General features: G+C 45.9%; 1 protein-coding gene across 1 annotated transcript; it reads left to right on the top strand.

Annotated features, from left to right (window-relative positions):
- Positions 1–32,798: 32,798 nt before the first annotated feature.
- MINAR1 (membrane integral NOTCH2 associated receptor 1) lies at positions 32,799–52,796 on the top strand. Its single transcript, XM_035132300.2, has 4 exons — positions 32,799–32,902; positions 42,493–44,829; positions 47,687–47,944; positions 52,024–52,796. The coding sequence occupies exons 2-4, from the start codon at positions 42,544–42,546 to the stop codon at positions 52,219–52,221; spliced, it is 2,742 nt and encodes a 913-aa protein (XP_034988191.2). The 5' UTR covers positions 32,799–32,902; positions 42,493–42,543; the 3' UTR covers positions 52,222–52,796.
- The last annotated feature ends 19,293 nt before the right edge of the window (positions 52,797–72,089 follow it).

The following is a 72,089-nucleotide window of genomic DNA, read 5'->3' as shown; positions in this document are numbered from 1 at the left end:
GAAACCATGAAGGTCAAGTGACCTTGGGCCAGCCATGGCCTCACAGACTAACCTACCCCACAGGGTTGTTGTGAGGATAAAATGGGGAGGAGGAAAAGTACGTAGGCCACCTTGAGCTCATTGGAGGAAATGCAGGATAACAATATGACAAACAAGCAAACAAATACTGTAAATAAATATTGGATATACATTTGACATCCAACGTTGTTTGATTTCCTTATTTGATGTTTGGCAGTTGACAATGAGGGACGCGGGTGGCACTGCGGTCTAAAACACTGAGCCTAGGGCTTGCTGATCAGAAGGTCGGCGGTTCGAATCCCAGCGACGGGGTGAGCTCCCGATGTTCGGTCCCAGCTCCTGCCAACCTAGCAGTTTGAAAGCACTTCAAAGTACAAGTAGATAAATAGGTACCATTCCGGTGGGAAGGTAAATGGCGTTTCTGTGCTCTGCTCTGGTTCGCCAGAAGCGGCTTAGTCATGCTGGCCACATAACCTGGAAGCTGTCTGCGGACAAACACCGGCTCCCTCAGCCTATAGAACGAGATGAGCGCCGCAACCCCAGAGTTGTCCACGACTGGACTTAATGGTCAGGGGTCCCTTTACCTTTACCTAGTTGACAATGAGCACCAACCACCATTGTTAGAATGGTGCAGGATTACACAGTTAAAAGTCCTCTAATGCCCTTTTTCTGGACAACTAGACAACTCTACTCTCCAAAGCTTTCCAAGATTATCCTTAGTCTTCAAAACCTGCCACCTCTTTGATGGAATAGCCATGATGATATAAGTACTATCTGGATGCTAAACGAATCCATTGCTTCAAGTGCCAAGGCAGTGTCGACACCCCCCCCCAAAGGGGCGGAACCCTACTCTATACAAACATAGCAGTCTGAGCCAAGATCAATGACTTTTATGGCTTTTGGCTCGGGGAAATCCCACAAAGGACTCATTTTGCAGGAGATAATGAGGTTAAGACTGGGAGAAGAGGAAATAAGTGGAATATGTGCAATTAAGTATAAGAGGCTGAAAAGAAGAAATGGGGGTGACCATAAGCCTTTGAAATGGACAGCATTATCCTAAGGATATTTTTTTCACCAATCCCATTGAATTAATTGCTTCTCAGGATGGTGGTTATGATTATAGTCTTATTCAGGTGCTCGCAGGATTGTCAGAAGGGGGGGGGGTGGTTGGAAGAGAACAGAGCCCTTCCAAAAATTATCAAGGGTTGGGCTGGATTCTACGCCCTCCTCAAAAATTAAAAAAAAGATTCGGGCCAAAACCTAAATGCACCTTTAGTGCTGTAGTCAAGATTAATTTTAAAAACAAGGAAGAAAGAGGTGAATCCCGTTTTCTTTTTTATCCAGAAACTGACCACATCATCTTACTTTTTCTGCCTTAAGTAAGGACTGATGAATCTGTCAATTTCAGTTTCTCTCAGTTTTTCCCCCCTCTCTCTCTTTCATTCTTAAGTTCACTTCTTCACACTTTCACATCAGTGTGTTTTTAAAAAGACCTGGAAATTCATCAACAATTCCGTGCAAATTTCACCCAATATATACATTTTTGCAAATAAATTTCTCCCTAATGCAATACATTTCTGCATACTATTTTCAGTAATACAAGCATCAGTAATACAAGCACCACCACCCCTACTAAATGCATTTTTATACACATTACTTGGTTAGAAAACTGCATTGCAAACCAAAGTGTGAATTTCAAAGGATGGCTAAGTTTCAATTTGTTGTTTTGAAAAGTGTGAATTGGCTAAGTTCACCTTTAAATATGTCCTGAAACCTTTAAATGTGTACTGGAAGAGAGCTTTGCTAGGGAAGGAGGAGGTGAGTGGAGAGCTGAGGTGTGTTGAGAGCTCATTCTCTCTCTTCATCTGTTCCACTCAAAAAAACAAGTGCAGTCTATTGTTCTCCTCTCTCTCTCTCTCTCTCTCTCTCTCTCTCTCTCTCTCTCTCACACACACACACACACACACACACACACACACACACCAACACACAGAGACACCTAGATTACATCATCCTTAGCTAGGAGTTGAGGGAGGGGCGTGAAGGAATGGTGCCTTTCTAGCTATTCAGTCAGGAATCTTCCTTACCTAATAGAAGGTACTTGTCAACATTTCCAAGGCTATTAAGGGAGTCTCCAGGGATACCTCTGACTCTGTTAACCATCTCCTGTCCTGCCCAAGCTCCCACTCTCATGATACTATGTTTTCCATTACTGCATCACCACAACCCATTTCTGCACCTTTGGGGACGGTACTTACAGGCATAGCAGTGCTCTAACACAGGGTCCCCAAACTAAGGCCTGGGGGCCAGATGCGGCCCAATCACCTTCTAACCCAAACTAAGGCCCGGGGGCCAGATGCGGCCCAATCACCTTCTAAATCTGGCCCGCGGATGGTCCGGGAATCAGCATGTTTTTACATGAGTAGAATGTGTCCTTTTATTTAAAATGCATCTCTGGGTTATTTGTGGGGCATAGGAATTCGTTCATATTTTTTCCAAAAGATAGTCTGGCCCCCGACGAGGTCTAAGGGACAGTCGACAGGCCCCCTGCTGAAAAAGTTTGCTGACCCCTGCGCAGTGGAGGCTAATCCCTTAGGGCAGGGGTCAGCAAACTTTTTCATCAGGGGGCCAGTTCACTGTCCCTCAGACCTTGTGGGGGGCCGGACTATATTTTGAAGGGGGGGAAATGAATGAATTCCTATACCCCACAAATAACCCAGAGATGCATTTTTAATAAAAGGACACATTCGACTCATGTAAAAACACACTGATTCCCAGACTGTGCGTGGGCCAGATTTAGAAGGCGATTGGGCCGCATTCGGCCCCCGGGCCTTAGTTTGCCTACCCATGCCTTAGGGAGAATGGGGAAAGGTTGCAACATTTGGGACTTTTTAGTTTAGAGAAAAGCCAAGCAAGAGGTGACATGATAGATGTTTATAAAATCATGCTCTGCTAAAGAGCTATGGCTATTCCTCAAAATCTCCTGCGCATTTCACAGCACGAAACACCATAGGCAAAGCTTTTCCTGATCTGAAAATATCAAGGAAGGGCCACTCTCACCAAGCAGCTGCTTGTTCCTGTGAGTTCAGAGTAGGCAGATCAGTGAGAAAATACAAAAAGAATTTGGGGCTCTTGCACCTTTAATAGTTGTGATTTCAGGAGGTGCGGCCCTTTTCTACCCATTTATTAAGGGTCCAGGAGCCCCACCCTCTTCTGCATTTGACCACCTTTGTCCAGGGAGTAATAACAACATATTTTGGGTCCATTTTCCTTTGCTTGTCATTTGAGAACACCTATCCAAATGGCACTGGATGCCTTCAATAGCATATCTGAAATGAAGTCCTCATCTAGACATTAAATGTTAATTTCTATATCAATTGCCTAGCATTTAGACTATAGCTTGGGCTGAAACCTCCATTTCTTCTGTTAAGGTTATTGCTTGTGTTTGCACCAGCTGGCGCTCTTCCAATTCCGGAAGATCATAAAAATGATTTTTGTTAATCTCATTCCAAGAATAAAAGGAACACATTTTTTTCCTTGCCATTCAATGAACCCTGCTTCTGACATTTCTAGCAATAGGAGACTTTATGCAGATTGTGATCTTTCCCCAATGCATTTCTATGCGAAAGCTAACCATGCTTCAGAAAATCCAATACATTTAAATTGAAACATTCCAGATTTTCTGTGGATGAAAGCTGATTTGATTTCTACAGCCATCAAACACCTGGAAAAGGGGATGCATCAATTAAAATAACAAGGCTGTGCGCTAGTGTGTGTGTGACTATGCACAGAGAAAATGTCCCAAATTTTAAAGTTAAGCCGTATGACTTTGATACCAGCAGGGCAAGTGTAAACTAGGAAGAGATTGGCCCACCAGACTAAGGGGGAGGTTCAAGCCTTTTGAGTCTCTTACCTTTTGAATCTTAGGAACTTGGCAAACCACCTTCTACTGATTCCAGACCAAAGGGAGCTAACTTAGCTGCTCTGTTTGGGGAAGGGACATAGCTCAGAGGTATAGGCTAAATCCCTAGGATTCCCCAGGCAAGGGTGAGAGACATTAAACCCTGGAAAGCCACTGCCAGCCAGTGTAGAAAATACTGTAGATTCCCAGAATAGTTTTACAATCCATTTTTCTTTGCGTTTTGGGAATAGGGGTCTCTTAACAACTCTCAGCACCCTTCGCAACCCACAGCTTCCAGGATTCTTGGCTGTTTAAAGTAGTGACAAAGTATTCTTTATATGCTGTGAATGTGGCCCCCGTTTGAATTTGTGAATCTGGACTGAGATTATAAAAGCAAACCAACCTGAAGCAAAATTTCAAAAGCCATCAGCATGGCAAGTGTTTTTTCAGAGAGCGATTTGCACTGCACTGTTCCTTCTGAAGTGTGTTCTGTGGGCAAAACTTCACTTTCCTACGGTTTGATGTGCTCTGCTGAGAACAAAAAAACAAAAATCGATATTTTTATCAGAAAGGATTATTATACAAGTCAGGCCATCACAACTTCCATTGCTTTCGATATATCTGTCACTCACCATCGTATTTTCTAACCTCATGAGGCGCTCCACCGACTTTTGTCAGCACCTTGAACATTGGTTGTCATGGCCCCAGCCCCAAGCAAAAGATCCAAACCAGAGTACAATAGTACCTCGGGTTAAGAACTTAATTCATTCCAGAGATCCGTTCTTAACCTGAAACCGTTCTTAACCTGATGTACCAGCTAGTGGGGCCTCCCGCTGCCTCCATGCCGCCACACAATTTCTGTTCTCATACTGGGCCAAAGTTCTTAACCTGAGGTACTATTTTTTGGTTAGCGGAGTCTGTAACCTGAAGCATCTGTAACCCGAGGTACCACTGTAGATCCAGTTTAGATCCAGAAGCATGTGCCACAGTTCCAAGCTTCATTTCTTAGATTTCAAGACATCTGAAGCGCTGTCATTTCAGTGTTCATTCCAGATGCAGGGCGAAGAGGGGAGAGAGAGACTATCTTCCCTTCCTCCATCAGAGCATCAGCCACAACCACCTTCTTCTTTGGCAATCACTTGTAGCCGAGTAAGACTGTCTTGCATAAACACGGTTTTAACAGTGGGTCCGTAAGTACTGTGACCGTGGAGGCCAATTCTGGATCCACACGTCCTTCCACAGTGGGGACATAGGTTTCCGGGTGGGAGTTGATCACGGTGAGGGTTTGTCAAGCACGCTTTCCTCTTAGCACGTTTCTCCCTTTCGTCCTGAGTTCGAGTGTCTTCAAAACCCATGACACCTTTGGTAAAAGCTGTTCCCCAGCTGAAGCACTCGCAGGCCAGTGTTTCCCAGTTGTCGGTGTTTATACCACTTTTTTTTTATTTACCTTGACAGAGTCTTTAAACTTCTTTTGTTGAACACTGGCATCACACTTTCCATTTTTAAGTTCGGAATAGAGTAGTTGCTTTGGAAGAGGATAATCAGGCATCCGCACAACATGACCATTCCAACGAAGTTGATGTTTGGAGAATCATCGCTTTGACACTGGCGATCTTTGCTTCTTCCAGTAAACTGGCATTAGTTCACCTGTCTTCCCATCAGTCAAAACCACCACCATGAAACCACTAGCTAGCCTTTATTTCTCACCCAAGCAGTAAAACAGCACAACAGTAAACACACCAAATAAGCAAAAGACCTGTTGCGGATTATAATAACAGCTTGCAAACAGGGCAGGAAACCATTGTTTGACTCAGCTAATGTTGTGGATTAACTTGAACAAATTCCACTACCACCACCCAGTCTCCCAGAGGAGAAAAGGGCAAGCAGAAGGAAGGAACAGGCAAACCTCCTTTGCATTTGGAAGGTCCCAGTTTCAGTCCTCAGCATCTCCAGGTAGTTATGGGAAAGACCCCAAACAACTGCAGACAAGAATGTGTAAGATGGACCACTGGTGTAACTTGGACAGTGGTGTAGCGTGGAGTTGTCAGCTCCCAAGGCCACACGGAGGGGTGGGTGGGAGGGAGGGAGAGAAATAGACAGAGTACACATGCACATTCAACGGCCTACCGGTGTCCGCATCACCCAGGAGATCACAGCTGCATATATAAGAAGAGTTGTCCCTGGATCAAATATACGTTGGAAATGTAAGGAAAAGAAGAAGAGAACAACAAGAAAGAACTGTTGGGAAAGATCGGGATTATAATGGACTATAATGATTGGAAAGAATTTGGAATTTGGATTAGGATGGCAGCAAGTATCATTATTCAGAATCCCCAGATTTTGAAGCATGGGAAGTCAAAAATTTTATGATTTGGTATAATATTTGGTTTAATAGATATGTATTTGTATAATTGGGAATAATTGATGTGATATGATTGGTTTGCAATTGAAAATTTAATAAAAATTGATTTTTTTAAAAAAGGAAATGTAAGGAAAAAGAAGGCACCTTTTCTCATATGTGGTGGACATATAAGGCAGTAAAAGGATTTTGGGAAATGATATATTATGAAATGGAAAAAAATGGAAAAAAAATGTTTAAAATAACTTTTTCTAAAAGACCAGAAGCCTTTCTTTTAGGAATTTTAGGTGGCAAAATTCCAATGAAGCAAAAAAGACTATTTATGTATGTGACCATGGCTGCCAGATGTTATTGGCCCAGAGATGGAAAGAAGATAAAAAATGGCAGATAAAATTGATGGATTATGCCAAAATGGCAATAATGACCGGAGGAATCAGAAAAGAACAAAATTTAAATAAGGAATTGGGGAAAAAATTATCATTTATCTTAAAAACCATTGTAAACGGCTAAAATCGTTAGTAGGATTGGAATAACGCTTGTAGTTTAGCGGTGAGCTTTGGAAATAATGGAGATGTAAATGATTTGGATTATTATAAAAGATGCAGGAGGAAATGATTAACAACAGGACCCACAAAGGGCAGGAGGGAAGTCCAGGAGTTTCTTTGGAATCTTGTTTTTATGATGTATGTAGGATATATGATTGTAAAACTTCAATCTGAAAAATCAAATAAATAAACTTTTAAATATACAGTATATAAGAAGAATTCTTCCATTGTCTGGAGAGGTCACTTCCTGGTTTGCATGGAGACACCGTTTTCAATGGAGCCCTGCAATGGAAGCATGTAGCTGTTATTGAGGCACAGAAAGTTTGCACCTCCAACAATTTTGCGCCTGGGGCAGCCGCCCCTGTGGGCCTCACCCATACCTGCCAAGTTCCGGCCTGAGATATAAGGGACTGGACCGAAAGTAGCAGACCGGAAGTAGCGCTGCCGCCATTTTGGAACTGGGCGGAGCATGCTCAGAAGCGATTTTTGATGCTGCTCTGCCCTGTTCCAAAATGGCCGCTGCACCAGAAGTTGCACTGCAGCCATTTTGGAACTGGGCAAAGCAGCATCAAAAGTTGCTTCTGAGCATGCTCCGCCCAGTTCCAAAATGGCCGCTGCGCCAGAATAAACCGGGGGGAAACAAAAAAAATCTGTTTTTTCGGCTGGGGACAGCTGGAAAAACAGGGGTTTCCCAGGGAATACGGGAGACTTGGCAGCTATGGCCTCACACCCCCCCCCCCCGCTATGCCACTGCTTGGAATGCAGTTTCCTGTGTCTGCTGTCACAGATTCAAGACCTAAACACAATTAACAAACTAGTCCTCAGTAAGAAGATCTCAGTGTTGGAGATCAGGAGGTTTAACATGCTCTGTGTTAGAAATGCAACCTATCTGTGCTTGCTATATAACACCATGTCAAGGATTATTATGGTTACAGAGATCAATGGGACTAAAGCATCTGTTGTGACTACAGTAGAGAACCTTTTGGGTGTAACCAAAATGAGTAAGATTTTTATTTTAAAAGAAATGATTTCTTCTTCTTTGCCATAGCCACCTTCTTCCTGGTCTTTGAACAAAACAGGATGGCACAATGCCGAGAAACAAACTGTTTAATATCGCTGTTTGCAGCCATGAACTTATTTTACTTTAAAGAAATCCCAATGGTCAAAATGGCACTTCTCCAAAATGACTATGTAAAAGCACTGCTGGCTCTGATACCGTATTTGAAGTCTGGTTTTTCTGAATTTCCAAACTCTGTGATGTTCTGGACACATTCAGATAAGCTTGTGTTTAGATACTGAGCCAAACAGCAAGAAAGCTACCGTATTGGGGCGGGGGGAGGTGTATATGTAGAAACTGTTACTGTTTGTAACAGAAATTAAATTTGATGGTGTATGTTGTTGTTGTTGTTGTTGTTGTTGTTGTTTATTGAATTTATATACCACCCTATACCCCGGGGTCTCAGAATAAAATCAAGACATAAAACCACAAAACACTCAACAAAAATAAAACAACAACCCAATAGCGCCCCCCCTACTTTAAAGGGGCATAGGATGTAAATCAGATCAACCAAAGGCCTGGTTGAAAAGGAACGTTATTGCCTGGCACCTAAAGGTGTATAATGAAGGCGCCAGGTGAACTTCCACAGATGGGGAGCCACAGCAGAGAAGACCTGTTCTCATGTTGCCACCCTCCGAACCTCTCGAGGAGGAGGCACACGAAGAAGGACCTCAGAAGATGATCTCAGGGTCCAGGTAGGTTCATGTGGGGAGAGGTGGTCCTTGAGGTATTGCGGTCCTGAGCCGTTTACTATGTTACTATGCCACAGATATTCAGTGCCTATTTTGTGCTTGGATCAATATTCTACTGGTTTGTGTTAGGATGTGAATTTGCACTGATCTATCTCTCCGATACTGTAGAGCAGAGAATTTCAGCCTGTGCTGCCTCACCTTTGGGTGCCGTAATGACAGGTCAGGGGTGCCATGGGCCCACCTTCTCTCTCTCTCTCCCCCTCTTCCGGTCAGCTGTCCTTCCAGGCTACCTCCAAATCTGCACCCTCCCTCTCCATCATTCGGCCAGGGTGCTACTGCACATCCTCCTGCTGTTTGCTCCTGAGTTAACTCTGCAGAGATGGTGAGAGGCGCCTTTCCGAACCCAGCTTGTTGTGGTGAGTTTGTTTGAAGCGGGAGCTTACTGCCCTCATCCCCTGCCCCCACCCCCTGCTGCCTACTCCACGTGGCCTCGGCCTCGTTCCTCCCTCCCTCCTGGTCAATTCTGGGCAGAAGCAGGGCGAATCACTGTAGGGGCATCCACAAAACACCCTCCCTATCCCAATGTTGTCCTGGAGAGAAAAAATCAGATAAGTATGAATTTTGAAGGATGACTGTGTTTCTGTTCTCATACTGTTTTGAAAAGTGCAGATTTGATAGATTTGGCTTCTAATGCGAACTGAATTCCCCCCCCCTCTCCCATGGCTAGCTGTCTCCAGTGGTCTGTGTCCACAAGGGTTCTGACCCTAGCAGACACTATTGTAGTAAGATGCCAGAGCTGCACTAGCAAAAACTAATCTAACATGCAGCTAAATTACCAGCCACCTGCTTGGTTATGCATTCCCTTGTACAACATTCTACTGGTGCAAAACGTTTTGATATCGGAACAAATATACAAGTAACCAGTGCTCTCCCCCCCCCCCCGCCCGGCAGCATGCAACGGTATGCAGTACCGCCACCTTTGGGGGTAGAAGGAGGCAGGAGGGTTCCTGGACCCCGTCAGAGCGTCACTCCTCACTCCCCAAACCCAGGAAGCATTTGCCCAGCTTAGGGAAGGAAGCACAATGATCTCACAGGATCCTGGAGCCCTGCTGCCTCCTTCCCGAAGCCAGACAGGGCAGACCTCTTCACCTGTGCAACAGAACCCCCGGGGGCAAGGGAATGAGTGGGCAAGGGAATGTCAAGTAGCTAACCCACCCTCACTGCCAGCCTTGGTGTCAGGCCACACCCCTCTCACACACAGTGGCCCCTCCGCCTGCTTGCTGGTGAGTACCAACACTTCTCTCCCCCCCCCCTTAAAAAAAAAAGTACTGCCACTAAGTGACTTTATCTGAGCACTACATTGGATACAACCCAAAGTGTATCTGAGGCTGAAATCCTTCACACACTTACCTGGGGAAAAGTCCCAATGAAGTCAACAAGGCTTGCTTCTGAGTAGGCACGTACAGAACTACACAAGGAGAATCCCTGGTGAGCTCTTTAAAATGACTATCATCTATCTATCTATCTATCTATCTATCTATCTATCCATCCGTCTATCTACTTATCTATCTATCATCTATCTATCTATATATCTCTATATCAGCTATCTATCTATCTACCTATCAGCTATCTATCTATCTATCATCTATCATCTTCTATCTATCATCTCTATATCATCTATCTATCTATCTATCTATCTATCTGTCATCTATCTATCTATCTATCTATCATCTATCTATCTATCTATCATCTCTATATCATCTATCTATCTATCTATCTATCTATCTATCTATCTATCTATCTATCTATCTATCTATCTATCTCTCTATATCATCTATCTATCATCTTTTATCTATCATCTCTATATCATCTATCTATCTATCTATCTTTCTATCTATCTATATCTATCTATCTATCTATCTATCTATCTATCTATCTATCATCTATCTATCATCTATCTATCTATCTATCTATCTATCTATCTATCTATCTATCTATCATCTCTATATCATCTATCTATCTATCTATCTATCTATCTATCTATCTATCTATCTATCTATCATCTCTATATCATCTATCTATCTATCTATCTATCTATCATCTATCTATCTATCATCTATCTATCTACAGTGGAACCTCGGTTTTTTAGTGTCTCAGTAGCCAAACGTTTTGGAACCCGAGCTCCGAAAACCTGGAAGTAATTGCTTCCGTTTTTTAACGCGCCTCGGAAGTCGAATGGCTTCCGCTGCGAGTTTTCCCATTTTCTCAGTGGAAATTGCCAACAGCCCTTTGCACCTCGGTTGTCGAACGTTTCGGAAGTCGAACGGTCTTCCGGAATGGATTACGTTTGACAACCGAGGTTCCACCTCTATCTATCTATTTTAAAAGAAGAAATGACTCACTCAGGAGATCCATTTCCAGACTGCTCTGGTTAACCTCAGAGAAGGGAGATAGTGAGATGCTAGAAGCAAGGATGGCTTTGAGACAGGGAAATATGTTTTCTATTATTGGCTATAGTGCTGGATGCTCTTCAAAAAGCCACTTAGGTCATAATCCCATAAATGTTTTTCTTTTTTCTTTTCTTTTCTTTTTTAAATAGCAATGCAGCCTAAATGCTATTCCACACAGATAATGCTCCCAAACTTCTGAAGCCTAAATCATATCAAATGCTGGAGGGATACAGTTTAAATCCACTTACGCTATCATTTATCAGAGTCGTGGGCACCACAGGAATGGTGGTTGCTTGGTCCCCAAGTGCTCATCATGCCGAGTCCATCGCTGCCAGAAAAGCAGAAGATAAACAGGCGCACCTTTTCCAACATGGAAATGCAGTGCAAGGAAAAGGCATAGATCTTGAATTTATTCCCAGAGGGGCAGCAGGTGCGTTAGTCTCTTTCAGCAAAAACAGCAGACGGTCCTTAGTCAAAGAATTTATACATGTTCGTGGTGTGTGTGTGTGTGTGTCTAGAATTGTAAACAGTGAGGTGAGAAGGAAATAAAATGCAGAAAAGTACAGATGGTGATAATTACATTAATAACAGTATGCATCCACACAGAGAGTTGTGTTCATAACACAGACATTGTGGCACTGGTAAGCCAATTAACGTATGATAAAACCCATTGTGTCGATCCATTCCACAAGTCACAACACTGAACCTCTTGAGGAATTGCAATTCAGTGGTTTCATGTTGTGGTCTCTCTTTGAAGGTAAAGGTAAGGAAAAACGGGACACGGGTGGCGCTGTGGTCTAAACCACCGAGCCTCTTGGGCTTGCCGAATGTAAGGTTGGCAGTTTGAATCTGCGTGATGGGGTGGGCTCTTGTTGCTTTGTCCCAGCTCGTGCCAACCTAGCAGTTTGAAAGCACGAGCTGCTGTAGTACTACTGTAGTACTGCTGTAGCAGGAAGGTAAACGGCATTTCCCATGCGCTCTGGTTTCCATCAAGGAGTTCCTTTGCACCAGAAGCGGTTTAGTCATGCTGGCCACATGATCTGGAAAGCTGTCTTCACCCCCTGCAAAGCAGCCTTGACAGCACTGAACATGCTCAGTGAGCATGAATGGTTGGGGATAACCCCCCCCCCCAAAAAAAGCAGGGAGTGGATGGGATATTGGGGTCTTTCTGGAATAGAAGACCAGATCAGACCAAACACTCAATCTAGTTCAGTATCCTGCTGTCACAATGGCCATCCAAATGCCCGTGAGAAGTCCTCAAGCAGGACACAAGCACAGCGCTCTCCCTGCTTGTGGATGCGGGTGGCGCTGTGGTCTAAACCACTGAGCCTCTTGGGCTTGTCAATCAGAAGGTCGGCGGTTCGAATCCCCATGATGGAGTGAGCTCCCATTGCTCAGTCCCAGCTCCTGCCAACCTAGCAGTTTGAAAGCACGCCACTGCAAGTAGATAAATAGGTACCGCTGTGGTGGAAAGGTAAATGGCGTTTCCATGTGCTCTGGCTTCCATCACGGTGTTCTTTTGCGCCCAAAGCAGTTTAGTCATTGTGAGTTATTATGCTGGCGCAAAACGCGCCAAAAGCCACTGGGAGGTTCTGATTCAAGCTAAACAGATGTGTCTTTGTAAATAGCACTGCCATTAGCACTGTAAATACTCAGCACCAATAAAACCATAAAATGCAGAGCTGTGTAGAGTTGTTACTCTGAAGTAGCCTTCTCCAGCCACCGTGACAGTCATGCTGGCCACATGACCCCGAAAGCTGTCTGTAGACTAATGCTGGCTCCCTCGGCTATAAAAAGTGGAGATGAGTGCCGCACTCTATAGTCGAATTCGTCTGGACTTGACTGTCCGTCCAGGGTTCCTTTACCAACCTTTACATTACCTCTCTTTGAAGTCCCAGTATGGACACCTCAAGGTCAGTTTAAATTTCCCTCCCCACACCAACACATGCACATCAGACCTAATTTCCATCTTGCATCTACAAAAAACATACATTGCCTGCAAAGCTGCCAAGTCCGGGTCGTAAAGATCCGGGATCGGCAGCGCGCGCATGACCGGAAGTTGCGTGACGCAACTTCCGGTGGCGCTTCGCCCTTCTATGGGCATCAGAAAATGGTGGCGCCAGCGCCAGAAGTCGCTTCCACGCATGACCGGAAACACGTAAAAGCGACTTCCGGCGCCGCCATTTTCTGATGCCCATAGAAGGGCAAAGCGCCACCGGAAGTCGCGTCACGCAACTTCCGGTCATGCGCGGAAGCGACTTCCGGCGCCGGCGTCGCCATTTTCTGGTGCCCATAGAAGGGCAAAGCGGCACCAGAAAAATGGCCGCCGGGAAGAAGCGAATTTAAGGGAGAATGCCGGGATTTATCACCAAACGGGAGACCGCCGGGAAACAGTAAGAAAAAAGGGGTTTTCCCAGCGGATACGGGATACTTGGCAGCTATGATTGCCTGCTACTTTTTCAACATCCCTCATCGTGTTCTGCTCTCGCACTTCACACATCCCCCAAAGCCCCCCCCCACACCATCAACCAAAATTCTCCAGCATTTCCCTCTCAGACACCAAACTGCTATCACCAATCACTCCTTTCAGTCTAGCTAAAAAATCCTGCAACAATAGGACTGGAACTTTTCGATCCAGACTTGGACCCAGACAGTCCTTCATTCGATGGACTGTTTCTGTGTAAAGTGGGACCAATGGCTGCCCTACCGCTCTATCACAAATAAGCTTGTCGGAAAGCTTTGGATTTGGTGAATGTTTGAAAAGGGCTGTGGATATACTGTTGACTATTCATATGCAAAGAATGAAATGCACAAATTAGGTCAATGAATCTGAAAAAACCTCGTTCATTACAGCTCAAAAAGAGGCCGTTAAATTAGCCTGGGCTCCCTCCTTAGCTATCTGTCTGCCTCTCCACTAAACAGTCTTCTCTCCATATCTGATCAGAAACTTAATTATACTTGCAAAGTTTTCTCCTCTGAGTGATTTAACCTAAGTTTGTGCAACTTCTCATTCAACATCTGGGGAATCACCTGAGCTCTACACATAAAGACACAGGATTGTGCATGGCCAGGTGACTTTATCAATAGTAGTCTTGAGTCATGTGATAGTTTAGAAGCAAACATTGGCACAGCAAAAGCATTCAATCCAGCAACGAAGAGAAATGTGGTGGTTTTTATATTAGCAAAGCCAGTAAAAAAACACACACAAAAAAAAAACAGTTGAAGTTAAATTAAGGAGCTTGATCCAGTGGTTAGAGGGGGGTAAAGTCCCATATTCATGGCAGCACAGGAATGGAGGTAAAAGGGTAAAAAAGAGGTTAAGGGAACCCTGACCATTAAGTCCAGCCGTGGATGACTCTGGGGTTGCGGCGCGCTTCTTGCTTTACTGGCTGAGGGAGCCGGCATTTGCCCACAGACAGCTTCTGGGTCATGTGGCCAGCATGACTAAGTCGCTTCTGGCGAACCAGAGCAGCGTACGGAAGTGCCGTTTACCTTCTTTGTGCCGTTTTACCACTTTGACATGCTTTCAAACTGCTAGGCTGGCAGGAGCAGGGACCGAGCAACGGGAGATCACCCTGTCGCAGGGATTCGAACTGCTGACCTTCTGATCGGCAAGCCCTAGGCTCTGTGGTTTAGACTCTGTGGTTTAGGAATGCAGGAAGCAGCCTTGAATCAGACCATTGGCCCATCTGGCTCAGAAGTGTTTGCACTGACTAGCAGAAGCTCTCCAGGATTTCAGATAGGGGCTTTCCCAGTCTACCTTGCACCCAGGACTTCATGCATGCAAAACAGGCACTCTGTCAGTGAGCTAAAGACTGTGCGGCTCAGCTCTGAATGTGTTTTCTTCTTTCTGCTTTGTTACGGTTTATAGCTAAAGAAATAAATAGCTCTGGACCTTCCTCCTAAAGATAGATTCTATTGCTCTTCAAGCGGTCCATACAATCCTCTTCTTCCAGTTCAGAATCTGTCTCTTGAGAAGCTGGAATTTGTGCTCTTCAAGTCACACAGCGTTTTTTAATTTAAAACGCACCGATTCAAGATGGCGTACGAATAATAAAGGCCGAGCTATAAATCAAATCGTATCACTAAAGCTTTGTCTGAACCTTTGACTGGCAGCGCTGGGAAAGGGGTGGGGGAGGGAAATCAGTGGGATACGTTTGAAGAAACCCACAGCAGCCCCCACTTTTCATATCACCCACAAGGCCAGTAATTAAAGCAGAGCAGCCCATATGCACGCACAGGCCCCTGCTATTCGTCAAAAGGAAGCTGTGAGCCAACCAAGGCTCCGCAGACCTGGTGTGATAGATGAGCACGTTGTAATTGAATTAGTCGAGAGGCATTGACCTTTCTGATGTATCATGCCCCGAAAAATGAACAACAAACCCCAAGTAATGCTTTTATGAATGTGTTGGCGAAGGCAGTCGTCAGTTGGCTGATGATAAATAAGGTGGCACACATTTTCCACAAGAAACAAAGTGTAATACCCAGGCAAGCAATACGCTGAACCGAAAGTTTCTGGGCTTTCTCTGAATCTGAAATTCATCCACAGGAACTTTTGACAGGTGAAGGTTATCTAGGGCTGTGGCAATCAATTACAGGATTTTTTTTTAGTTGATGAGGATGGCGATCCAACCCTCATCCCCCAGGAGCGTGTCCTAGGCACTGTGTTACACTGGTTCTCCCTCTCTGAGGTGGGAGAAAGAACTCTGATCTTAGAGAGAAAGATCTGATGTGGAATTCCCCCTTCTTCACTGCTGTGGCAAGGTCTGCATTTCTGGCATCTCTGATGTCAGAGCTCAGCTGGGCATGTTAAGAGTAGTTTGGGAGTGTGTCATAGCTGCCAAGTTTTCGCTTTTCTCGCGAGGAAGCCTATTCAGCATAAGGGAAAATCCCTGTAAAAAAGGGATAACTTGGCAGCTATGGAGTGTGTTTGTGGTGGAAGGTCCATGGTTGAGTGGTAGAGCACAGGTTTGGCGTGCAAAACGCCCAGGTTGTTTTCTGCTGCTCCAGAGAAGTGGACACGGAGCAAATGGATTCAAACTACAAGAAAGAAGATTCCACCTAAACATTAGGAAGAACTTCCTGACAGTAAGAGCTGTTCGGCAGTGGAATTTGCTACCAAGGAGTGTGGTGGAGTCTCCTTCTTTGGAGGTCTTAAAGCAGAGGCTTGACAGCCATATGTCAAGAATGCTTTGATGGTGTTTCCTGCTTGGCAGGGGGTTGGACTGGATGGCCCTTGTGGTCTCTTCCAACTCTATGATTCTATGATTCAATCTCCAGCATCTCCATGTAGAGCTGGGAGAGAACCCTGCAGAATCAGCTGTTGTCCATTAAAAACATGTTCCATACCCTCCAAAATCTCGGGTGTCATCTTCCTGGACGCCATCTTCCCTTTTTTTAATGATGAGAGTACGGCAGCCATTTTGGTTGCCATGATCTCGCGTGTTTTGTGCTGCTCCCCCCCCCACCCAAAAAGTGCTTTTTCTGGGCACGGCGCTCAAAAACATGTGTCTGGGGGCACTGTGCAAGATCGCAACACTTTTTCAGGGGGGAATCGTGCCGTGAAATCGCGTGAGATCATAGCAACCAAAATGGCTGCCATTCTTCCATGATAAAAAACAGTATGTCCTAGTTTTTGCAGGACACTTGTGGGGTATACATGTTCTCAGGGTGGTGTACTGCACCAGGCAGTGGGGCAGGGAATAAACTATAAAATATATATTAAAAAATACGACAGGCACATTTCATGCATTCATTCTTAAATCTATAGCCCACCCTTCCTCTCAAAAAGCCCAGGGTAGAAAACAACAGAAATGCATCTTTTAAAAAAGCTAGTTCAACACACAGAATTCTGCTTTAACAGCCTTGCTGGAAGAAGGTCTTAAGTGGGCACCACCTAAACGGCCTCGGTCCTGTATACCTGAAGGAGCGTCTCCACCCCCACCATTCATCCAGGACACTGAGATCCAGCACCGAGGGCCTTCTGGCGGTTCCCTCATTGCAAGAAGTGAGGTTACAGGGAACCAGACAGAGGGCCTTCTCGGCAGTGGCACCCGTCCTGTGGAACGCCCTCCCAGCAGATGTCAAGGCAATAAGTAACTATTTTACTTTTAGAAGACAACTGAAGGCGGCCCTGTTTAGGGAAGTTTTTAATGTTTAATGCTGTACTGTTTTAATATTCGGTTGGAAGCCGCCCAGAGTGGCTGGGGAAACCCAGCCAGATGGGCGGGGTATAAATAATAAATTATTATTATTATTATTATTATTATTATTATTATTATTATACAACAGAGAGGGACCTGCCTAATATTCAAAGAGAGGGAATTCAAAAAGGTAGGTACCACAACAAAAGACCTTCCAAGTGTCCCTATTTTCCAGGGACAGTCCTGGATTTACAGAAGCCGTCCTGGTTCTGATGTCCCACTTTTTCTGAGGATGTCCCTATTTTCATCGAAGAAATGTTGAAGGCTATGGAGTTGCGTGACCTCTGAGCCATGAAAAGAATACATCTGTAGAGGGAAGTTTTTAATGTTTAATGTTTTAGTGTGTTTGATTATATGTTAGAAGCTTCCCAGAGTGGGTTGAGCAACCCAGTCAGTTGGGTGGGGTATAAATGTTGTTGTTGTTGTTGTTGTTGTTGTTGTTGTTGTTGTTGTTGTTGTTGTTGTTGTTGTTGTTGTTGTTATGGAAGCTCCTGCAGCCAATCAGAAGCCATGGAAGTCCCATCGGACATTTGGCTTCCAAAAGTAATTTGCAAACCGGGACAGTCACTTCCGGGTTTGTGGCATTTGGGAGCCAAAATGTTTCAAAACTAAGCTGTTCGAAAACCAAGGTACGACTGTACACAAAAAAGCAGGACCTTGAACATAAAACTGAAACACATCGGGATAAAACCAGGAGGGTGGAAAACAGGTAATACAAAGTATAACTCTGGGCTTATGAGTTTGGACTCTGATATCAATCCACCTTGCCGAAGAACCTCACACTTCCCAGATAATGATAAGGAACACGGCCAGAAATCTAGGTTCATAATTTCTTCCCGGCTGAGTTGCCATATTAGCTGACGGTGACTCGGTGCGAATTCTGATGCTCTGCTAGCATCACTACATGTCTGAATGGATGTTAGATCAGTAGGTGTTGCCTTCCCAAGCAACATATGGAACAGAATTAGATGGAAGATGAAATTAAAGGAGATGATAGCACGCTGGCCCCTGTTGATCCTCCATCACTGTCTCCTCTTTGATCTGTTTGGGATGCAGCCACAGAGTAGCAGAGGGGCAGCGGAGGAATTTGATTTGGTTTGACTTTTAGTGGGAAAATCACCTCACTCTCACTTTTTGAGCCAACTGGCAAACCTTAACACAATTATGCCCCAAAATTCATGCATCTCTGAATTTCGTGATGTTCTCTGTAAGTCGACATGAGTTTTCCTGACAAGGGGAAAATGTTGGGTATTCTTCATCATCATCATCATCATCATCATCATCCAATCAAACAATGTGTTAAAATGTGTGTATTAGGGGGGAAGTGTGCATAAAGATACATGTATTATAGTAACAAACAAATATGCATTGTATTAGGGATAACTGCTTGCAGAAATGTGCCTATTAGTCAGAACTGCATAAAAAAACATACATATTACGGTAGGAGAAATATGCACATATTAGGAGAAATATGCACTAAAACATTGACATTTTATCATGATAGGTGTTTTTTTATATATAAAAGAAAATAGCAGATTGCTGCAGAAACATAGCTGAATTTCAGGTCGGGGAAATGTGAAACTGAGAGAAACTGAAATTGACAGGTTCGTCCGACTCATTGCTACTATGAGCCTGGAAAAGTGTAAATACAACATACTAAGTGCTTGCTTGTGCCTGTTCCCCTTAGGCTAGTGGCTGATCTTGCTCTGTGGGATCTATTAGCAGTTAGTGGATTAACCCTAGGCTTGCTGCCTTGGGAATCCAAGGCATCTTGTTTTACAGCACCAGAAACCAGCTCTCTGTTGTTTAGCCCAAAATCAGGCACCCTCCCTCTAGTGATCATTTGACACCACTGAGATCAGGAGACGGGCAAGAAGAAGAAGTTCTTCCATTGCACTTGCATCCAGCTCATAGCTGTCAAGTTTTCCCTTTTCTCGCGAGGAAGCCTATTCAGCATAAGGGAATTTCCCTTTAAAAAAAGGGAGAACTTGACAGCTATGATCCAGCTTCATTACTGGCTCCATTTCCACTTGCTGGACTTTGTAACTAAGACGTAGCACCGGGTCTTTGCTTTCCCCTTCTCTTCCCTCCTAATCCCATTTCCTTTCCTGCTGTGTCTTTTCAAGGGCACAGGCAGCGGCTAGAGTGGGAATAGGGAAAAAATGATTTAATTAAATAAATAGTTTCAGAGGTTTGCCACATCCCTCCCCCTCCACTTGATATGGGCTCTGTACCTTTAAGAACTGTGTGAGCAGCTATGCCTGCCCCAGATTTGAAGGCAGGTTACTAGAGTGCTTGAAGGTTTGCCCCAACCAACAACGCTGGCTTGTGAGGGCAACTGGGGGGGGCAGCACTGCACACGTGGCTTTGATGTCCTGTTGTTGCACATATGTCAGGCTTCGAGGAATTCTATCCCTCCCTTGGTGGCAGCAGGAAGCAGGGGAAAAACAAGAAGAGTTCTTACACACACACACACACACACACACACACACACACACACACACACACACACATATATATATATAGAAACGCCCATACAATATCCACATATCGAGATTGCCCTGAATCTCCTGACTTCCCCCCATTCCCTCCAAGGGTCCTTTTGATTCTATTTTCAACTGCATATCAATGCTTCTTCCAATTTTTCATCTTCCTAAGTTATCTATACATCCTGTTACATTACAAATGTGTTTACAATCCTGCTAATGTTTTAACCTCTTTACAACGATTTTGTAAATACGTTATAACCGTTTCCCGTTCTTTTTAAAATTTCTTGTCTTCTTGATTCCTGAGCTCCCCAGTTAATTTTGCCATTCCGACATAGTCCATCAGCTTGGTTCTAATGAGTTTATTCAATCTTTACAGCGAGAGGCAAAGGAACGCAGTCAGTTTCCCATTAATGGTGTTGCTCCAACTGAGCTCCTTCCCCCTCCCTTCCTAGCAACAGAACTTCCCCTTACAGTGGCCGCGCAAGGGGCTAAGTGCCTCTGCGTCCTTTGCTCTTGCACTCTCAATGAACGCTGAGTCCTGGGAGAAGGGGGAGGGTCAGAAATGCTCTCCAGTGATAACATGTCAGCTGGCTGATATGGCTCTGCCTCTACCCTCCCTTCTCCCAACACCTCCTGACTCTTCTGTTCACCTGTGTCTGAGCCATAACCTTCCTCAAACCACTGCTGTAATTCAACACAGCCGTACCTCAGTTGTCGAACGCCTTGGTACTCAGACGAACGCCTTGGTACTCAGACGTTTTGGCTCCCGAAAGCCACAAACCCAGAAGTGAGTGTTCCGGTTTGAGAAATTTTTCCGGAAGCCAAACATCCAACGCAGCTTCCATGGATACCAATGGAGCTCAGGAAGCTCCTGCAGCCAATCAGAAGCCTTGCCTTGGTTTTCGAACTTTTTTGGGAGTCGAATGGACTGCTGAAACGGATTAAGTTTCACAACCAAGGTACAACTGTACTGCCTTCCTCTTCTCTGGAAGCTTCAGGAGAAGGGTGAGGCGATCTCCACCATTCTTCCTAAATCTCGTCCCCTTCAGTCTAGTCCCTAACAACATGTAATGTCAGGATGCTGGGAGGAGCCACAGGCAGAGCCGAACGTGTTCGCCACGTGGCTTCAATGGCTGGTGGCTCCTCCTCCACCTCCTCTTGGTGCCACCACCGGTGAGAGGCTGATTTGACCCTCCTTCCCCTCTGCAGCAGCAGGAGGAAGGGAAGGAGCCGACCACAGGAGCCACAATCCGCTCAGCTCCACACTTTGCCTCTGTGCTTTTTGGATGTTGGGGGACCCAGCCCCCACCCCCAAATGGCTTGCCCCCCCAGGAGCTAGCGCCTCTGGCCCCAACCCACATTAACCCTATTCATATTTACGGCAAACTCTCTTCAGCTGGCTTTTAGCTTGCTTGCTCCATTTGTCAAACCAGCTGGAAGATCCCAATGATCTTCTTGAGCCACTGTTCTTGATCTCAGATCTGAAGTGGCAACCTGTCAGTCAAGATCTTAAATAAATTTGTGGCCTCAGCAGCAGAGGTAGCTGAGATAATAGCAGTATGAATAGCCCTTAAGTCATCTGTATGAAGAAGGCGAGTCAGTGCCGGATCAAGTACTGGGGTCCACTTAATTCTATTGCCTGCAGTCAACACCTAAGTTTGCATTAGAGATCAGTGGAGTTTTGGGGGAAGAATTGCTAAATACTGGGCCTACTAGTACCAGTGTTAGAGGTAAATGTGAGGGAGACCTGGCTGTGACATCTGTCACCCCATTGATCGGCAGGGTTGATTCGGCTGATCTGGCTGGCTAGGCGGGTGTCCCCACCCTCCATGTACATCTCCCCTGAAGATGTGCACTCAGTGGAAGAGGACACCCATCCCAGACAGAAGGAGTGTTTCATTGTTTGGTCAAGGGCATACGATAGCTGCACTCTCCTGCGAGAACCTCCAAACAAGCTCAAGCTCCACATTAACCCTCCTTTAGCCTAAGAGGAGCCCGGCTATACCAGGCCAAAGACCCATCTGGTCCACTTCTCCCAGTGGCCAACCAGATGCATATGGGGAAAACCCTTAAGCAGCACTCGAGTGTAACAGCACTTCCCCATCCTAACAGAACTACAATTCCCAGGTTTCCTTGGAAAGAGGGGGGAAACCAATTTACTGGTGTGATTCAAATATGCCCGGACTGTTGGTGTAAAACCACAATATCTGGAGATGTGCTAGAGATCTTTTCCCTTCTCCCCCTGCAGCCAGGAAAGAGGGAGGGGTGTGTGTGCGCAAGAGACCCATTTGGAAAACTGCAGCCTCTCATTCCTTTCCGAACACTTGCCGGATGCTGCTCTTTAATTTTGCAGGGTATCAGCGTTCAGGGATCAATGGCATGGGGCCCATAAAGTGCATGGAATAGGGCTGTAAACAAGAAATACAGTGGACGGGGATTTTAAGGCAGTTCCAGAAAAAGGCTACTCCGATACATAATTTAAAAGGGCACTCTGCAGTCGATAGGTTTGAGATGGCTTCTGTCGACCACCAAGCCTCTTAGAACTACTTAGCTCCATTACAGGGCTGGCTAATATGTCAAAGACAATAAGTGGGTTTGAATTTCTTCATTCTGGGTTTCCGGGGATTTATTATTATGATATATATATCTAAAAGTTCAAATTTCTTTGAGCTGATGTTTAGCAACAGCACTAGACTACAACCCAACCATGGCAGGGGGTGGTGATGGGGGGGCGGCATTTTATCCAGGATTGAGATCATAAGAAGAGTCTACTGGTTGGGTCAATGGCCCATCAAATCCAGCATCCTGCCACGCAGATGCCTATGGGAAACATCCATCCTATTGCAATTGGCATTCAGAGGCATACTGCCATCAATTATGTAAGCAGAACACAGCCATTGTGGATAGTATAGCATTGCCCCTTTTGTTCTGGCAAAATACAGGGCAGGGAGGGGCAATGGGGGGCAATTTTGTTTTCACCTAGTGCTGAAGTGACTTCAAAGCAATCTATTGCAGCCTAACAGGATGACCTCTCTGGAATTTGTCACCCACACACCGCATACAAACACAAGAAATTGTAAATCTGTCTGTGCGTCAGGAAATGGTCTGAAGATGAGGACTGGGGAATGCATTCCTTGGCAGACCAGCTTCTCTCCGATGGAGAGCTGGAAGGGAAGAGTCTCTGGACATGCGCAGAAGCTATTTTTGGCGCGGCGGCCATTTTGGAAATGGGCAGAGCCTGCGTAGAAGCGACTTCCGGTGTCGCTCTGCCCAGTTCCAAAATGGCCACAGCGCAAGTTCCGGTTCCGCACAGCTGTTGTGGTTTTTATTTTATTTATTGTTTTTAAAAAAGAATAATAAGAATATAAAAAAGTATTAAGCAGTACAGTAGTGTAGAAGGCGATCATCACAACCACTACCAACACAAAAAAGTAGCAGGGATGGGGGGAAAGGAGCTTCAAAAACACCCACCCACCCAGCTCTCTTTTGAACTGTATCCATAAAAAAACGTGCTTACAAAATGAAGTAGCTCATTGCTGACTTAGAGGTGAATTTATTTATTGTGTGGCAATGGCAGCTTCTGAGGGGCTAAAATGTGGCATCCGTCAAGTGGGGTCAACCAGAAATGTCAAATCTCTAGCCACCAAAAGGCCAAATGTGATAAATCAGTGGCTCAGTGACAGCTGGTCTTTTGCTGACTTGGCAACTTTCCATTGGCCACGGCCCCTCAATTAGTGTCAGCTTTCTTGCAAGGCAGTTGTTACAGACATATTGGTTGCCGACTAGGTTTCTGGAAGTGGTTGCTCTCCATGCTGTGAACCGGACAGAGAGGACACAGGGGCAAGCTGTGCAAAGTATATGGACTAACATCTTGATGAATCCTTTTGGATACGTTCTCCAACATGTCATGATGATGGAAGAAAAGAATATGTTTTTTTAAAAAAATGCTGATGGAAATGAAAATATGGGTTACTTTTATCCTTAGGGCAGCTCTTTCATGGTTCCAACAGAGCTTTTCCTATTCTTCATTTATCTGTTATCTTCTCTGCAAAATCTGGTTTTAGACATTATAAGGTCATGGCCCAAAGAGGGATGGGAGAGAAATCAGGTTTGGTTTGGTTTTTAATGCAAAACTAGTTAATTAGCAGTCTCTATGAAACGTTACAAGAAATGAGCTTTGGAATTTGCACTAAATAATTTGCACTAAACAATGGAGCAAAAAAGATTTTCATGGATGGAACAACAGCCGCTCGGATGTTATTAGCCCAGAGATGGAAAGAAAACAAAGTCCCTACCAGAGAGGAATGGCAAACCAAGCTGATGGACTATGCCCAGATGGCAAAACTGACTGGAAAACTGAGAAACCAAGAGGACAAAAGCTTCATTAAAAATGGTGGGAAACTATAAGTTATTTAGAAGAATTAGGATTTTGATTTCACTTGTAGTGTAACAATTATCATGGATAATATGGATTGATATAAAAATTAGAGGATGGAAGAATATGCAGTTTTAAATGTTTAAAATGGGAGGGTGGGGGGGGGAGTCCTGAGATTTGGAGGAATCTCTGTATATGGATATACCTGTATATTTGGATGTTTTTATAATCTTGTATTTGTAAAACCAAATAAAAATGCACACACACACACACACACACACACAGTGGTGCCTCGCAAGACGAAATAAATTCGTTCCGCGAGTCACTTCGTCTTGCGATAATGTCGACTTGCGAAGCGCAGTTTGCCGTGGCAAAAAAAACCCGCAAAAAAATTGTCTTGCAAAGCAAGGCCATAGAAAACTTCGGCTTGCGAGTCACCAAAAACATCACAAAACGCTTCCGTCTTGTGATTTTTTTCGTTGTGCGAGGCATTAGTCTTGTGAGGTACCACTATATATATATATATATCTGAGTGAACGTAGACCACTGGGAGCAAAATGCACGGGAAACTGCCCTACGACAAAATTTAACCATCAAATTTAAACTAGCACAGGGACAAGCAAAGGAGGCGTCCACCTTCACCTCGTTGCATTTGTGGTTGTGGCTGCCAATACTCCTGCACTGCTTAGCCATCCAATTCTCCAGCCAGTGGCGGAGCAAGGGGGTGCGGTGGGGGCGGCCGCTCCAGTGTCATCTCTGGGTGTGTGTGTGTGACATTCGCCGTGTCGCCCACCCGCGACTCCCAAGCCTCCCCCAACTCCAGAGCTGCTGAGCCGTCAGGGGGAGGGGGGAGCTGCCCCGCTTGGCTGCTTTGCAGGAAGGTGGAGGCAGCCCAGCAGCTGCATCTTAGAGCCCCTGAACCACCTCTGAGGTAGCTGCTAGGCTGTTTCCACCTTCCCCGACCCCAGAAACTATTCCGCCTGGCTGCCTTCAGGTGGTGCAGGGGCTCTGATGCTGAGGTGGGGGCTCCTTTAAACTTCTCCCTTGAGGGGAGAAGTTTAAAGGAGCCCCCAGGCATGAATCCCCCAATGGAAAGTGTGACGGAGCCTGGACATCCCCAGCATACCTGCCAAGACCAGAAGTAGCGCTGTCGCCAATTTGGAACTAGGCGGAGCATGCTCAGAAGTGACTTTTGATGCTGCTTTGCCCAGTTCCAAAATGGCTGTCGCGCCAGAATAGACCGGGGAAAAACAAAAAAATCCATTTTTTTCAGCTAGGAACAGCTGGAAAAACGGGGATTTCCCGGGGAAAACGGGAGACTTGGCAGCTATGCTCCCCAGCTGAGCAGCCCCAATCCAGCTCCTACTCCCGTGCAAGCAGGAGCGGGGGTGGGGCTGGTTTAGCACAGGCTTCCTCAACCTCAGCCCTCCAGATGTTTTTGGCCTACAACTCCCATGATCCCTAATTAGCAGGACCAGTGGCTAGGGATGCTGGGAATTGTAGTCTCAAAACATCCGGAAGGCCGAGATTGAGGAAGCCTGGGTTAGCACTTCCTTCTTTTAATCATTTCAATGTGTGTTAGGGGGTGACAAGATGTTTTCTGCACAGGGTACCTACCACCTGACCTTGCAACATCACTGTCACCAGCAGCGCCTTCAACCCTTACCTATGTACTGCTGAGTCAGGTGGGTCAGGTGGCACTGTGGGTTAAACCACTGAGCCTAGGGCTTGCTGATCAGAAGGTCCGCGGTTCGAATCCCTGCAGCAGGGTGAGCTCCCGTTGCTCGGTCCCAGCTCCTGCCCACCTAGCAGTTCGAAAGCACATCAAAATGCAAGTAGATAAATAGGAACCGCTACAGCGGGAAGGTAAACGGCCTTTCCGTGTGCTGCTCTGGTTCGCCAGAAGTGCCTTTGTCATGCTGGCCACATGACCTGGAAGCTGTACGCTGGCTCCCTTGGCCAATAATGCGAGATGAGCGCGCAACCCCAGAGTCGGTCACGACTGGACCTAATGGTCAGGGGTCCCTTTACCTTTACCTTTTATGCATTAAAGAGTTTGCCAGAAACGAAAACCCGAGTTCAGGTTCATCACCCGGCAGCGAGGACCAGGACACACTGACCTGACCCAGCAAGGTCTTCTTATGCTCCTCTTAGCACTGACGAGAGAGATGTCACCAATGGCCTGGCATCATTGCGCAGAACCACCAGAGCATCCCTCCCAATAGTGATGGGAAGGCAGAGCGGTGGATTGAGGGCCAAGAAGTCAACACAAAAGCAGCATTAGGAAACGAATGTTAAAACAATGACTTTTTTAAAAAAACAAAAAAACAAACCAGCATTCATAAGAGAAAGTTAGCCCCCCGCCGCTGCCCCAGTACCTGCCCAGCCAGAGTTCTAATTCCTGTGTTGTTCATAAACCAAGCTCAAAAACTCATTTGTTTCTGCCTAGCCCTGGCATCAAGTCCTATAACTTTCAATAATTTGGTATATTTTTCATCAGTACATCTGGTGGGGGAGGATTGATTTCTCCCAGGCAACCCTGTGCCAAAAAGCCTTTAGCCGAACAAGAATTTGTGGCCATAATCAGTCATTCGCTGATTGCCACTGCCAGCTGAAAGGCACATCTTTGCGGGCACATAGCACTCGTACAAACTGGCAGCAAAAGCGTATTTAACTATACCTGATATCCCTTAAGCGATAGAATTCCGAAGAAGTGCAAATATGAAATGATTGATAAAAAAACTGCAGAGGGCAGGATGAATCAGGAAGTGCAGCTTGCCTCTGGATGAGCGTACCCTTCTGTTGATTCATGAGTTTGCTCTGCCTTGAGTTTCAGTCTTTATGGAATCTTGTCTAACTTGTCTAAAATTAAGTCTGGAATTAGGGTTTGCCCAGTTTGCTGCAGTTTTCTTTTGCAACTTTTCTCTTCTCCCTTCTCAAAGGCTGCATACACACTGTATGTTTAAAGCACACACCCCAAGAACCGGAAAATTAGAATATCGTCGAAAAGTGCATTTATTTCAGTAATGCAACTTTATTATTTTTTCTTTTTCTTTTAAGTTTTACAAATGCTTTCTTTTGGAAATCCCACAGTAATAAAACAAATAGTTACAATAATACAAACATAAACAAAAATAAACATCGCTATTACATTTCATTAATTACATTCCATTTATAATTGACCAACCTAACGACTAATAATTACAATCACAACAAATAAAGACTTGACATATCTTGCTTTGCATGTCATGCATCTATCTCATATACAGGTATTGGTTTCACCTTTTAAGTTGTGTTACTGAAATAAATGCACTTTTCAACAGTATTCTAATTTTCTGAGTTTCCCCTGTATGTATTTTAAATGTGATTTTAACGTGTGAAATCTTTGAAGCCTATGTCGCTGATTGATCTGCTTGGGGGGGGGGGGAACACAACAACATTCCCCCACCCCCTAATCCTTGTGCATCAAGATTGCATCAACATTATGTGAGTGGTGTTTTCCTGCACCTTTGTAAGACAGTCAAAAAAGAATTTTCACAGCACTGCTACCCTAATCCCCTTTCTCTGAGCAGTGAGAACTTCCAGAGGATGCCACACAAATTTGGTTTCCTTTGGAAGGTCGCTGGAAGCTTACCGGCATTTTATAACAACTGAATTTACTCACAAAGGTCATATCCACCCATACCTTTAAAGCATATGACTTGCCCAAAAGATTCCTGGGAACCATAGCTTAAGAGTACTGGGAATTGCAGGTTTGTGAAGGGTAAACTACAGTTCCTGGAATTCTTTGGGGAAAGCCATGACTGTTAAAGTGATGTGCTTTAAATTTATGGTGTGGATGAGACCAAACACATAGTCGTACCTCGGGTTACGAACACCTCGGTTTGCGAACAGTTCGGGTTACGAACTGCGCAACCCCGGAAGTGTTTTTGCCGCGCGTGCGTGCGCAGAAGCGGCGCGCGCGGTCTGTGCATGCGCAAAATGGCGCTTCGGGTCGCGTTCAGTTTACGAACTATTCGGGTTACGAACTGCAATCCGGAACGGATCGCGTTCGTAACCCGAGGTATTACTGTATAGGTTGAGCGTAGGTGGAGGCACAGCTTAAACCAGCCTTCTCCAAACTGGAATCCTCCAGAACTTCCATCTACCCCTCCCAGCTGTTTGGCTAGAGCCAATGGTAGTCATAGCCCAAAACATCTGCTGGTCACTAGCCGGACCAGCTCTACCATTAGGCAAAGTGAGGCAACTGCCTCAGGCAGCAGATGCTGGAGGGCAGCAGTGGCAGCCTCCTGGCTCTCCTTCCCAACTATTCCCTTCTGTTGGAGGACAGAAATGTACACGCTACGTCAGGCGTTGGCAACCTTTTCCAGCCATGGGCCAGAGGATTCAAACGGACTATTGTCCGTGGGCCAGACATGGGCAGGACATGCGCAGAAGCCATTTCTGGTGCCCTGGACATGGGCAGCGTGGCACCGGAAATGGCTTCTGCGCATGTCTGCGGCTGCACAGAAGCGATTTCCTGCGCCTGCGCCTGCGCAGCCGCGATTTCCAGCGCCGCTCGGTGAGTCCCCGTGCTGCGCTGCTGCGGTTTAGCGCAGGGTGGGGGGGACTTGCCAAGCGGGCAGCTCGGTTCACGGGCGGCCTGTAGGCTGGATAAATGGCCTCTGTGGGCCGCATCCGGGCCATGGGCCGGACGTTGCCAACCTATGTGCCTGTCAAGGATCCCATCACCAGGGTTGAAGCACAATCCTACCGCCAGCCTGGCTGGCTTCTGTACATGGGATGGCAAAGGGGTGCCATCCTGTCCTTGTAGCAACATGCTTTGGGATAGAATGCATTTAACATCCTAACAAGCGGTTGATGTCTGCTGCTTTTGCACCAGCCTCCCCCAGCCTGATATTTCCTTCAGATGTTTTTCCCTTGGGAGGCAGCAATGACCACCATCAGCCGAGATGGCTTTAAAAGAGGATTTGACAAATCCATGGAGGGTTGTTGGTGGCTGCTAGCCATAATGATTATGCTGGGCCTCCATCATTGGAAGCAATGCTACTGAATACCAGTTCCTGGAAACCAGGGGAGAGGAGGCATTGTTCTTGCAGCCCAGGTCCTGCTTCCGGGTTTCCCACAGTCTTCTGGTTGGCCACTGTGAGAACAGGATGCTGAAGTAGGTGGTTCACTGGCCTGATCTAGCAAACTCTTCTTATGTTCTTACACTGGACTACAACTCCCATCATCCTCCCTGACCATTGGCCATGCTGCCTGGGGCTGATGTGAGCTGTCATCCAAAACTTCTGGAGAACATCCAATTGGGGAAAGCTGCTCCAGGGAGACAGACTTTACAAAATGATGCTGCCTACAGAGCCCAAGCACAACTCATTCTGTTTGTGTCCACCCCCTCCAAAAAATCCTGCTGTTTCTCTTCAGACAGACATTTGGGTTACATCATCCTTAGCTGGAATGTGGGAAGAGTTATGCCCTGATTCCAAAATGGCTCTCAGGAGACTCTCCAACTATGTCCTTAGTCACCATGGGCCAGTAATTGAGAGCAATCCACCATTCTCTCCAACAAAGGGGTGCCATTTGGCATCTATTTAGCCAGGAGGACTATTAAGATATTCACCAACCATGTCCCTGGATCCATTAACCTTCTGCTATCTAACCCCCACAAAACTACAATCTCACCGAGAGTGCAGACCAGTTCAAGTTCAAGTTCAAGTTTATTACAGCCATAGGCCCATATCTATGTAACAATACAGTATCCATCATACAACTAACAAAACACTCTGATGAATTTAAAGAAGCAAACAAATTAATTAAAATTAAAATTAAGATTAATCCAATTAAAACAACCAAATTCAATAAAATCCAAATCATCCAAACCATAATTCAGCTTCTACCAAATAAAATTGTAAATGCACAGCACAGTTCTAGGTCCCTTTAATAAGTGTTAATATTGGTAGATCATCAATAGTCATAGAGAAGTCCATTTTCCTTTTTATAGAACAATACTTTAGTCAGAAATCTAGCGACCATAAGGGATCTGGACGGGTCCTCATCATTCAATAGGTATACCAATTGGGTTTAGCGCAGACCCGGATTTACAGAAGCCACCCAGGTTTCTGATTTGATCCTGGAATGTCCTGCTTTTCCTTAGGACGGCCCTATTTTCATTGGAGAAATGTTGGAGGGTATGGAGTTATGTGACCCCCGAGCCAAGAAGATAAGTACGGCAACTATACAACCTTTAGAAGGCATCTGAAGGCAGCCCCGTATGGGGAAGATTTAAATGTTTAATGTTTTATTATGATTTTATATATGTTGGAAGCCGCCCAGAATCATTCAAGCAAGATATGAGCCACTGCCTGACATGAAAACAATCCTCCCTGTAGTTCTGCAACACTTTCCTTTGGTCCACATACTATGGAAACTCTTTTATTTTAATTCCCCCCCCCAAGTAAACTTTCCCCCCAATCTCTCTCTCATAAGGGTTTTATCCAATGCAAGTTCCCCCAAACGCCAGTAACCTTTGCTATGGCCTCTCTCAACTATTGGGTTGTTGGCTGTTGTTTTCTGAAAGCTACACGAGGCCACGATTTGACTAAATTTGGGGTGGAAACAGAAGGTGGTGTTCATGGATTTCTAGCATTCAATCCCATCAGATGAGCACTGGATAGTTTTAAAAGCTTTTAAAAAAAACAATCTCATTTTTAAAAGCCTACATAAACTTAAAGACAGCGTCTGGTGGTCTCCTATCCAGCACTAATTGAAGTTCATCACATGTACCTCCTCAGCCTCACCGCTGCCCTAGAATAAAAGCATCCCAAGCCTTCCTTGTCTATTGTCCCTGATAGTAGGAATCAGCTGTAAAGCTGCACATTGTCATTTAAAATGCATCAAATAAGAGCACAGCATACAGGTTTTGGACGACCTCCAAGCAAGCCGTATCATACATCAAGTGCATTGGCAATTTAATTCTGCAGAGGAAGTGACAGGGAGTGACAGAGAGAGGATGGGGCAGCTGCAATACAGTACTGTAAGAAAGTAAGAAATCCCCTACTGGACCAGGCCAAAGGCCCACCAAGTCCAGCATCCTGTTCTTACAGTGGCCAACCAGATGCCTCTTCAGGGAAGTCTGCAAGCTGGACCTTGATCCTTTGTTTTCCTAATGGCTCATTCCCCCAGGCTATCACCTTATGAGGAAGTGATCTTTTAACACCTGCTGATTCCAGGGGATTAGCATTGTCTAGCACACAGCTTAAAACACACAGGTCTGGCTTGATACACATGAGTTTGGCATCCAGTTTTAACACTCCAAGCATTGATTAAATTCTAACACCCAGGATTATTTTCCCGCCACCAACACCAATTGCAAATGGGGCAGAGTGGGGCAGAGACTGAGAGAGAATATGCTTGCCACAAAACAAATATCTAAAAGCCAGAAAATCCAAGGAAACCAAGATTTATTGATGAGTAAACACTGTGGTGCAGTTAGGCAATTTTCATTACATCCTAGTTTAATAGGGAAGGGGCTCTGCTGAATGGTGGACGATTCAGAACAGCCAAAATTACTTTTGCCTAGTTACAACTATGGAACTCATCCCACATGCGATAGTGACGGCTATCAACCTAGATGGTTTTAAAAGAGGAATAGACAAATTCATGGAAGAGACAGCTATTGAGGGCCAGGACAGCTATATTCTGCCTCCAAGTTCACAGAGTGCTCTTGTGTTTTAATACTGCTTGTGGGTTTCCCACAGATATCGGGGTGGCCACTGTGGGAACAGGACGCTGGACTAGATGGGCCATTGGCCTGATCCAGCGTCGCTCTTCTGATGTTCTTACGGATGGGAATGTGCATTCCTCAGTCCTACCACCACGTTTTTAGGGGTAGCCTTCTGCTCATAGCTGCCAAGTTATCCCTTTTTTAAAGGGATTTTCCCTTATGCTGAATAGGCTTCCTCGCGAGAAAAGGGAAAACTTGGCAGCTATGCTTCTGCTGCGTGGGCCCCTGACCCCCAAAGTACCGCTTCCCGGAGTTGCACCATGGAGTAAACGCGCTGAACAACACCTTGTGCGCCCTGGGGAGTTTGCAGCGGCTCCAGAGCCTGGGCTTTTGCCCGCCCCTCCCCCGCCTATATCCTGTGGGGCTTCTTGGCCAATGATTTACAAGCCACTCTTGCAGGGGGAGCTTCGGAGACGGGAGAAAAGGCCCCGGAGAGAGAGAGAGGATGAATGAATGAATGAAGGAGCGTGCATGTGCGTGCTTGCTGGCTTGCGCGCAAAGGAGACTGTGCAGAGCAGCCTCCGTCTTGCTCCTTCTTCCGGGCTCAAACGAGGGTCCTGACGTCTCCAGGCTGTTGGGGAGCGGCACACCCACAGACCCAGGAGGGGGTGGGGTGCAGAGAAAGAAACATCCAGGAGGGAGCGACCCCCAGCAAGCAGCAGCAGAAGCGTCCCGAGCCGCCCGCAGTGTGTGTTTTGCGTCGCTAGTTTGCAACGACGGGGGTTGACCATTGCAGTTGCGCCCCCTCTCCAATGCCGGAGGAGCGCTGGCCTTTTCTCGCTTTGCCTTTTTTTTATTGGATTGCAAACCGACGCTTGGGGGGAGACTGCTGGGGGGGGTGCTTCCCGTTCGCTCCGCTTTCCTTCCTCTCTTCCTTCCTCCTCCTCCTCCTCCTCCTTGCAAGGTCCCGGCTGCAAGAGCCGCGGCAGAAGAAGACCCTGACGTGAAGGGGACATTGAGGGGTGGGGAGGGGTGGGGAGAAGCAGGTGCCGGCCATCCCTCCCCAACTCTGCCACAAGACAACTTCGAGGTAAGAAAGAGAGAATCCGGGATTCTGCAAATCCAAATGCGTAAATAGCCCAAACCGCCACAGTTGGCTTGGACAAGGCTTGGTTTGCTTTCCTGAGGAGTGCTCCCTCCCTCCCTCCATTCATCCCACCCCAGACCGCATTTATAAAGTAGGGGAGAGAAATTTGGGAGAGGTTGGAAAAGGACAATGTCAAGGAAAACCCGCGTGGGAAGGCCAGGGCCCCCAGGTGGGGAGGAGAAGGGGACAGAGGTATTCATGAAGGGGTCATTTGCCTCTTACAGATGTTTATTTTGGAAAGAGGATTTTGGCAGGTCTGGGGCTGGGAGAAAAGCTGTACCTGCTGAAATTCCCCACTCTTAAAGGTACAGGGGTCCATTTCCTCCCTCCTGATCGAGCCACCCAAGCCTGAGTCTGGCTAGATCAAGTAGGGAGACTTTTCAACTGACACGGAATAGATTTGGGGTGGGAACTCTGGGCTGGCTCTGCCAGCTCCTGCCAACCTCTTTCTCTTTTTATCCTGGCTTCCCCACGGAGCTGTGAAGTGGGGTCCTGCTGTTTCTTGGTGCTTCAGACTCCCAGGGAGGCAAAGAGAGGGAGGGAGAGCAAAATTGTTGCAACAACTTCAGCTTTTGTTGGTGATACTTCGCTGACTGCCTGAGTTCCATAGGATCCCAGCAGAGGCTGGGGATAAGTTGATGGCAAGAGAAAAACAACAGCTCAAACCCTGCCGCCACCGCCTTTCCGGATGGGCAGTGGCAGTACCAGAAATCAAGGCAAAAAATTGGGGGGCTGTAGAGGTCTGGGATGAGTGAGTAAACATTGGGAAGGAACCTGGCTTGCAGGAATGAAGATTGTTGTGGATAGTCAATTCTGGCAAAGTCATCTTTGTTTTGCTTTGTGAAATGGAAACATGGAAAATGGGCTTCAGGGAGGGGGGGGGCTGCAATGTTTTCAAATCTACAGTGGGATTGTATGCTTTCCCACTCGTTTCATGCTGCAGATCCTCAATATTAAAAACAACAACAACAACAACACAGAATTAAGGTGACCATGTTTTAATATCTGTGTGGCCAGGAGAGTCATTCTTGTGCTGAAGCTGTGTCTATCTGTGGCAGCGATTGTGGAAGGATTGTTCCCAGGGTGTGAGGGAGTCAGGAACCAAATCATAACATTCTGTGAGGTTTTATTATGTTTTTTTACTATCATAATTTGCCCTGTCCTCCCCCCCCCGCACATGTAGATCACTTACCTAATGCAGGGGGTTAGTTGCATAACACAATGACAACAGGTATTAATTTAAAGTGTTCTGTAAGACAGTAAGCATTCTTTGAACTTGTGCAGAGAGAAAACACCAGGGAGGGAATGCTGAGTGGATATACATTGCATTCTCCTTGGAATGTGCCTGTTCAGTCGTGTAAGAGGCGGTGTGTTTGACAACATGGCAATCGAGCCAGCACAACCTTCTTCTTTTTCCTGTGTAGGAAGCCAGGTTTATATAGAGTTTTTATCACCGTTGTTGGAGGAGAGACATAAACCTCACAACTTCCTTGGCATCCACCTATGTTTTTTTTGTGATGGATGCTTGACGGGAGAGATGAGGAAGCAGATCCACCGAGTGTTGTTCTGTGCAAAGCTTGCTTTTCTCCCCCTTTCCTCCTGCTGCGGAGAATGCAGACTTGCAGTAAACTGTTTGCTGATGAATAAGCCTCTAGCAAATTGCATTGCTTTTGCTTCCAGGCTGCAGGGCATTGTCCTCACCTCACCACCACCCCGAGCTCCCCATTGGCTTGAGAGGAGTGAATAAAAATCACATCAAGGAGGCGCCTTGCCAGCAAAGTATCTCATACCTGCCCCATGGGGTGGGGATTTACAGAGAAGCTGAAAGCACAAGCTGGTGGCCCTGGCACACTGTGCCATTGTGTGTCACACAAGGCTGGCTGGAAGCAAAACTCAACCCCCTGCCCTCCACCTCCTCGCTTTGTAAGAGAATGGGGCAGGTTGGATTGGAGTGAGACTGCATGGGGCTCTCTACCTCCTAAGTGCTTTCTTCTCTTCTTCTCTCCCAATTCAGAAAGCAAACGGGAAGGCAAGGGCGTACCCACCATTCGGCAAGTTAGGGCAGCTGCCCTACTCTAGAAGCAGGGCTGGTGGGCAGAGGCGGAGCACAGCCCGGCGGAGCGCGAGTTCGCCATTCCCGCCGCACCGCGCCGCACCCTCCCTCCAGCTCCCCGGCGCGCCCTCAGGCAAGGCCAAGCGCGGCGGGGAACCAGGGAGCGCGGCGCGGCGTGCGGGAACGCAGAACTCGCGCTCCGCTGGGCTGGGCTCCGCCTCCGCCCACCAGCCCTGCTTCTAGGGAGGGGCACAGCCCGGCGGAGCGCGAGTTCGCTGTTCCCGCCTACTTTGTGGCCCCTCCCCTTCCGTGCCTTGGCCCCTCCCCTTGCCCCCCCCTAGTTTTGATCCTGGGTACGCCCATGCGGGAAGGGGCATTGTTTGGCAACATGTGAAGCCACGGAGTGCTCAGGTCTAATAACTGGCTTGCAGCCTGGTCTTTTGTTTGTTTATTCTTAAGTATTAATGCTTATTTCAATGGGGCTTCTTCCTAAGCAAATATACCCAGGCTGTTTCGATCCTGTTTGGGAGAACAGCAAAGAGTCTTGTGGGATCTTAAAGGCAGTGTTGGAAACTCAGATACATAAGCTAATCACCAAATGGTACCTCAAACCTAGCTTACAGTTGGCACAACAGAATGTCCAGGCACCATTTCCCCCCCCCTCAATGTGTTTTATTCTTATTATCTTCCATTTCATTTCTGTACTGCTTTATTATATTTTAAGGGGGGGAATCTCAAAATGGGTTACAACACATTAAAGCATCAAAAGCAACAATCCAGGATAAAAACAATTTTAGGCTTTGAGGGAAATATTTCAAAGTAACATTTTGCTTTCCCCATATTTATTTACCTGCTTAATATATATAGCTTCCCACTAGCAAAACTTCAGGTTTATTGTGGCATACATTTTCTGTGTAGGGCTTGTTTTGTGAAATGCTTTGGCTGTTTTATCCTTATACATGGATACTGTGTGTGTGTGTAAATAGTATATGGCCAAGAGGCTATGGCATAAAAGGGATTCTCTAGGAACAGGAGCAACTGCACCCAAGCACAACTAAGCTTCACTCAGTTGTAGACCAGTTGGAGTTAATGGACCTAACAGAGTCGTGTTGATTAATGCCACTGGGTAAAACTTGGTTGAATGCCACCCACTCCCTGTTTGTTTTGGCTATTTAATTTATTTATTCTTCCATTTATATCCTACCTTTCCTCCCAGGTAGCTCAAGTTGGCTTACATGATTCTCTCTCTCTCCCCCCCCCCCCATTCATATTATCCTTGCAACAACCTTGTGAGGTAGTTACAGGTAGGTAGCCGTGTTGGTCTGACGTAGTCGAAACAAAATAAAACAATTCCTTCCAGCAGCACCTTAGAGACCAACTAAGTTTGTCATTGGGATGAGCTTTCGTGTGCATGCACACTTCTTCAGATACATATATAAGCATCTGGTGACTTCTGTTTCAGTGTGTCTGAAGAAGTGTGCATGTACACGAAAGCTCATCCCAATGACAAACTTAGTTGGTCTCTAAGGTGATGCTTGTGAGGTAGGTTAGGCTGAGAGTGGGTGGTGATTGGCCCAAGGTCGTCCAATGAGCTTCATGGCTCGAGTGTGGGATTTTTTTTGTAATTATTTTTTATTGATGATGATGATGATGATGATGATTTATTATTATTTATACCCCACCCGTCTGGCTGGGTTTCCCCCACCACTCTGGGCGGCTTCCAACAAATAGCAAAATACATTAAAATATCACAGATTAAAAACTTCCCTAAACAGGGCTGCCTTTAGGTATTTTCTAAATGTCAGGTAGTTGTTTATCTCCTTGACCTCCGATGGGAGGGCGTTCCACAGGGCGGGCGCCACTACCGAGAAGGCCCTCTGCCTGGTTCCCTGTAGCTTTGCTTCTTGCAGCGAGGGAACTGCCAGAAGGCCCTCGGCGCTGGATCTCAGTGTCCGGGCTAAACGATGGGGGTGGAGACGCTCCTTCAGGTATACAGGACCGGGTACAGGATTTTCTTGGGTTACAAAGGTAGTGCAATGTCTCATATCCCCCCCCCCCATGTATCATTTTTACACATCAATTTTACTGGGAAGCAAGGAGAAGCAGTGAAATGTTGGAGATATTTCAGTTGTGGTTGGCCCTCTGCCCCTTAGAGCTAACCGGCTGCTGCCTTCACTTGTCATGCAGTATGCTATCCCATCTCTTGCATTGAAGTAAGATTCAGTTGCCAGGCCCCATCTCTACTGTAAATTTAAAGCATTATTATAAAACTTTAAACAGTCATGGCTTCCCCCAAAGAATCCTGGGAACTATAGAGTGTTAAGCGAGCTGAGAGCTGTGAGGAGCCCGCTATTCTTCTCACAACTCCTAAAGTTCCCTGGAAAGAAAGGTTGACCGTCCAACACTGTTCAACCAGCATGGCGTAGCGGGTAATGCATCAGACTGGGACCTGAGAGACCAGGGTTCGAATTCCCGCTCAACCATGAAACTCACTGGGTGACCATGAGCCAGTCGCTCACTGCCTCTGAGCCTTGTTGTTGTTGTGGTCATTTAGTCGACACTTCATGACCCCATGGACCAGAGCATGCCAGGCACTCCTGCCTTCCTCTGCCTCCTGCAGTTTGGTCAGACTCATGTTGGCAGCTTTGAGAACACTGTCCAACCATCTCGTCCTCTGTCATCCCCTTCTCCTTGTGCCCTCAATCTTTCCCAACATCAGGGTCTTTTTCAAGGATTCTTCTCTTCTCATGAGGTGGCCAAAGTATTGGAGCCTCAGCTTCAGGATCTGTCCTTCCAGTGAGCACTCGGGGCTGATTCCCTTCAGAATGGATAGGTTTGATCTTCTGCCCCTGAGCCTAGCTTACCTCAAATGTTTGTTGTGGGGGGTTGAATGAGGAGGGGAGAAATCGTTGATGCCACTTTGAGCTCCTTGGAGAAAAGGGTGGGATATGAATTAGATATATAAATAAAGTGAGGGGAATAGAGGCTCTCCTAACAACTGTCAACACCCTTAACAGACTACAGTTTCCATGATTCTTTGTGGGAAGACACAGGTGTTTAAATTGGCATGATACTGCTTTAAATGTATAGTGCAGATTGTGCTTCGGCCTGGTTGGCATCTGCATGTGGGACTGGAAGGGGGGCTCTTCTACGACTCAGGCAGCAAAATGTATTGGGCCGGCCCTGATGTCGGCCTACCTCCCTGCCCCTGCAAAACATGCTACATGAAAGTCCATAGCTGCTAAGTCTCCCGTTTTCCCTGGGTGGGAAATCCCTGTTTTTCCAGCTGTTCCTAGCTGAAAAAACGGATTCCCCCCCCCCCCGGTTTATTCTGGCGCGGTGGCCATTTTGGAACTGGGTGGAGCATGCTCAGAAGCGACTTTTGATGCTGCTCTGCCCAGTTCCAAAATGGCTGCAGTGCGACTTCTGGCGCGGCAGCCATTTTGGAACTGGGCAAAGCAGCATCAAAAGTCACTTCTGAGCATGCTCCGCCCAGTTCCAAAATGGTGGCAGCGCTACTTCCGGTCTGCTATTTCCGGCTCGGTCCCTTATTTCTCTGACAGCAACTTGGCAGGTATGAAAGTCAGTTCTTAGAATTTCTACTATTTGATTCCGTATTGCTGTGTTGTGAGCTGCTTTGGGCGCCCTTGTATGGCAAAGGTTCCCCTACAAGGTGCGATATTGATAATAGTGTTAGTAACAATGTGGCAAAAATGGGGCTAAATGATCTGAAACCCAAGCACGCTTTTCTTGGTTTTAAGACCACCGGTCTCAAATGCCAGGTTCTGAAGACTTGCAGCAATTCTCAAAGAATGATGGGTTAATATTGTGCACAGGGGCATAGCAAGGGGGGAGCGGAGGGGGCGGCCCGCTCCCAGCTCCGTATTTTGGGGGACAGTGCGAGCGGTGGCACCGGCACCCCGCTACGTAGCACGCATGCGCAGCATCGCTACATAGCGACACATACGTCGTACGTAGCGACGCTGCGCATACGCACTACGTAGCAACGCCCCGCTCCCGGGTGCGTGTCATGTTTGTCGCTCCGGGTGCCCTAGCGGCTTCCTACGCCAGTGATTGTGCAATAGCAAAACAAAAACAAAAACCTGAAGATCAAAGTCAGAGTGAAATTTTTAATCAGAGATACTTCTGTAGTATCACAGTATTAGCTCTGCTTGTTTGAAGGTGATTGCATTATTGCTGCCCACACACCTCTGTAGCGAAGCACTGGAATGTTGCATTGAAAAAGTAATGGATGTCATGCATATTGGCTAAGGTTTCTTTAATATTGCCTAGTCCTGCAGGGTGTTTTTTTTGGGGGGGGGGTTGTTTTCCCCCAATATAATTTTGTATTGCTTTTTTTGTTTTTTGTTTTTTGAAGGCAAAATAATCTCATTGCCTTAGAGAAGGTAAAAAGTCTTGGGAAGGCAAAATGGAATGATTAATGCTCCAGTCTGAGCTCCCAACAGCTGAAATGCTGGGCTAAGGCTTTTTCCACCTTCACACAAGGAGTATGAAGTGTAGTCAACCTGCTTTCGTAGAGGTCATGAAAGGATTGATTGGTAGTGAGCCTGTAGCTCATCCTAAAGACCAAAACCCCGGTAGACTCTGGCCACTTGTCAGGTGGTGCTCTTGTGTGTGCGTTTTCATGGCAGTGTGATTGCTTTGCTCCAGTTGGGAAAATTGAATCTGGGGAAGACAGACCTCTCTTCAAAGACAAAGCATTTCCCTTATTGTTAATTGATCAGTCACAAGGCATTTCGTTTTGAAGGTGGCATCGAGCAGATAAGAGAATTTCCTTTGCTAAGTCAACCTTTTTTGACATGTAATTCTGCAAGCTTTTGAGCTAACACAGGACTCTTTTGCATGCCCAGCTGCTCAAAAATATCCAAGTTAATTGCAATGCAAGAAATGCAAAGGTAACATACATTTTATCTGTGGGGATCGGATCGGCACTTTCCCTGATGCTTTTTTCTATAGTCTGTTGATTGACTCACTTGCTTGAGATTTGGGAAAGGGCCGTTGCTGAAGTAGTAGAGCATCTGCTTTGGATGCAGAAAGTTCCAGGTTCAATCCCCGGCAGGCCCGTGTAAGGCAGAGGACGGAGAAGTCCTAGAAGCCTGTAAATTTATTTGGCAGGGGAGGTGGGCAGCATTCATGCCTTAGTAGTAGCAGGGGCAGAGCTGGGTGTCCCGGCACCCAGGGGCACACATGCGCCCACAGGCTGATCGGCGCGGCTGCGATGCATCTCTGCGCGATGCCGCGATCCTCCCCTACAGAGAGCCAGGGGAAGGTAGAGAACTGCAGCTTTGCCGCTCGCTGGGCTTGGGGGAGTTGCGGGTGGGGGGGGGAGACCACACCTAATGTCACCCCCCCTTCAGGATGACACCCATGGTGCCCCGCACCCCCCTTCCTACGCCCCTGAGTAGTAGAGCACATACTTTTCAAGGTCAGACCCCAGTCAAAGGATTCATACTATAGAGTATCCCTTTCCTTGGTGTGTTTGTTTTCTGGCTCACCTGCTTTGCTCTGAGATCCACCTTCCCTGAATTCCGCTTTCAGCTAGAATCCCCACAATTAATTTTGGAATTGGGCCATTTAGAGATCAACAAAGCAGAGGAAACGCATCGCTGAAAGAAATGGACGAAGGCAGGACACAGGCTGCATAAAAATCCGCATGCGGTAATTTATACGGATAGATGCAAATATATATTTGTAAAAAAATCACTACAGTTCGAATCGAAATGCAAGAGACATGCCTGCTCAGTTTGCTGTTCAGGTATTAACTGTTGATGGGCAACTTCAAGGCCCTTCCTCTCCGCTCTTATGGTCCTTTAATCTGTCAACCAGACAGGACTTCAGATAGAAGACTCCTTCAAATACAGGACTGCCCTCTGTAGAGTAGGATGCCTGGCCCTTCCTGAAACAGGCTGCAGGTATTGATGCCTTTCTTCCGCTCATGTCATTTCCCCCTTGCTCCCCATGGGCATTGATAAAACGCAGGGGAAAGTCATCCTAAGGAGATAAACGCTCAAGATTCCTTTTATGCAGTTTTACTGAGACGTTCAGCATGATAGTAAAGCATATCTTGAAAAACATCTTGATGCAATCATTTTTTTAAAAAAGTTTTCATTTATACTTTTCATTAGTTTATACATTTCATTAGTTTTACAATCAATTTAACATTTCAAAGTGTGACTTCCTTCCCCCTCTTTCTGAGGTTCCTTAAATTTATTTTTTTAACATCTTCTGCATATCCAAATTCAGTGCTTTTTTCTGTGGGGTACGCAGGGGGACGCATACCCCTAAACATTTTGTCAATCTAAGTTTGGCCTCATTAAGGGGCAGTATTTCAGTATGAGTAGGAAAATGAGAGTACCCCTAAACATTTTTAAAGGGGGAAAAACCACTGTCCAAATTCATTTAATTTGCTCATTTAATTATCTACTTTAAAATATATATTCTTATGAAACTGCAGGTTATTACAACAATCCTGCTAATGTTTTTATCTGTTTGCAATTTATCTGTAAATATTCAATAAACCATTTCCATTCTTTTATAAAAAGTTTGTTATCTTGATTTCTCATTCTTCCAGTAAGTTTTGCCATTTCTGCACAGTCCATACGTTTTTGTATGCATTCTTCCTTTGCTGGGACTTCTGCTTCTTCCCACTTTTGGGCAAATAGCATTCTTGCTGTAATGGCTACCAGTTATATTTTGGACTAATCCAAAGTGCTGGTTTTGACCTATAAAGCCTTCTGCAGCTCAGGGCCTCAGTGTCTCCTCACACATGAACCAACTTGGACTCTGTATTTAGGGTTGGGTGATACAATATACCTATATATCACGAGGTCTGGAATAAGGATGGAGCTTCGCGGTTTCCCCCTCATCGTGATTTTTGCCTGCTGTAGTGATTCCCTGCACCCAGCTTGAGGTTAGCTGGGGCTGCAGGGAATGAGAGAGACATTGGCTGGCTTCGTGGTTTTCCCCACAGCCTGTTAACTAGTCATGGCTTCCCCCAAAGAATTATGGGAACTTTGTTAAGGGTGCTGAGAGGTATCAGAGGGGCATCCCCTTTTCCCTCTTCCAGAGCTATAGTTCTTAGACTTCCCAGGGATGGGGGATTGAATGTTAAACCGCTCTGGGAATTGTAGCTCTGTGAGGGGAGCAGAGGTCTGTGAAGAACTCTCAGCACTACAGTTGTACCGTGGTACCTTGGTTCTGAAATGCCTTGGTACTCAAACAACTTGGAACCCAAACACTGCAAACCTGGTTTGCGAACTTTTTTCGGAAGACAAACATGCTCTCGTCTTCTTTTTAAAGAAAAAAATCAACCCATAGAATACTTAATGACATGAATAAAAGAAAGTGTGTGGGTGAGTTATGGTTGGCCATTATTCTTATTATTTTAAAAGTTGCTGTTCTGTTTTAGGGATTTTAGGTGGCTTACTTTGTTTCTCTTTCCTGTTGTCTGTTCATTTAGAACTGGAATAACGCGACTGGGATAAGCGGCAAAGCTTGATCTCCACCAGCCATGGAAACCAGCCAGGAATCTTCTCTGTTCCTTGTGAACATTTTGGAGGAGCTGGATACCAAACAAAACTCTGTCTCCTACCAGGATCTCTGCAAATCGCTATGTGCTAGGTTTGATCTGTCCCAGTTGGCCAAGCTGCGTAGTGTGCTTTTCTACACTGCCTGCCTAGACCCTAATTTCCCTGCCACCTTGTTCAAGGACAAAATGAGGTGCAGCGTGAACAACCAGCAGTCGAAGAAGATCATGGTTGCAGCAGACATCGTGACGATATTCAACCTCATACAGATGAACGGCGGGGTGGCCAAGGAGAAGCTTCCTGTTTCGCGGGAAAAGATGGGGAAGAAAGAGTCTCTGGAGTCCTGCCGATCGGACACAGAAGTGTGCAATATGGTGGACTGTGTGCTCAACTGCGAGCTGAGAGATGGAGAATTTAACAGGGGGTATTCGAACAGGAGGTCGTCCAAATGCAGGAAAGGGGATTGCAAGGACTGTCCGCAGTTTGTACCTGCTTCTGAGCCCAACTTTCTGCTTGGGGTCAATAAGGAAATGAAAGGCCGAGCGGCTTCCCTCGACCGACTGCAGGCCTTGGCGTCCTACACTATTGGCAGCTCTCCCCCCTGCGAAATGCAAAGCACGTATTTCCCCATGAACCTCGAAACCGAGTCTATATCTGACCAGGACTCCTTGCCCATCAGCGCGAGCATCAAGGAGGCGTTCATTTCGAACGACGAGCCGTTTGTGATGCAGTCGTGCGTGCAGAAGCGGAACATCTTCAAGGAGGACTTCCACAACCTCATAACCATTTCGCCCAGCTTAATGTCGCCCACTAGCAAAGCAGAGGACGAGCTCGTCGAACCTCTGGGCAGGAAAGAGACCTCCAAGCAGGCGTTTTTCAACCATAGCTTTGAGATGCCCTACAGCAGCCAGTACTTGAACCCGATTTATTCGCCTGTGCCTGATAAAAGGAGGGTCAAACATGAAAGCTTAGACGATCTCCAGGCTTCGACTTACTTCGGCCCGACGACCGTTCTCGGACCGCAAGAAACCAAACGGTGGCTGGGGAAGCCAAGCAAACAAACTCCGTGGCCGGTCAAAAGCTGGAGTTTGAACACCGAAGAAGTACCTGATTTCGAAAGGTCCTTTTTCAACAGGAAGCAGTCTGAAGAGAATCCACGGTACCAGGGTTCAAACAGCCAGCCTTCCAATTTCCCAGCCACAGAGAGGCGCCAGCCTTATCTCAACCCCAAGGATCAGCAGTCTGGCTACGCCATGAAACCGAACGGGCATAAACCCAAAGACATCCCCTCCATCTTGGAAGTGGAGAAGCACGAGCCCATGAAGAAGTTTAAAGACAAGAGTATCAACTGCACCTCCATCCAGCTTCTGAGCATTGACAAAACGAACAGTGTTGGGACGCAGACAGACCAACAGGGGCTGGAACACAAGAAGTGCAAAGAGATGGTCCACCCCAATCAGAGTAAGTACGGAGAGCGACATTCTCTTAAGCAGTCCGATGACGACTCCGAAGTTGTCAGCGACGACATCAGCGATATCTTCAGGTTCCTGGATGACATGAGCATCTGTGGGTCTACCGGGGTGATGCAGTCGTCGTGTTACAACAGCACTGGCTCGCTCTCTCAGATACACAAGTCGGATTGCGAAAGCTCCCCTGAGCACCACTTGGCTAAAATCTCCAATGGAAATGCTGGCAGCAAGCTGGACAAAGTGCCACGCCTGGAGATCAGCGGCACAGACGACGAGCTGAAAACCAGCGTCTGCAAACTCGTCCTAAGGATTGGGGAAATCGAAAAGAAGCTGGAGTCTCTCTCCAGTGTCAGGGATGAAATTTCCCAAGTCCTGGGGAAGCTGAACAAGTTGGATCAAAAAATTCAGCAGCCGGAGAAAGTGAGCGTCCAACTGGATCTCAATTCCTTGACCAGCGAGGTTCAGTCTGAAGAGAGTACCTCGCCCAGGATCTTTTCGTGCCATAATTCTTCGCATGGAGGCAAACTGGAGAATAATCCGGACTGGTGTTGTTCGGATGCCAGCGGTAGCAATAGCGAAAGCCTCCGGGTCAAAGCCTTAAAAAAAAGCTTGTTCACCAGGAGGTCTTCGAGGTCACTGACAGAGGAAAACAGTGCCACAGAATCCAAGATAGCCAGCATATCTAACTCCCCGAGAGACTGGCGAGCTATCACATATACGAACCAAGCCGGCATTACGGAGGAAGATATGAAAGACAGGGGTGGAGGCGAGAACAAAGACTGGCACAGGAAATCCAAAGAGGTAATTTTTCAATTTCTGCTCAGTGAATTATATTTTTAACTTGACTGCATGAAAAGGATCTGGTGTAATTCTTGAAAGGCTCTGAGGATTACAACATCTGCCTACTACTACGCCCACTGTTAGAATCGTTTTAATGAATTTCCGCCTCTTTTCTTAACCCACTTGTTTTTTTCTTCCCCACGGCAATATCCAGAATACATAAAGAGCTGTAGCCTAAAAACATCACTGATCGTATAATTTGAGATTGTCTCAAAACAACATCAGCCACCCCAAAATGTAGATTTTTTAAATTTACGTGGTATACTTAGAACCATAGAATTGGAAAGGGATCCCATGGATCATTTAGTCCAATCCCCTGCAATGCAGGAATATGCACCCATACGGGGATCAAAATCACGACCTTGGCCGACTGAGCTAACCTGCAAGCAAACAGACTTGTATTTAACAGTTCAGTTTGCATGTTAATTCTTTACATATAGGACCCACCTATTGGTGAGAAATCCCTTTAAGAAGTGTATACTCGCATGTGCTCTCCCTCTGTTTAGATATCTTTGTATTCTGACTATTATTATTATTATTATTATTATTATTATTATCTGATGTTAGTCTATAATTACAGGGCCACATCATGGCCTTATGTTAAGGGTAAATTGGCTGAATTAAACCCCACCATTATAATGAGAAGTCAGGCTTCTAGGGGGTAGTTAGAAAATGGTTCATCGGACTGATTTGAAACTGGGCAGTGTAGGAGAGGCATTTTTCAGGATGGTTCAAGCTGAATTTGGGGTAGAAGGAGTAAAAAATGGCTTATTCTGAAGAAGTTTTAAAAAACTAAACAAAATACCAGCATCTTGATGGGTACCTTATGATTTTATTTCATAGACTTTGCTCAGGCGATTTTTTCTAGAAATACTATATTCCGGCGTATAAGACCACCCCCAACTTTTCCAATTAAAATATAGAGTTTGGGATATACTCGCTGCATAGGAAATACGACCCGGCGTATAAGACGACCCCCGACTTTTGAGAAGATTTTCCTGGGTTAAAAAGTAGTCTTATATGCAGGAATATCCATTTGTACTACATCTTTTCTGTTAGGTCAAAGGGAATGCCTAGAGTGTGCTTTTGTCTAAGAGTAGTGTAATATGTTTGTAGATTGGGTTAAAAATAAATAAATCAAAAAGGCATTTTTGTGGCCAATGTTGGTCAATGGGATTTCATGAGGGTGTTCCTTGCACATGCTCAGTACGAACTTGTTGTGAGAGAAGGTTAGGTGGAGGAAAGTTGGGTGGAGTGAGAATGTCTGTCAGTTGGAACATGCCAACATGAATGTGTGAAGGACAGAAAAGAACTGCGAGAGGGAAACGAAAGTTTATTGTTATTTTTAATTATAGAGCCACAATGGTTAAGGGTATGTGTGTTGACTGAATCGAGAAATTGAAGGGCGGTAGTAGGGTCTACGACTTACAGTTTGAGCATGCCTCAGCGGAATGATATGAAGTAGGAGAGAAAGCTTCGAGGGCAGGCCATGATGAATTTGAGGTGGACAGGATACGAAATGGCTTATTTTGAATGAATTCAGCATTTGGTAAGAGACTTCAGCTTGTTGACAGGTTCTGTGTGTTTTTCTTTCATAGATTTTCCTGGGGTGGTTTTTCAGTGAAAAAGTTTGTTTGTAGTGTGTGATTTGAGGAAACTAGGGATGGTTTGAAGACTTAAGAGAGTATGTCGCATGTGCTTGTCACATTGTGTAACACGTTTGTAGTTTGTGGGCAATTTAAAGAAGATCCTTCTTCTTGACTGAGCAGTACAGAACTTTATGCGTATATAAATAACTTATATAAATAACTTTCTTTCTTCTTGTTTTTAAACAGGCTCTAAAGTCTTTCTTGTTCACACGGCTTTTATGAATGATTAAAGCCTTGCTAGCTCCTGCGTATGCTATTATGCTTATGGGTTTTCTCTTAGTTATTTATCCTGTTTTGAATTGTATAAGTTTTGTTTGTTTCTTTGTTTAGTTATGTCAGGTGCCTTGAGAATTTTTTATTTTATTTCGAGAAATCCAAAGAAGAATGTTTCGATTTGTATATTATTTCAGAAGGTGCAAAATTGTATTAAAATGTGAATGGAGCCAAAGTTCCTACCCAATTTCTAGTCAAGAACAGAGTCACCTTCTTCCTTCTGCACATAGCAGGCAGAATTTTAGGGGAGAGATGAAGGGCATCAACCCTCCCTAGCCAGCCAACCAACTCACCTGTGTGGAGTTTCATGAGCTTTTCTGCATGAAATTCCTGGTTGACTAGGGGTGCATTCAGAAATGGGGAATAGTGCATGGGACGTGGGTGGCGCTGTGGTCTAAACCACTGAACCTCTTGGGCTTGCCGATCACAAGGTTTGACCCCACGACAGGGTGAGCCCCCGTTGCTCTGCCCCAGTTTCTGCCAGCCTAGCAGTTCAAAAGCATGCCAGTGCAAGTAGATCAGGCATGTCCAAAGTCCGTTTTGGCGGCCTAATCTTCAATCCTAAAAAACGCTCACCAACTTCAATCCTAAAAAAAGGTGGTTGGCCCTTTGGTTGGCCCTCACGGCCCTTCACTTCATTAAATCTGGCCCTCTTTGAAAAAAGTTTGGGCACCACTGAAGTAGATAAATAGGTACTGCTGTAGTGGGAAGGTAAACGGCGTTTCTGTGTGCTCTGGTTTACATCATGGTATCCTCTTGCACCAGAAGCAGTTTTGTCATGCTGGCCACATGACCTGGAAAGCTGTCTATGGACAAACACCAGCTCCCTTGGCCTGAAAAGAGAAATGAGCGCTCCTTTCTTTCCTTCTCTGAACTCCTTGTGCAACTCACTGCAGGCAGATAGGCAATATGAAACCCCACACGCCCCGAGGCACTCCTCCAAGCAACCCAAAGATGGCTTCTTGATTGAGCAAGTCTTCAGCCCCCATCCTTACCCGGCATCGCTCAAGTCGCACATGAAGACCAACCCCCTCTACACGGACATGCGGCTGATGGAACTGGCTGAAGTGAAGCGGGCTCAACCGTCGTGGACCATTGAGGAATACACGAGGAACTCAGGCGAGAAAGGGAAGTTGGCCGCTCTGGATCTACAAGTGAGTCACGTTGGTTTCCACCGTGGGTGGCCTGTGCCAAAGTGGAACCCACCCAAAAGAAGGGGAAACCTGAATGTTGAAGGGTATAGAGATTCATATTGTCAGTAAGTATGTCAGCCCCTACAAGTGTCCCTGTTTTCCAAGGATAGTCCTGGATTTACAGAAGCCGTCCTGGTTTCTGATGTGATCCCGGAATGTCCTGCTTTTTCTTAAAATGTCGCTATTTTCACCAGAGAAACGTTGGAGGGTGTGGAGTTATGTGACCCCTCGAACCAAGGAGATAAGTAACTATATAACCTTTAGAAGACATCTGAAGGCAGCCCCGTATAGGGAAGTTTTAAAATGTTTAATGTTTAATTATGTTATATATATATATCGGTAGCCACCCAATCAGATGGGCGGGGTATAAAAAATTATTATTATTATTATTATTATTATTATTATTATTATTATTATGGAATAGGATGTCCCTATTTTCAACAGAGAAATGTTGGAGGGTGTGGTAGGTTTGGATTGCAACCCTGTATCTGAGAGGTGCGGGAGCTCCTTCTTCCTGTCAGCCGTGTTCCCTCAGGAGAAAGTGGTCAGGGTCTACATACCAGTCAGGGCCCACTCCCATTTGATTGATTGATTGATTATTGATTTAATTTCTATACCTCCCTATACCCAAAGGTCTCAGGGTGGTTTACATAAAGCAGGCATCCCCAACCTCGGCCCTCCAGATGTTTTGAGACTACAATTCCCAGCATCCCTGACCACTGGTCCTGCTAGCTAGGGATCATGGGAGTTGTAGGCCAAAAGCATCTGGAGAGCTGAGGTTGAGGAAGCCTGACATAAAGGATCACATATGTATAATCAAAATACAAATGACAACCCAATGGAACCCCCCTAAAAAGAGCCAGCATTTTAAAAAGCGTATAGAATGTAAATCAGATCAATCAAAGGCCTGGTTAAAGATGAACCTTTTTGCCTGGCGCCTAAAGGTGTTTAATGAAGGTACCAAGCGAACTTCCTTGGGGAGAGCATTCCACAGATGGGGAGCCACTGCAGAGAAGGCCCCGTTCTCATGTTGCCACCCTCCTGAGCTTTCGAGGAGGGGGCACACGAAGGAGGGCCTCAGAAGATGATCTCAGGGTCCGGGTAGGTTCATATGGAAAAAGGTGGTCCTTGAGGTATTGTAGTCCTGAGCCGTGTAATCATATTCCCTGCCTCTAGGGATGGAGGCAATAATGCAGTGATATCAATTGCAGGAAGCCACTGGAAGGGAGAGTGCTGTTATGCTTGGCTCCTGCAGGCATCTGGGTGGGGAGGGGGGCTGTGAGAACAGGATGCTGGACTAGATGGGTCATTGGCCTGATCCAGCAGGTTCGTCTCATGTTCACACAAAATCGCACACTTGTAAGGTGTGTGCAGGTGTTCGCATGAACGCCTGAATGATCTCAAGTGTGGATTGGGGCACATTCTGGCTGCATGACCAATGTCCTTGTGTGCAATGCCTGCCCCCACTCAGTCCACAGTCTTCCGCATGCCCTGGTCCTTGATCATTCAGAGACTTCTACTAGCATTCAAAGGAACACACGAGAGTTCTACTAGCATTCAAAGGAACACACGAAGAAGCCACACAGAGAGGTTCCTTGGACAACACAGGCAAGGTCAGGGAACAAGCAGGGAGAAGAAATGTACACAAGGACATTGGGGTGGGCCTTGACTGGGCACCTAAACATGCCTTACATGTGTGTGAATTGGGTGCGTGCAATGATTGGGTATCCCATCGTTCAGCCCGGACACTGAGGTCAAACTCCAAGGGCCTTCTGGTGGTTCCATCACTGTGGGAAGTGAGGTTATAGGGAACCAGGCAGAGGGACTTCTTGGCAGGAGCGCCTGCCCTGTGAGACGCCCTCCCATCAGATGTCAAGGAGATAAAGACCTACACAACTTTCAGAAGGCATCTGAAGGCAGCCCTGTATAGGAAAGTTCTTTAATGTTTTATTATGTTTTGATATGTGCTGGAAGCCATTTAGAGCAGCTGGGGAAACACAGCCATATGGGTGGGGTATTATTATTATTATTATTATTATTATTATTATTATTATTATAGATCCCTTCTAGTTTTGGTATTTATTTGGTCTGCCCACTGCTAGTATGTACATCTTGACCACTTTGGACCATTTGCACACTCAGGCGCATCTCTAAATCCACCCACGCTAAGTTCACTCACAACCCATTCTCAACATTCACACCAACTGCTTGGCTTCTATGCTACAGTGCTTAGAAGGGGCTTCCTTTCTCAGCACGCAGTATGGAAATGTAGCAAGCTGCCCATGGAGATCAGGAGCAGTCTCTTACTCCATGACAGTCTCAGCAGCAGGAGAGCAATGGAACAAGTCCATGTTAGATAGGAGTTTGCAGCAAACCGCAGTACAACAAATTCCTGATCTCTCTCACTTTGCGTATTCCTAATCCTCAGAGCACATCATAACTATAACACATATTATAACTAAGGTTGCAGCGTTCAGTCAATTATCCGTTTTAGAAATTGACCAACTGGAGAGGTGCAAATCAGCTAGTAGGGTTGCTGCTGCTGCTGCTGCTTAAAATGTTGATTGTTTTGTTTTTGTTTGTTAAAACTCATTTATTCAAAAGTCACAATGCAGCTTTGTTCCCTGCTGTAATATCACAGAATGATCACTCCATTCCTCAATCGCTGTCATTTTGGCTCGCCGGATACCCTCAACAGGAACCCAACTACCAATCTGATTTCAAGTAATATATTAATTGTTTTTAATAAGATACTCCAAAGATACTCCTTTCTAGGTTTGAGAAGACCCAGCGCAAAACACCCAAATGGACTTTGCATATGGCGCTCAGTAGTCGCACTCCAAATCAGCACCAGATGCCATTTTAATTTCCCACGATGCCTGGTGTTGAAATAGCTCTGCTCCGAGATGTTGTGTGGGAAGCTAAATTGACTGTTCCACACCACCTGGCCCAGGGGCCTCAGAGCTGGCAAATAATATTGTGGTTGGTCCCTGGCAACTGACCAAGGATTACGAATGCTGGTGTCAGGTCTGGTCGGCCTATGTGGCTAGTAGGCTCCCTTTGGTTCGGTGGGTCGCTTGTTGTGCAGGCCTGCCCGCCTCCAGAATTTTACACGAGTTGTATTTTAAATAGTAATTTCCCCACCACCGCCAGATGCTTTTCGCAGTTTCTGTCACACACAGGTGGCAAGATTCAGGAATAAATCAGCCGTTCTGAGACCCAAGAGACTGGAGGGGTTAGAAGATTTCAGTCACAAGGTGTTGCTAGGACTTGACTTAAGCACATCTTGCAGTCTGTTTTTAGAGAGGCTGCCGAATTGAGAGCAGGAAGCATCGCAACAGGGGAGCGTGAGGCAGCCACTTTATAATAAGCTTTGTTTCGTTGTTTGTTGCAAATTTGAGAGCGTGGCGACAGAGGAAGCCATCTTTGGAGAGCTGCCTGTCGGCCTGCATTTTAAAGCAGATCCAATGCACTTTCTTTTTATATACAGTCAAACCTCAGATCCCGAATGCCTCCATTACCGTACGTTTAGGCTCCCGAATGCCAAAAACCCGTGTTCCAGTTTTAGAACATTTTGGAAGCCGAAAGGGCTTCCAGAATGGATTAAGTTTGACAGCCGAGGTTTTACTGCAGAAGGCTTCAAAGAAGATCACTTTTTGCCTGTGTCCTCTTTCCTATCACTAGCCACGATGGCTATGTTTTGCCTTCACCGGCGGAATACCGCCGGCTGGGAATCAAGCAGGAAGAGTCCCCTCACAGAACTACAATTCCCAGAGTGGTTTAACAATCAAGCCTTCTTCCAGGGAACTCTGGGAATTGTGGTTCTGTGAGCAGAATGGGGGTTTCCTAGCAAACTCTCAGGACCCTTAATAAACTATGCTTTCCCAGAATTCTTTGGGGTAAGTCGTGACTGTTCAAGTGGTAATGCAGTGCTTTAAATGTATCGTGCGGATGTGGCCTAAGTTGTGCGTATCCTTATTTAGAGCTGGAATTCCGAGAAAGAGAATCTTAATGGCTTTCTTCTTCTTTTAAATTTCCAGACTCAAGAATCTTTAAACCCCAACAATTTAGAGTACTGGATGGAGGACATCTATACCCCAGGCTATGACTCGTTACTGAAGCGCAAAGAAGCTGAATTCAGAAGAGCAAAAGTTTGCAAAATAGCTGCCCTGATTGCAGCCGCTGCCTGTACTGTTATCCTGGTCATTGTCGTTCCCATATGTACTATGAAGTCGTGAATTTGACGATGGATGAATAAATCCGTCCTGTAACATTTGCTCCAGATATTCCATTCAGTCTTTTAAATAATCACCTTATGGCAAAAATTGTAACCGTGAACTGGGAAGGATGCGCTGAGCAATCCCAGCGAGGGAGCATGTAAAGACATTTGGGGTTTGTTTGTTTCTGTTTTGTTTTTGTTTGTTTTTAAAAAGAAGAGAGTCTTTTTAAAATAGCCAAGCACCTGGCAGACTTAATGCTAACTAGGTTTAAATTTTTACACGTTATTACAAGTGGAATTCTTTTCCTCTCTCTCTCTCTCTCTTTTTACCCTTTGAAGAGAAGATAAAATATTTTGCAAGACTGGCTGTGGATGAAGAAAGCGGTTCCTCTCCCTCCTCTGTACCGAGAGAGATTTTATACTAAAGTTATCTAGATTGACTGCTAACCATCCTGTAGAAATATGCATATCGTCAGACAGATAAGAGCAGTGATACTGCACTCCAAAGTGTGAACATCCTGAATGTATTTTTGTGCTGGTTCTGTTACGTATTCCTCATTTGTCCAGTTTTGAAAGCAGATTGGTTGCCAATGGGACGGGTGCGTTCCTGCATTTGGAATCGATAAGGGCTCTTTGTAACAAGGTCTTCCCCTCAGACCCTCCTTTGTTATCACTGAGTACATAGGTGGAGCATCATCTGCTGTAGACCAAAAAGATCCAAAAGGGTTTTATAATGCTTGCATTAATAATCACATTCCAAAAAGAAAAGAAAAGAAAAAAAAAGCCGGCATGTGCTTCCAGCCAAAAAGGTTGCATTGTTTTTGTTTTACCTCCACCAATGGCATAAAAATGTTGCTCTTTTGTTCCTTTTGTTCCTTTCCAGTCTGGCGAAACCCAACAAATTCAGGAGGTGTCCATTGTTCTGCTGCGATGTTTGGAATGCTCATAACCAGAATGGTTGTCACTTTAGAGAAGTTTGCACAGTTGCTGTTGGTTTCTTGGTGGGGAGAGGAAAGGACCCATGCACAGGCAGCATAATTCCTGGTGACATGCATGTTGTCTGTGCAGCCCAATCACTTGTGCAGTCAGCGCACATGAGAAAGGCCATATGCATGTGCCAGATGTTTGCGCATGGAGCTCCGACACATGAGGGCTAGTCTTGGACCCATCAGGATCTTCCATTGTTTGGAAAAGCTCTGTGTTCCATTGTTTGGAAAAGCTCAAGCCTGTGCATTGATGTGGCACATATGCCCAATGTACGTATGGGTGGTGGGACCTAGCCGGTTCAGTGCATAGGCATTGGGAAGCTGGCTATTGGCTGGATCCCCTGTCACTCTTCTCTGTTGAACTCGTGGGGAGGTTTGTTGGAATGTTACTTTCGCAACAAACATTTTGTGCCTTTTTAGAATGTAAACAAACAGGATGGGTCATTTGTGTTTTGTGGTGATTGGGCTGTTGCTGTCGTTGTTGTTTTAATACTTTTAATCCACAGCTGGATATCTTGCGCCCATGTGCTGTAATGTTTCGATAGTGCTCAGATTAGCCCAGAAACAAAATGTCTCCTTTTCAAGCGATGACTCCCGTGTGACGACTGTGAACCAACCAGTGTCTGGATCTGAGTGTGCAAATTTCAGCCTATGATGTTTGCTCTGCTTGTTTGTTTTGGTGCCGGCCAGTGTCTTTTCATTCACTTCTTCAGGTGGTCTCCCTTTTCGGGATATGGAATAAGTAAAACCTAAAGGTCGCTTCAGACATTGTAACAATGTATTGGGGAAACCACAGAATCAGGGTATGGTGTTTGTGAGGATGGGCAAATCCTGTCAATTTAAGTTTCTCTCGCTTTCTCATTTTTCCCATCCTGCGTTCACTTCCCCACATTGCTGCATCAGTTTATTTGCAAAAATTCATCAATAGTTCAGTGTGTCCCCCCCTTTAATGCACACATTTTTGATGCAATTGTGTGTAATTTCCTGCTTTTTTTGCAAGCAATTCCCCCTAACGCATTGCATTTGTGCATATTACTTTCACTAAGATTGATTCCCCCACTTCCCCCTTCAGAATTCAGAGGAGTGGGAATTTTGAAGGATGGCTGTGTTTTGGTTTGCATATAGTTTCAGAAAGCACAGATTAGGTGTATTCACCTGCAAATGCAAGCCGAATCAGATTTCTCCCCCATCTTTAGGTGCTTAGGCCTCCAAAGCTTCATCAAGTGTAGGAGGGAATAGGAATGTGCAGCAGAGGCTCCTGCAGTTGGCAGGCAATAAGAAACTCTGGATTGGCTAAAACTGGGATGAAGTACGAGGAGCCAAGACTCCACACTTCTCTTACCTATAAGGTGTAAGGGACTGAATCTGGGTGCAGCCACGCACAGTCCTGACCTGGCTCTGACACATGGCTTAGGAAGGCCACCTATGCATTGCCCAAAAAAATAGAGAACGCATCACCATATGAAGCACAAAAGAGGACACTGATTTGCACCAGGTTTTTTCCCCCTCACCTGGTAATTTATATGTAGGGATGCCAATTTGGAGAGAATTGCTATAATCTAAGTAGAAATACCATGCCTCCTAGCATAATGAGTGAGACTGTGATCTGGAGAGCCATCTGCTTGGTCAGTTTGCTGTCCAGATCTTGGTGGTCAACTTCAAGTACCCTCTTTCCCTTTTTCATGGTTCTTCCATCTTTAATTGTAGACCTTGCCCCGGTAACCTTTCGAATAGAGGACTCCTTCAGTTAGAGCAGGGGTGGCCCACTCCCAAGAGACTGTGATCTACTCACAGAATTAAAAACTGGCAGTGGGGGGTACAGGTCAAAGTTGTTGACCTTTTTAGGAAAGGAAAACTTCATTTTTGGGGGGTTCAGGTCAAAGTTGTTGAGCTTTCTTTAGGGAGGTGAAAAGCCCCATTTTTTTAGGGGTTCAGGTCAAAGTTGTTGAGCTTTTATTTAGGGAGGAGGAAGGTCCCATGGGGTGTGTGACAAAGAGGAACAGCCACGCACCAACAGATTGCTGGGGAAGCAAGCAATCTCACTGAGGAAACTCCGTCTTCCGTTCTGCAGATTGTGCAACAATGGAGGGTGGGGCGAGGGGGCAGAGCCGGGAAGGGACCCAGCGATCGACCGTGATCTACCAAAACCTTCCGGGGATCTACCAGTAGATCACGGTCAACCTGTTGGACACCCCTGAGTTAGAGGATTGCCCTATATAATGTAGGACACATGGCCATCCTTCATGCACTGCCTCTTCTGCTGCTTGTACGTCATCTTGCCAAAAGGTCTGACGCTTCTCTCTTAACTGGCAGCATGAAGACCTGCTGGATAAGGAACTAAAAGCGCAGATCAACAAAATGCCAAACTGACTTTCCCCCCTCTGTGTTGAGAATCCATCAGGTTTTTGTTGTTTTACCTGCCTCTCTTTTAGCATCTCATTTTGCAACGCTTCTTAAGTGAACTGAATTCTTCACTTCGCAATAAGTTAATGTGCAACGCTCAGTGTAGAAAGTGGTTGTCTCAAGCATGCTTTTTTCTTTTTTTTTACCGGGGGGTAGTTGTCCTTGATTCCAGGATATCTCATGTCACATATTCTATTTCTATGGACAACAACCTTTTCATTTTGGTGTTTTGCTGTTTTGGAAAATTCATTGTAAATGTTAGCTAGGTGTCATGTGGAGGTTGTTCAAAAGTGTATCTTCATGGGCGTGATGCACACAGCGCCTGCCATGTTGAAATGCTTGGGCATCATCCCAGACTCGTGCAACACCTCTTTGCCAGGATGGTGCCTCTCTAGTGGCCGTTGGTGCATTCGGGTTTGTAACGTAACATGCCAAGTGGCACATTTCCAGCAAGACCCACAGGCGTGGCTGTGCCACTTAAATTGGCCCTTGCCACAATGGCACAGGACAGAGGCAAACAGTGGCCTTGAATAGGGTCGATTGCCAGTGGAACAGACAGCCTCCTGACCTGATCACTGGTATACAAATTCTGCCCACTTATTTTCCTGTGGATTTTGTACATGGCCAGAGATGTGACGTGGCAGTAGCTACCACAGATGAAAAGACACCTGCAAAGGCTGGGCCAATTGGCTTGGAGAGACCCTGGAAGTTTGCTCCCATCGAAATTAATTGCTTTATTCCAGCATTAAGTAGCCTAAAACTGCAAATTCTGCCAAGGGATTTAGATTTTTATTTTTTAGTTCTCCAAATAGTCAGCTCCTGGGTGCTTATATTAAGGACCCAGCTTTTAAGCACAAATGGCAAACATTGATATTCATGCAATATATACTTCAGAAGATGCTGTTCTGTAATTCAAGTGAAAATGCTGCCAGGTTCCTGCAAATTTGCAGGCCTTTGTATAGCGGGTGTGCATTGTTCCCCGAATCCCCTCTGCTACTCAGACGATACATAAACAGGGTGTTCCATAGGGACGGCTGGTTTTGTGGAGGGTGCTGCTTGCACAATTTCTGACATACAAACACTAAAAAGGAGGCATGGGGAATGGGGCACTATCATAGACTCCCCACATGTGAGGGAGCGGTGGGCAACTCATCCTCCATGAGATGGCCTTGCAAGTTGTGTGCGCCAGAGCATTGTAACCGACTCAGCAAGAAGTTTGGCCAAAAACACTGGCCACTTCCGGACCAATTCAGGTTCAGCGGTTGAAGTGAATTTGCTGCTCTTCCTCAACAAACCCGTTTCCATTTAAAACACACGCAAATAAGAACTTTTTGCAGGAAGGTCCACGATGGCGAAATGTGCTGGGAAGTGTGGGGTAACGATTGTTTGCCTTATATAGCCCCTTCACAAACAAATGGGAAAGAGTGATCAAGAAGCCAATGGCATCATGTTGTTGCTGTCATTATTATTAAAATTTGTACGCCACCCTATACCCACAGGTCTCAGGGTGATTCACAGGATGAAATCACAATTTAAAATTACAAAATACATGATCGAAATAAAAAACAAGAACAACCCTATAACACCCCCTCCATATAATCTCCCTGCTAAGGTTCTGCAAACAAATTGGGATGAAGGTTCAATCAACAGATTGTCTGGAAGTGACCGGTGACTGCAACCACAATTGCAATCATTGTACATAATCACTGTAGCACAAGAGATAGCGCCCCCCCCTAGAATGTCGGTGCACTGCATCTTGGACCCAGCCCTGAACATAGGGTTGATCCGGGAGGTTTTCTTGCCCCGCGTTGCAGTTGGCTTGTGGCAAAAGGGGTTGCATGGGTGGTGTTTTAAATATCAGAATACTGCAGCAGCGCTCATCCAGCTGCTTCATCTAGTCCATTGTAGAAGCCATGTCTGTCAAATGTCCCATCAGTGGCCAGCTTCCCATCTTGTCTCTATGCCCTATTAACAAGCTTCCAGGACATATATGCATCGACTTCAAGGGCATTTCTCTGGCTCTATCAAGCAATATTTTGATTCCCCCTCCCCGATTCCCTTTAAAAAAAAAAGGTTACTGCTTCTGATCCAGCTACACCTGTGGGCAACTAACATAACAAATTATGGCCCCAGGTGGGGATACCCCCCCTTTCAAATTCCTCCAATCACTTCAGAAGGGAATATATGAACATCATGATACATGTGGGGAGGGGTGCACTCATGCTGACTAAATGTGCAGATTTCCCTTGCTGGATCAGGGTGGTGATATTTAAAGAGTTGTAGTGCGATTCAAGCTCACTGCGAGCGTTGAAATTCAGGGAAGGTGGATCCTTATTATTTTTTGTATAGTAGAAATAATCTGGCAGCAGTAGCTGGCAAACTATACCGTGTTTAATCTTGTGTAACAGTTATTTTAACAAAAAAAACGCTATATACTGTATTCTACATTATAGACTTTTATATGGAGATACTACTACTACTACTACTACTATTACTACTAATAATAACAATGCAGCTATAGGTACATTATAATCCTTAGTGTGACTGAGAAAAAAAATGTACTAGGTGGTATTACTTAAAATAATAATGATGAGCGTATTTCTTTTTGTATTTATGCCTTATAAATAAAATGGTTATATACACAACGAAAGGGTACTGTGAAAATTAATAAAGTCAACAAACTGTTTAGAACTGATCCTACTTCTCTTAGTGTGTTTTAAGGGTTGCACCTGACTCAGCTGGTCACAATAAAGGTTCCATTGCAACTAAGTCAAGAAATTAGAATTGTAAATAACTTTGGTCCCATGGCTTGCCATGGGACGTGATCCACACCAAATTCTTGCTGGGTCAGTACCACCATATGGAAATCATCCAGTTTACTTAAAAGAGTAAGGCAAGAAGGATGTCTCCATCCTTCCCAGGTTTTTAGGGTGCATCTGTTTTAATTTAACTGGGGCATTTGGTAACTGTCAGATGTAATGATGCCTTTCTTTAACAAAGTTACTGTACAATGTGGCCTTTCAGTTCATTAAAATGTGACATCCAATAAACTTTTAAAAATGGTGCACATCCTTCGAAGTCCGCTTAATTAAACAGAAATATTAATTCATCCCTCGGTCATGTTTCCTCTTCCCAGGGACATCCAAGACAACGCCATAAGCCTGACTGGCGAAGGGTTGGCTTAACAACACGTTCTGTTTCACATCGGCAGGGTTTGCAATGGGACCAGCATCAGGAAAATGAGAAGGTTGCTGCTGCTTATGGGGGAAATGGATTTTTAAAATTATAGGTTCTTGCCAAGGGATTTGCAGGTCTGCAGGAGGGATCGCCTCTTGAATTCTCATCGGAACATTTTATAGGTTGTTTTGCAATTTGAGTGATGCCAAGTCAGTCATGAGCCGAGGCTCTGATTCCCTATCCTCAGGAGAAGAGGCCATGACCAACTTACATAGCAGAGTGCCTTATACAAGTCAGACCACTGGTCCTCCTAGCTCAGTGTTGTCTACACTGACTGGCAGCAGCTCTCTAGGGTTTCAGATGGGGAGTCTTGCCTAGCCCGCCCTGGAGATGCTGGGGACTGAACCTGGGACCTCTTGCTTGCAAAACAGATGCTCTACCACTGAGCTACAGCCCATCTTCATAGAGTATTTAGGACCATAGGAAGCTGCCTTACGCAGCTGCCATGGTCCACCTACAATGACTAGCAGAAGCTCTCCAGGGCTTCAGACCAGGAGGCAAATTGGACCTCAGAACTAGTCTTCAAAGCCCCTGCATCTTCAGGAGTTCTAACACCACATGGTGCCAGGGGTTGCATTGTTTACTGTGGACTTCAGAAGAAATAGCAGAACCACAGCCTCCTCCTTGCCATTGGAGTCAATGGTACTAAAATAGGCTGGGTCCCTTGATAAGAGCTTCAGCCCTACTTACAGCCAAGGCTTGGTTTGGTCGCCTGCTGGAGCCATAATCAAACTGGCCTTGTTTCGTTGGCTAGGCCCTCCTTGGAGCTGTCCAGGGTGCTACCTGCTTTGCTCTCTTGCCTTTTGGATCCTGAGTGCGGCTTTGCTTGACCTCACTTATATGGAACTACCCTCTGCTTACAGGAACCTGATTTGACTTTGTTTCCAGGATTCTGAAGTGGGAGTAGTGGTACGTGACCCCTTGTTTCCCAGCCATGTGCATCTGGCATGGTCTCCTGCCCCCACCATTTATCTAAGCCATGCAGTCGTGTATCTCCCACCAGTTCTATTCAAATGAACAAGGGTACTTAGGACCCCTGCCTGGGATATATGGCATCCCTAGCAAATTGTCTGTGGCTCTCATTGGCCAGAAAAAGCCAGAGGCCACTCCCTCCACGGAGAGGGAGAAGAGCTTTTAAAAGTGGAGCCACCCTTACAGCTTTGTTCTTTGCACCAGATCTGGGCCAGATTTCCCATGCCACCAGGAAGCTGATCATCCCCACTTGTCTTGACGCTTGGAATCTGTTCTAACAAATGTTTAAGAGCAGAGTCGTAATAAACCAGCATGTTCTTCTGAACTCGGGGAGAGGCTCGAGGAGCTGCCTTTACTCACTGAGCAAACTGGGAGGGAGCTCTCTGAGAAACTTGGGGTGCATTGGTCTCAGAGTTCCTGGGCTTTAGGAAGTTGGTTGATTCCCCCAGCAAGTTGTGAGCAGGTTGGGCCAAGGAGTGGAGGTTGCATAGGCATAGGCAAACTCGGCCCTCCAGCTGTTTTAGGACTACAACTCCCATGATCCCTAGCGAACAGGACCAGTGGTCAGGGATAATGGGAACTGTAGTCCCAAAACATCTGGAGGGCTGAGTTTGCCTATGCCTGGCATAGAGCTTTTTTATTTTAAGTAATTGCTTCCCAGTCCCCTCCCATCTGGGTTGCGAGAGTGAGTGAGAGGGTGGTGGTGGTGGCTGCTACTGGGTAGCAAAGCCCAGCAGGGAGCACTGCAGGGCTGTTGTGCAGCAGTAGGGCAAGGAATGTGCTAGGAGAGGTTTACCTGAGCATCCTCCTTCTCTGCATGTTATCTGCAGGCTGCAAACCTGGCTGAGGCCACTGCCTGGCCCAACAGGCACAGTCCCAATGTATGCCAGTCATTGACTGCTCTAGGTGTTGGATAAGCAGGAGAAATGAGTCTACCCCAAAATACATCAAATGCACAGCAGTAAGATATAATAGATTGATTTCAGGCCAGCCAAGGATTATCATGAGCTGGGAAAGTGCTTTGCTTGAACAGTTTTGACTCTGATCCAGCTCTGCCTTGCTTCACTGGCTCTGGAATCTGCATCTCATTCATCTGCAGCAAGGAAGGGGAACCCGTGGCCTTCTAGGTGATGTTGGGCTGTAACTCCCATCATCCCTGACCATTGGACAGGTGACTAGGGAGTCCAGCAACATCTGCAGGGCCACAGATGTCATGTCCCAGACCTACAGGAACCATCAGTTCATTCTGGCTTGGATCCAGATTAACCTGGCAGCGTTTAGGTCTAGTTGAATTCACTGGGGCAAGCTATCCTTGACTTAGTCCCATTGATTTCAATGGAAACCAAAGGCATCTAGCTTGGTCTGGATCCAAGTTTCTCTAGGCTGTATTGGAACTTCACATGTGCTTGAAGTTCTTATGTATTCTGTACAGTGGTACCTTGGTTCTCAAAAGCCTTGGTTCTCAAAAGCCTTGGTACTCAAACGCCTTGGTTCCCAAAGGCCGAAAAGCCGGAAGTAAGTGTTCCAGTTTTCAAACTTTTTTGGAAGTCGAACATTGGATGTGGCTGTCAGCTATTGTTTCTGAGGCACCTGCACCAATCAGAAGCTGTGCCTTGGTTTTCGAACATTTCAGAAGTCAAACGAACTTCTGGAATGGATTAAGTTTGGCGCTTTTGTTTTAGCTATTTATTTTGCATTTTTGTTTTTGAGGCTTTTTCAGTTAATTTGTTTTTGTGACTTTGTGGAACCCAGTTTAGCTACTGATTGATGGATTGTGTGACTGTGGAAATGGAGAAAAGCCCTCCATCCAAACAATGACTATCATCCGTGCAGGTAAGAAAAAATAATAATTTTGATTTTTATCATCTACAATACTGTCTTATTTATTTTATAGTACAGTACATTGATTATTAGGGACCCAGGTGGCGCTGTGGGCTAAACCACTGAGCCTAGGGCTTGCTGATCAGAAGGTCGGTGGTTCGAATCCCTGTGACGGGGTGAGCTCCCGTTGCTTGGTCCCAGCTCCTGCCAACGTAGCAGTTCAAAGCACATCAAAATGCAAGTAGATAAATAGGAACCGCTACAGCGGGAAGGTAAACGGTGTTTCCATGTGCTGCTCTGGTTTGCCAGAAGCGGCTTTGTCATGCTGGCCACATGACCTGGAAGCTGTATGCCGGCTCCCTCGGCCAATAATGCGAGATGGGCGCGCAACCCCAGAGTCGGTCACGACTGGACCTAATGGTCAGGGGTCCCTTTACCTTTACATTGATTATTGCTTTCATTTTATGGATCAATGGTCTCATTAGATAATAAAATTCATGCTTAGGGGTTGTTTTTAAAAGTCTGGAACAAATTAATCCGCTTTGCATTACTATCTATGGGAAAGTGCACCTTGGTTTTGGAACTCTTTGGTTTTGGAACAGACTTCCGGAACAGATTAAGTTTGAGAACCAGGGTACCACTGTATTGCTTTTTCAGGCATCTCCAGTTAGGGCTGGGAGAGGATGCTGTCTGAACACCCCTGAGAGCTTCTGCCAATGACTGTAGTTAGTGATGAGCTAGATGGACCAATGGTCTGTCTTGTTATAAGGCAGCTTCCCGTTCTTCATTCCAGGCCTCCATTTCCCAGTCTGTGGGTAAGTGGATATCTGCAAAGGCTGCAACTTTCCTTCCTCTAGAATCAAAGTAAAGTGTGTGAACTTCTGGTACGGGGATGTTGCTGCCCTGCTTCTCATCCTCAGCCACCAGAAAAAAAACTCAGAGAGGCTACTCAGTCATGTTGAATAATTGCACCTTGGAAAACACGTGGGCAATTCTGGGTCGTGCTAGCGACTTGAGAAATGATTTAATGGCTGCTCCGAAATAAGTTGCTCTAATTAAACAAACAGTGTTGACTCAGAGTTCATTTTCAGAGTTTTTAGTTGTGGGCTGACCTTCAGGTGAGCGGCAATGGCTCCATGGGGAAGTGTGCTTTGCACTGGAGACATTTGGCCAGATCTGGTGACAGCGTACATAACTAAGATCGATACAGAAATGTATCATCCAGGACTCTGGGTAATTAGCCTCAATTCCATGCGAGCAGCAGAAAAACGCAGAATGCAGGTCCTTGAGAACTGCAGATTCCATTAAAATGAAAAACCTAAGATGCTAGTCCTTATGACTGCACAGAACAGATACACCTGAAAAAAATGGCCATTGCCTGCTGGAATCTTGGGAGCCAAACAGGTATACCGTTACCAATGAATGATCCTTGGGGTCCAATGGCTTATCTATCAATCTGTTCTAAATAGTAAACCTTGCAGAAAGATTGATGGAAAACAAGAGATATCACTTGCATTTCTCAATTTGCAAAGTGTATTCAGGTTAGGAATGCAGGAATCTGCCTTATACAGAGTAAGACAATTAGTCCAACTACCTCAGTAGAGTCTGCACTGACTGGCAGCAGCTCTCCAGGCAGGGTTTCAGACCAGGATCTTTCCCAGTCTTACCTGGTGATGCTGGGGATTGAAATTGGCCCTGAGATCTCCTGCATACAAAGCATAATTTCTCCACAGAAGCACCCTTTCCTTGGGGTGGAATTTGAATTATCTGGGTGCATAAATAAATAAATATTTATTTAAAGCAAACTACTTAAAAAACCAGTTAAGAAAATACACTGTTTGGTCTCATCAGCTCAGAGTTGAGGGACCAAAACTCAGTTTTAGAATTGCTACTGTAAGCCTCTGCTCCACATTCCTCCTTTCTTCAATTCTCTGATTTGGACTTGTGAATGCCGATTGGTTAAGGAGAGCTGTAGAGCAATCACCACAAAGGGATTTGCATAATCATGACACTCTTGTTTCTCAGCTCTCCTGATTGGCTATTGTCACTTCCTTGATTGGATGGGCTATTATAATCTTCCTCTTCCAACTGGTTCCATTATTAGAATCCCCCCCCCCGTTTCCCCCCTCCTTCTTAAAAAAAAGAACAGTTTTGCTAGCAGCAGCAGTAGCAACAACAAAAAGAAACCTTGTTTTCAATCCCTGAAGCTTAGACAGGAAGGTTAAAAACATACAGAAAGAGGGAAGGTGTTTAATACCAACAGAAAATCACCGGTTGTGGGGAACCTTTTTCAGCTTGAGGGTCGGATTTCCTCTTGGATGACGTTCTGAGGGCCGAGCACCAGTGGTATGCAAGGCCAGAAACATTGAGGGTTTTTTTAAAAAAATAAAAATAAGCAGTGTATAAATTTTATTAAACAAACAAATAAAATAAATAAACATGGGCATGGCCAGAGGCGAAAGTGAGTGGAGTCAAAGAGGGAGATTTTTATGCACCCGCCAGACACATTTCTCCGCACGGCTACCGTAAACCGCATTTTTTTAAACTGTGATTGCTTCCCCCAAAGAATCCTGGGATGTGTAGTTTGTTAAGGGTTCTGAGAGTTGTTAGGAAACCTGTAGCCCCTCCCTGAGCAACAATTCCCTGAGTGGCTGAACATTAATTCTCCCTTCCTAGGGAACTCTGGGAATTGTGGCTCTCCACACCCTTAACAAACTACAGGCTTCAGGGTTCTTTGTGGGAAGCCATTACTTTTTAAAGCGATATGATACTGCTTTAAATGTATAGTGAAGAAGGGGCTTGTGTGTGTGTTTTCTATTTTTTTTTTTTTTTGTATCAGTGAAGCTGAAAAAAGAACCACTGACCAGTTCCTGAGACTCCTGTGCCTCTCTTGGTTTTTTTTTTAATCAGAAAAAAGCCCAGAATAATAAATTGATGGTTATGGCTGACCATTCACTTGCTACCACAAAGCCCAAGGTGATTGGTCAATGATCAGGGCAAGCCCTACCATTAGGCAAAGTGAGACAACTGCCTCAAGTGGCGGGTGCTGGAGGGTGGCAGCCCTTTTCAATCCCCTGGCTTTCCTTCTGTGCTGGAGGACAGAGCTGTGTGTACCTCACTATCTTGCCACTGTTGTTGAAGGAAGATTCAACTGCTAGTCCACTTGGCCTTTGTTCATGGGAGAGGGTTGCCATCTTGTCCTTTGACTCAGGCGGCAAAATGGCATGTGCTTTGTTGATCATTCATTCGGTGACATCCAGCAGTAGATTCGTTCATTCCTTTCTTTTAAAGAAATGTTAGGGACTGCCCTTTGCAAAGTATATACCCTAAGCCAGGCATCCCCAGACTTCGGCCCTCCAGATGTTTTGGACTACAATCCCCATCATCCCTGACCACTGGTCCTGTTAGCTAGGGATCATGGGAGTTGTAGGCCAAAACATCTGGAGGGCCGCAGTTTGGGGATGCCTGCCCTAAGCCATAGGTAGGCAACCTAAGGCCTGTGGGCTGGATGCGGCCCGCAGACGGTCCGGGAATCAGCGTGTTTGTACATGAGCAGAATGTGTCATTTTATTTAAAATGCATCTCTGGGGCATAGGAATTCGTTCATTTTTTTCTTCAAAATATAGTCCGGCCCACGACGTGGTCTGAGGGATGGTGGACTGGCCCACAGCTGAAAAAGGTTGCTGACCCCTATCCTAAGCCTTGTTTGTAAGCAGAGTGGTTAAACCAGAGTTTCCTGGTTCTGGTGCGATGGGAAACAATGGTTAAATAAACCAACACAGAAGTACCCAAGTTCCCTGGGATTCAACAAACAGGAGGGGACAGAGCATGCAAGCACAAGGCTCCTGGTGTTTTACAACATGGTTGTCACATCTGAACTGGCCCCACTGTGTTAATGCATGTAAGTACACACCGATAAAGCATGGAGGTAAAGAAAGCATGGAAGTATTACAAAATGTAGGAATTGAGTAGCAACAGAATAGTCATTAGAAGGTAAATATAGAATGAGAATAATATGGCTGTTACTAGGGCAATAGTCCCCAGATAATAAAGGCGCTTTATATGAACCTATCCATCTGTGTGCGCTTTCTGTGCAAATACTATTTAAAGAGTTTCAGTTCGCTGGGGCATCTTTTCTTCTTGGTTCAGCAAAAACAACGACCACATGGCCCTTTTGAAAAACTAAACTATTTTCCAACCTCCTCGTCTGTCATTTTTGCAAGGAAGCAAGAGAAGGTGCATTGCTTTTCTGATATATTGGAACAACGCATCAGTTTCTTCAATTTTGCGAAGTAATAGAAAACCTCAGCCCCAACTGTGTCCATTACCTGATAAAACCCATCAATCCAGTGGAGGATCAGAAATCCTCAAATGGCAGAGCAGCACCAGAGAACTTGATGCTGTTTTGTGTTACTGAGATGGGGAGGGTGCGGGAACCTGAGGTGCCCCTGCTATAGGGGTGTGCCAAAATGATTCTCCCGAAATTCACAACTCGGTTCACATTGGGCACCCATTTCACCTGACGTTTGTAAAGCAAGATACTTCACCCTCCTCACTCTACACAGTGTGCCAGTGGGGTGTAGTTTTAATTTTAATATTTGCAAGAATGTTAGTTGTGTGAACAAACTTGTAAAGCCAAATAAAACTTTATGGGGGGAATTAAGTTGGGGGGGGGATACCACCAGAATGGACAGGTTTGCCTATCTCCCTTCTCGTGTCTTTCTGAATGTACTCAGAACCAACCAGAAAGTCTGGAAACATTTGGAACTGCATCTGCCTGTCCCAAAACCTAGGAAGGATGGAAATCCTTGCATCCTTTCTGCCCAACTTTGTTTCTCTCTGCCCATCAGGGAGTTTGCTGGCTTTCCTAGATGCTGATCACAGCTCAGCTTCTGACAACAGAAATTCCTTTGGCTCGCAATTACTGTACTTACGATAGAAGAGATCCCTTCTGGCCTGACCCAGATTTTGGCTTCCATCTCACACTTGTAGGTATGTATTCCTATGCGGAATCCAGGCTTCTGGAAGGGGGCAGAATACTGGTCTCTTTTCTAGCTTAGGCAGAGGCATCGGAAGGGGGTGCAGTGGGGGCACTTTGCCCCAGGCGACATCCTGAGGGGGGGTGACATTCGATGCTCCGCCCAGCCACGTGCCGCTGCCCCCGCTCCCAGCTGGAGGAGCAGGCAGGGGAGAGTACGACCTGTGGAGTGAGTTCGTCCCTGAGCCCCCGGCAAGGCTATTCCAAGAGTTCTCTCCTGGATTCCAAGTCCTACTACAGGGAAGGGACATCCCAGGCCTTGGGGGCCAATCCTGGCCTCCTGCCCCCAGAACATGGCTCCCTAGGGAAGGTGCCCCTCCCGCAGACAACTGCCCCCCACTTTGCTCCGCAGCCCAGCCCCCTGCTTCCTCCATCAGGCCCCACAAAACGGGGTGGTCGCTGGGGGGGGGGTTGGGTTTCCAGACGCTGGCCCAGATGGACCTTGGGTCGGATCCAGTCATCTGGCTCTGTGCATCTTTTGACTAGCTGCCCCCCTAAACCATTCCTGCTCTCCTCTGTCCCCAAAAGGAGGGCCACTTGCTCACCTGACGCCACCGGCCGCTCCGGGCCTTGCAGGGGGGCCATCCTGTTGCTGTGGCTGGTCAGGTGTCTTAAGCACCTGAACCTAGAAGAGATGAGCAGAGAGAGCAACTCAGAAGCCAGCAGCCCCAATTTTTGTTGGGGGGGGGGTGTTTGTGTGTGAGGCAGGGCGTCTCGCCCAATTCCTTCCATCTCTCTGCAGTTCAGTGACCTGAAAGAGCATCATCAGAGCTGGAACGAGGCAGCCCAGAGCACAAAGGGCTGGCAGAGAGAGAAAGGAGGCCCCGAGTGCTACGGGTTCAAGAGCTCCAGCCCAAAGAAAAGAGAAGTATTGTCAGCTGTTAAAGGGCTGCTCTGCCTTGTCCTCTTAGGACAGCCCTGCCCTTCCTGAAGAGGGAGGAGACCCCTAGGAGGGTCCTCCAAGCATCATGGGGTCCCAGAAGAGGAGCAGAACATGAGGAAGGTGGTGGAGTCTTCCTTGGCACCAGAGAGACCCCCAAGAAGGAGAAGGCTGATGTCCTAGGGCAGCTGGAGAGATGCAAAATGGAGCCAGACAGAGGTGTAATGGTGGGAGGGCTGGACTAAGAGGACCTGGGAGAGCAGGGTTCGGATCCCTACTCAGCCATGAAGCTCCCTGGTGGACCTTGGGCCAACCTAGCCTACTTTGCAGGACTGCTGTGAAGATAACAATTGGTGGCAAGGAGAATCATGAAGGCCACCTTGAGCTCCTGGGAGTAAAGTGGGCTAGGAATGTCCTAGTAAATGTAAATGATGAGAGGGGATAGAAAAAGGGAAGGCAGGGAAAGAGTGTGGAGGAGCTGAGCTCTCTGGAGAAGGCTGGCTGGGTCGATTTCAAGAGAGCTAAGGATACGGGTAGTGCTGTGGGTCAAACCACAGAGCCTAGGGCCTGCCGATCAGAAGGTCAGGTGTTCGAATCCCCGCGACGGGGTGAGCTCCCATTGCTCTGTCCCAGCTCCTGCAGCTCGGTTCCAGTTCCTGCCAACCTAGCAGTTCGAAAGCATGTACCACTACAGCGGGAAGGTAAACGGCATTTCCGTGTGCTGCTCTGGTTTGCTAGAAGCGGCTTTGTCATGCTGGCCACATGACCTGGAAGCCAATACCGCAAGATGAGGGCCGCAACCCCAGAGTCGGTCACGACTGGATCTAATGGTCAGGGGTCCCTTTACCTTTTAAGGCTGTGCAGAGGACCCCAGGACTCACACCCTGCCCCCAGGAGACCATGAGAAAGCAACGGAATGCTACTTACAGTCTGCACATTTTGTTCATGAAAAGTTCCCACCCTCCTCTCTAAACTAGCTAACTTTCTAAAATGCCCACCCAAGCTCTGACCCCAACCCCAAGCCCAAGATTAAGCCCCGCCCTACGCTTACCTTAACTACTCCTCTATGCACAAAATAAATCTATACAAAGTATATACAAAATGTGCACAAATTTGCACAAAATGTAAAATACGAAAATAAAGAACAAAAAATAAAGAAGTAAAATAAAAGTGTTAAAATAAAAAAGTAAAATAATAAAATAAAAATTAATAAAATCAAATGAATCAAATAAAAGTAATAAATCAAATAACACCTATCCTTATCATCCCCAACCCCAACCACCACCCCTCTCTCTGCTACTCAACTCGCCTCACTACTAACCCACAATGGCCTCCTGCAAGCCTGTGGCTTTTAAGGGAGAAGCAAGAGATGTCACAAAGGAGGGCAGGTTCTTGTTACCGTGGCAACCCCCCACCTGCACATGGCCCCTCCTCAGAGATGATGCTCCACGGTCAGAACTTGGAGGCACCTGGTGTTCCGCCTGCAGCTGGGCTGCATCTTCTCTTGGCAGATTCACACCAGCATTTCACATCCTTCTTCCTGCAGCCTCATTTCCAAAGGAAGACCACCACCCCCCAACATCCTTCAAGGCAGGCTAGGGGTCTCCATAGTGCAGGATTGGACCATCTGCTTTGCATGCAGGTCTTCTGTCCTGGGCAGTATCTCTGGTGGGGGGGGGCTGGGAATGTCCCCTCCCCCATGCGAAACCCTGGAGAGCTGTTGCCAGTTGAAGGATATTGAGCAGCTGGAAGGTGAGCAGAGGAGGGCGATCAGGATGATGAAGGGTCTGGAAACCAAGCCTGATGAGGAACGGTAGAGGCAGTTGGAAACCAAGCCTGATGAGGAACGGTTGAGGCAGCTGGGTATGTTTAGCCTGGAGAAGAGGAGAGTGAAAGGAGAGCCATCTTCCAATAGCTGAGGGCTGCAAGAGGATAGCAAGCTTGTTTTCTGCTGCTCCATAGGGGAGGGCAGGAAAGGAGATTCGGACTAAACATTAGGAAGAACTTTCTGATGGTAAGACTCTCTTGGTAAGTGTTAAATCCACATCTAGAAAGAGGCTGAGTCAGTTCCGTTTCCAACATTCCTTTTATTAACAAACACCAGAGTAGGACAGCACTCTGAAGAACCCCATGTGGAGTGTGTGGCTGCCTAAGCTCAACTGACAGTCCCTGGCCAACTGCCAAAACTAGACTAACTGTCGGCTTCTGATTGGAGTGTCCACCTCCACTTGGTGATTGGTCGGGTCACGCCAGCCAGGAGGCGGACCCTGTGCGGAGGAAGAATAGCTCCAATATGACTAGGTACACAACAGTAAGACGGTGGTGGACTCTCCTTCCTTGGAGGCATTTAAGCAGAGGTTGGATGCCAACCTGGGATTCAGCTGCAACTTGGGGACCGCTTCGCACTGGCCTACTTTACAGGGTTGTTGTAACTACACAGGGCTGCTGAGCATCCGAAAGTGCCTGACAAATGTTCCCCATTTCATTGTGGGGAACAGCTGCAGCGAATCAGGAGGCGTCCCTCAACTTCCGTTTCTCCTCTCTCCTGCAGCCAAAGGGGCTGGGCTGGATTACCAAATAGGCAGAGTTTCTGGAAGTGAAGTATATGAAGAAACAAAGAAAATACTAAAAATTCCTTTTAACAAAAAACCAGAAATCTTTTTGTTGAGTTTAATGCCAGATAACACCCCCAAACATAAGAAAAATATACTCCTGTATGCTACGACAGCGGCCAGATTGCTAATTGCAAAAAACTGGAAAGGGAAAAAATTCCAACATTAGTAGAATGGAGGTGCAAACTTAGAGAGTTTGTGGAGATGGTCAAACTAACAGCAAATATCACAGGTCATTCGAATCAGGAAATAACTGAAAAATGGGAAGGATTGAAGTACTGGGGAAGTACTGCTCAGGAATGGATATGCTATAAATAAAGATGTTAAAAGCACACAGGAAAAGAAGTAAAGAGAAATCAATTATAACAGAAATAGTAACAAAAAAGTAACCCAACTGAAAAAGGAAACAGGAACAGAAAATTTAAAGATTGAGATCACACATGGGGAAGGGGGAGTCACGAGGAGGGTGGTGGGAGGGGGGAAAGAAGTTCTAGGGTAAAATATGGGGCATTAGGGATATATTTTGGGGGATGTAAATCCAATGAGTTGTAATTTGATCTTATAATTTGTAATGTGATTGTCATTTGATCTTATAATTTGTAATGTGATTTGGTTTGAGGATTTGTAATACGATTTAACTAATTTCTTGATGTGATGATGTATGAAGATATTTGAAATGAAATAAAATAGGATTTTAATTAAAAAAGAAAAGAAAACTCATTTTAGTTTAGTTTAGATTTTTTTTTAAACAAAATAAGATGAAATTTTGCAAAATATACTCATTAACTGCATGAAAAGTACTTCCTGGTGTTATTTTTAAATTTAAATTGCTGGTTTTCAAATGGCTGAAGATTTCAACACATTCTTCTGAGCACTTGGGGTCAAAAGAAAGTAATTTGATGCAACTGTTGTTGAGACATTTCATTCTGAATCTGCTAGACAGAGCCAGACACAGGATGATGACAGGTCGGTATCCTGCCCACACTAACATAAATCCGGGCTATGCCCATGTCTCCATGTGGGCATTCCAGCTCTGGTTTGTATGAAAAATGTAGTCCTTTGATTGTACAGAGGGATAAATTTTTGGAGACATCAAATTGAGCAAGAGTATTCTTACCTCCTCTGGGACAAGTGTCCCTATAGACCTACATTAGCTAAGCTCTTCTGGCACTATTGACTGATGTTCATAGAGAGATATCCTGATTTGATTACATCATCTGCCGAAAAAGCATTCACTTTTACCCAACCCTACAGAATAAAATCCCACAGAGTGGCACATTATCCATTACCTCACGGCTGTTGCAGAGAGTCTGCCAAGTTCATCTCCTAAATGACAAGCGGGAACAGTTTTTGCTCTTGGTGCTACAGAACCATAAAACAGGTTAACAGCGAAGAAAGATAGCTCGGGAAGTGATCCCAACGATCTTTTGTTCATCATAATGGAATAATTCATGACCAGCATTTCTAGTTGCTATGGTACTGGAATTTTAATATTATTGTTCTAAAAGATGTCAAATAGCCATGTGCAGAAGATGTCAAAAGAGTGGAAGCCGAGGCCGTACTCATAGTTAATCAGCAATAATCTGGAATACATAAAGTCAACATGCTTAAATTTAGCTAGACATTTGGAAATTGATGGGGTAAATCAGTTCATAATAATCTATTTCAGCTAAACTGCTAAAGGAGGGGTCAGCAGACTGTTTCAGCAGGGGGCTGGTCCACTGTCCCTCAGACCTTGTGGGGGACTGGACTATATTTTGAAGGGGGGGGTGAATGAATTCCTATGCCCCACAAATAACCCAGAGATGCATTTTAAATAAAAGCACACATTCTACTCATGTAAAAACACGCTGATTCCTGGACCGTCCGCGGGCCAGATTGAGAAAGCGATTGGCCCTGATCCAGCCCCTGGGCCTTAGTTTGCCTACCCATGTGCTA

This window comes from Zootoca vivipara, chromosome 14 (genome assembly GCF_963506605.1).
Source record: "Zootoca vivipara chromosome 14, rZooViv1.1, whole genome shotgun sequence".
Classification (NCBI taxonomy): Eukaryota; Metazoa; Chordata; class Lepidosauria; order Squamata; family Lacertidae; genus Zootoca; species Zootoca vivipara.
The sequence above is the reverse complement of the archived record's forward strand: the minus strand, read 5'-3'. Positions and strand labels throughout refer to the sequence as shown.

Bases quoted from the DNA above. Each gene is read 5' to 3' on its own strand.
- MINAR1 (XM_035132300.2), top strand. From the start codon at position 42,544: ATGGAAACCAGCCAGGAATCTTCTCTGTTCCTTGTGAACATTTTGGAG. The intron at 44,830-47,686 runs GTAATTTTTCAA...AACTCACTGCAG, and splicing joins GGCACAGGAAATCCAAAGAG to GCAGATAGGCAATATGAAAC. The intron at 47,945-52,023 runs GTGAGTCACGTT...TTAAATTTCCAG, and splicing joins TGGCCGCTCTGGATCTACAA to ACTCAAGAATCTTTAAACCC.